Genomic DNA, 69,478 nt, shown 5'->3' on the forward strand with positions numbered 1-69,478 from the left:
GGCGCCTTAGGAAAGCTGAGTCTCGGTTTCCACGTTCCCCTCGTGCCGTTTCTGCTGTGTCATGGTTGGGAGGGGGGACGGGCGGAGACCGGAAAGGCAGATTTTGCTGAGTCACCCCAGCTGCTTCCTCAGCCTCCAGCTGGGTGCTTAGGTAAGGGCAGTCTTCCCTGATGGTAGGAGGAAGTGAAACTTCTAGAAAAGGGTAGATGCTTCCCATTTCACTCAAATTTTTGCACAGCGTTTGAAAAGCCCTGTCCCACACATCTCAAAAGGGATGTGTCCAAGGTTGAGCTGCTGAAGGTCTCCCATCACAGCCAACTGATCATTCCATCTTCCCAGCTGGTTGAACCCAGACTTTGGAGTTAATCCTTGACAGCTCCTCTTACTCACATCCCATTTGCTATTCTTCTCCTAACACGTAAAGCTCTGTCTTTACAATATGCATGCGTGTCCTAGGCCACTTACCTCTCTGTTCTTTGCAAGCCAGCCTCATCTCTCCTTGGATTTGTGTGGTCAGTTGCCTTCTGCCAGTGTCCTGTGTCACCCAGAGCAGCCAGTGATCGATCCCAGGAAAACCCAGTGAGACCCCAGTACTCCTCCCCTCCCAGCCCTTGGGTCTCCTCTACTTACAAAGGTCCTAGCGATGGCCTGCAGGCCTCACAGGCTACATGTCTCTCCTGCTCTCGTCTTCCACCTGTCCCCTCCTGCTCTCTGCTGCAGCCACGCTGACCTCCAGGCTGCTGCCTGTCCCTGCCAGGTCTGGGCCACCTGGGATCTCAACTCTGACTTTTTCCTGTGGCCCCAAACAATGATCCTCCCACACCTCCCAGCCTATGGAGACCACCTTGACCTGACTGACTTAGAGTCACAATCACTGATTGCTTCCCATACTTCACATCTCTCTGACATCTCTAGCCAGGGAAAGTTCTGTGCTTGCAAGGGTTTATGTGGCTAGACTGGGCCCATCTAGACTGGGCCCTTCCAGAGACTCTGCAGTGATTTCCCTACTTTGAGATCTGCGACCTCAATTACATGTGCAAAGGGTGATTGAGGAGGAGACAGGCTCCAGGTTAGACATTTACAACTGGCCTCCTGCAAAGGGTAATGACCCTATTCGATGATAACAGATCATATTCACAGGTTGTAAGGATTAGGCAAGGACATCTTTGTGGGGCCACGATTCTGCTTACCACAGATAAATGCTTACCTCCTGGGTATGGGGAGGATGAAATGGGACCCTGTTTGGGAGAAGGCTTGGCTCAGAGCAAACTCCAGTGTTTCTTTCCCAATTCCATCTACATATGTCTTTGGTGCTCCCTACCCCCTTTCTGGATCATTTCCCTGGGCCCAGACTTCATGAGGACACTGAGTACCCGTGTTCTGTCAAAGTGGGGTTCTAGCCTCTTCAGCTTTGTACCTCCAGCTCCACACGTAATATAACTGGCCCATTTCAGCTGCTCAAGTATTTGGCTCTGCAAGGGAATCCAGAGAAAGGGTGGTGAGTTCTTTGATGGAATTAAGCTTTATTTGGGGGGCAGGGAACTCCCAAGCGGTTCAGTGGTAAAAAAAATCTGCTTGCAGTGCAGGAGACGCAGGTTCGATCCCTGGGTCAGGAAGATACCCGAGATGAGGAAATGGCAACCCACTTCAGTATTCTTGCCTGGGAAATCCCATGGACAGAGGAGCCTGGCGGGCTCCAGTCCATGGGGTCACAAAGAGTTGGACACAGCTTAGTGACTAAAGAACAACAACAGCACTTTAATGGTGGAATACTAGGCATCAGCAGGGAGATGGCAGGACGGACCTCTCTGTCCACCCCGTCCTGCTTCCCGCAGCTGTCATGGCAAATATCACAAACACAGTGGTTTGAAACAACACAGATTTATTCTCTCGAGTTCCTGAGGTCAGAAGTCCTGAAAAGGGTGGGCAGGGTTGCATCCCCTTTGGAGTTCTAGGGGAGAATCTACTTCCTCAGCTTTTCTAGCTTTTGGAGGATACCAGCTTTTCTTGGCTTATGGCCCCTAACTCCATCTTCAAAGTTAACGGCACAGCATCTTCCAATATCTCTGTCCTGCTTCCTTCATCACATCACCTTCTGCATCTGTAACCTCCCAGCCTCCCTCTTATAAGGACTTTTCTGATCATATTAGGATAATCTTCCCATTTCTAGATGCTTAACTTAATCCCATCTGCAAAATCCTTTTTGCCATGTAAAATAAGTAACATATTCAGATGTTCTGGGGATTAGGATGTAGACATGGTGGGGGGCATTATTTAGCCTACCACAGGAGGAGAAATATCATTTAAATCATTCAAGTTGTTTGAGAACAGAGAAGAGGAAGTCAGGAAGCTGAATCAGCATGGGGAAAGGCCACAGGCTCAACACTGGGACAGGAGATACCAGATCAGCCCTATCCAGCCCCCTCTGCCCTGGGGTTGTCTGTGTGTTTGTGTGTGTGTGTTGAGGGTGGGAGGGGTCTGTTCTGGCTAAGTCAGGGGCTCCCAGGGAAGAAGCTGTAGGGAGGAGTGAGCTTGGACTCGGAACCAGGACCCCTGGGCCACTGAAGGCTCTGTGTCCTAGTGGGGCACAGCCTGGCAAAGTCACTCTCCTCTTGGGTCCTCTGCTCCCCTATGTTAAGTTTGAGAATGGCAGATCATATGAGCTTTACCTTCTGGGCTTTCTGAATGGACAGGCTGATGGCAAGCATTCAGACTTTCCCACTTTTATCCTGTAAACTCTTGGAGGACAGCCTGGCCTCCCATAAAAGGGCATGTGATATGGGGGTCAGAAGTATGGATTCTGGCTTCCAAGTGCTGTGCTCTGAATCCTGGCTTGGCTATCACTAGCCATGTGACTTGGGAAAACGACTTTACCTTTTTGTACCTTAGTATTTACGTGGACAAAACAGAGATGAAAATGACAGGGCTTTTGCCAGGATTAAATGTTCTTACACATAAGGGTTCTGTACACAGTAAGTGATCAGTAAAGTTGGACTAAGATCAAAACTTGTAGCTTGATTCCAACTCTTTCTGGTAACCTAGCTGTATGCTCATGTCTACCAGAAAGAGATCCTGTGGCATATATTCATTCATTCAGTATTGATTGTCTGCTACTTATTAGGCACAGTTCCAGGCTCTGGAGATTCACAAAACAAAACCCCTGCCGTCCTGGAGCTTACATTCTAATGGAGATACCTGTTTCTAATAACCCTTCTTTCTAGAAAGTTCCTGGCAACTCTTTTCTGAAATCTGCTAGCAGCTCCAGTTCTAGTCCTTACCTCTGTGAATCTTGTGAACTGGTAAATGCCATCCTCTGTAGAATGAGCCTTTAGAGGACAACCGTGGAGGTGACTTCTGGGCTCTAGCGGGACAAACCATGGTTTGTTTTTTGGCTTGTCTCGCCTTCTACTGGATTCTGAGACATGACGCCCTACCTTGAACTTTTGAAATCTTTGTACTAGACTGCCTGGGTTCAAACCCTTATCTTCACCTCTCTGCCGCAGTTTCCTCATTTGTAAGATGGGGACAATAACAGTAACAGTCTTAGGGAGTTATTATGAGGATTTAATCTGTTAATACATGTGTTTAGTATAGTATCTGGTGCACAGGAAGGGCTCAATGAATATTAGCTATTAGTATTGTTATCATTGTTCATCGAAGAAAAAGATCGATATATAGATTCTTTGGCATAGCCCCCCTCTCTAGAAGACTGAACAGCCCCCATGTCTCTAGATTGATTTGGTGGCTGAAGTTCAGGTGTCAGTGATCCTGGAAGAGGATGGATCATGGGCCAGAGCTCTGACCTTGGATTGGATGGACACACTGACCTCCAGTACTTTCTTGGTTCTTCCAGACTGTCCCCAAGCATCAGAGACTTCTGCTTACACCCAGGAAGGACCCCGCTTGATGGCTGGGTTGGCTGTCCTCAAGCTTGTACTCACATTCCTTCAGAAGTGGAGCACTTGCTACCTCTTTTCCAAACAACATCCTTATCCTGAGTCAAAGTTAAACTTCTTTGTTTGTTTTGTTTTGTTTAATCTAGAATCCAGAATTGCAACTTTGGGAAGAGACGTTGGTATTGTCATTTGCATTGTCATCTGGGCTCGCCCAGTGACCTGCTTCCCCCCATCCTAAGTGATCAATCTCATGCAGTATCAATTCCATAGTTGATCACAGGACCAGCTCTGTTCCAGGTCCGGGTGGGTACCGCACGTGTGCTTAGTCACTCAGTCATGTCCGATTCTTTGCAACCCCAGGGACTGTAGGCCACCAGGCTCCTCTGTCCATGGGGATTCTCCAGGCAAGAATACTAGAGTGGGTTGCCATGGTGATCTTCCCAACCCAGGGATTGAACCCAGATCTCCCACATTGCAGGTGGATTCTTTATCATTTGAGTCATGAGGATGAGATAACTCAGACTCAATGAGCCCCTACACAGGTGAGCAGGGAGGTGGCCTGGATGACCAACATCATTGTCCAGCTGGGAACCAAGTGCTAAGAGGGCCTGAAGGAGACAGGCAGAGACCTGGAGTTTGGGTCCTGTTTTCCTGCTTTATGTGTGTCCTTGGTCATGTCACTTAATCCCTGCCCCCACCCACCCCCAGCCTCATTTTCTCTGTAAAATGGCAGAGATCTACCTCACAGGGTAACTGTAGGGATGAACCATGAAAACAGTACCGTCCTTAGCACTTAGTAGGTGCTCAAGAAAGAAAAAATGGCCAAAGGGAACATGAAGAAGCAGGCTGCCAGCTGAGGGTCCCAGAAGGAGGTGACAATTAGGGAGCAGGCTGGTGCGGGGGACTGCAGACAGGGTCTGGGGACGGTGAGTCCTTGACATTGCCCTGCAGCCTCCTGCTCTGAGAAGCCCTGCCTCCCAGCTCTCTGGAACCATTCAGATTCCTGGGGTATTCAAGTACCATTTCTGGGCTGGAGGCTCTGAAAGGGGCAAAATCACACTGCTGCACAGATTTCCAGAAGTTTTTTTTTTTTTTTTTTAATGTCTTGTTTTAAATAGATTGTTTTCCAAGGGTCATATGACCGCTCCTCCTCCACCCCCGCAGGCCAGGGGCGGGCCGGCCCCCGTGGGTGTTGCAACTTCGGGCCTCAAAGTGGGGAAAGGCCGGCGGGCGGCGGCCACGTGACTCGCCCCGGGGATAAATAGACGGCGAAGCTGGGACTCAGCACAGTATCCCTCCCGCCTCCTCGACCGAGTTCTGCGCCGTCGGAGCCAGAGTTCTCGGAGCCAGCATCGACCCCACACCTACGCAGCCGCAGGATGGAGCGCCCGCAGCCCGACAGGCAAGTGCGGGGCGGGGGACCGGCTTCTCCCGGGCAGGGCAGATCCCTCCTCCCGCAGAGGTCCCGAGACCGAGCCGGGAAGTAGGAAGCGACCTCGCTGAACGGGCGGGCGGTCACTTGGGGCTTTGGTGTTAGGAGGAGCTGGGTGCCAATCCCCCCCGGTGGGGCAGTTGGAGAGATGAAAGATGATTGACATGCCTGGCTCCCTGTGGATGACCCGATGGGAGTGTTGTCGTGGGACCGACTTTGGTTTTGGTTTTGTACTTGTGCGAGTGCTTGGAGGTAGCGATCTGCTCAATCCGGGATCCCCGCCGATTGTTGGAGCCTGGGCGACAAAGCCTGGCTTTCTTACTGGGGACGCCTCTTGGCCGCATCCACCTCTGGCTAGCTAGCTGTCGAATTAAGGAGCACATCACCTCGGCTACTGAGCCCGCGCTTGTTTTGGTTTTGTACTCGTGCGAGTGCTTGGAGGTAGCGGTCTGCTTAATCCGGGATCCCCGCGACTGCTGGAGCCTGGGCGACAAAGCCTGGCTTTCTTACTGGGGACGCCTCTTGGCCGCATCCACCTCTGGCTAGCTAGCTGTCGAATTAAGGAGCACATCACCTCGGCTACTGAGCCCACGCTTGCAGTATTAGGGTGGCATAGAGCAGGCACAGCAAGAGAGCCAAGGTCTCCTGACTAGCTGGAATTTGGCCCTGGGTTTGTCCACCTCTGAGTCTGGCTCCTCCCATCTTCCAAGAATTTGACCGGCATGTACAGAACAGGGGGTGATGTTTCTGAAGGAGTGCTGGCCAGAAAGGAGAAATGACACCCGTGTGGGAGGTGGATGCAGACATAAGGCAGAAATACTCCCCAAAAGGGACTGTTTCTTTGAGTAAAACTTGAGTTTTACTTGAGCTTTTTCAATACTTTTGTGCGAGCAGAATATTACGAGGGATCATGAGATCTGTATCTGAAACCTCAACAAAGTTAATGAGTTAAATCTTGGGTTTAAAAGCCAGTGGAAGCAATTGCAGGTGAATTGAGTGTGCACCCTGCCTACCGATGCTGCTCCCTTCTCTTCTCTATTGAGAATAATTGGCCAGACCTTTCCTGTTGGTTTGGGGGACCCGTATTACACAGTGTTTTAATAACTGAAAAGTGTGGCTGGGGTTGCATCTTAAAGGTAGTTGGGAAAGTGACTGTGTATTAGATGGGAACCTGGGTTTCTGCAGAGAAGCCTGATACAAGCGGAAATCTCTTTTTTAAGTCCTGCACACAGGCAGGGGTACCCCTCAGAAGCTCGGCGTTGGAAGGGACTGTGCCCAGAGCCCTGTCCTCGACTCCCTTGTTCACCTCTGTACCTTCTCTCTGCAGCATGCCCCAGGATTTGTCAGAGGCCCTGAAGGAGGCCACCAAGGAGGTGCACACCCAGGCGGAGAATGCCGAGTTCATGAAGAACTTTCAGAAGGGTGAGCTGACCCGAGAAGGTTTTAAGGTATGTGGACTGGAGGTACCAGCCTTGGCAGGGGTACGTTGGGTGGGAGTGTACCCAAAGCGCAGAGCAGTGGTATTAGTGGGGATGGCTACTAGGGATGCTGAGGGAGCCGCTGAGCATGTTCAAGGGAGTCATTTTACAGGTCATGACCTTGAGGCTCAGAGAGTGGAAATGACTTACCCAGGGTCACACAGCAGGTTTCACATCCTGCAGTGTACTATTGTGGAGGGCCTGGGGCAGTGGTACTCTTTTAAGTGACCACCTAGTGCCTGCTTGGCATTTTACTCACTTAATTTTAATTAGTGCTTCAGCTTTGATAAGGAAGATGAGGAAGGGAAGGCTCAGAGAGGTTAAGTAACTAACAGAAGGTCACACAGCCTGTAAGCAAATGGGAGAGGCCAAAATTGAGCCAAGCCTGGTTATCTTATCTGGCTGTGAAGGTAAGAGGGGAGTATGGGTTGGAGCTTGAGTACTTCTGTTCCTTAATAGTGCGAATACGGGCACCATCTAACCTCCCCAAGGTACCTTTTCCTCACCTGTGAAATGAGCCTTTTCAACAGCAGGGTTTTCCTTTTTTTTGACCACACTGCACAGCATGTGGGCTCTTAGCTTTCCAACCAAGGATTGAACCCATGCTCCCAGCAGTGGAAGCACGGAGTCCTAACCACTGGACCAAGGGGAATACCCAGCATGATTTCCTTAAGTGCCCGTTGTATTTGAGGCATGAATTTTTGCTATTACTCAGCACAGTTGTGAACTTCATACAGGTAGAAGGAAAGCATGTGAGAAAAGAACCTGGTAGGTGCTGGGTGTGAGGAGAGGCTTGTTTGGGTTGAACAGTGTGCGTGGGGAGCTGTGGCTCACCACTCCTGACACCCTGCCTTTGGGTACTGGGAGACACCCCCTACTTCCAACAGGAGAGGTGCTTCAGTGAAGGGCGATTTAACATGCAGCTCTAAGGGGCTCACAGCCCTGGGCTGTGTCCTGTGGGTGTGAGTCTAGCCCTTACTCCTTCGTTCTGCCTTCTGCCCACCTGAAAAAGCTGACGTACAGTTGCTGTAATGTGACTGGGGCAGAGGGAGTGGGGAGGTGGCCACTGGAGTACCCCATGCCCAGCCACTGTATGCTTTGGAGCTTCCTTCTTGGCCCCTGAGTTCAGAGTCAGCACAAAGATCCAGGAGAGGACCCAGTGCTCACTCAGATTATGCTGATGGAGGTAGCGTTTTTTATCTTCACGGTCCAACTTCAGTGCTGACTACCAGGTCGCGCCTAGTGCTTCACCTCTGCCATCCTCCCTGATCCGCATACCTGCCCCATCACTCCGTGGTCAGATTACCCTTCTACGTAAAAAAGGGAACCTTGTGCAGAGTCACCCAGGCCCCAGATTGCCTAGAGAGGGTGAGTGGTTTTATCCACCGTCACCCAACCAAGGACTGGCCAAGCGGAGTTAGGACCAGGTCGGTCACAGTTGAAAACCCAGGCTGCTCTGTACCAGGCTACCTGGGTTTCTGCCCTGGTGAGAGACAGTGCTCCCATGAATGATTAAAGGTTCAGAAATCACCTGAAAACCTCAGCCGGAACATCTAAACTTTGTCCTCTTTCAAACTGAAAACTAGGAAATTAATGTGTAATGGGAGTTACCTGAGCCAAGGGGCACTGGGCTGTCCCCCAGCCCAGCTTTCAGAGGTGATGGAGTTCAGAGGGGTCTTCTGGGGAGAGCTGTGCCCTGCAGATGGATCCCCAGAAGTCAAAAGCCAGGGAGAGGTGCCTGGCATTTCCTGTAAGCACTTTTCATTCAGTTACTTTCTCCAGAAAGCCATGCCTGTGCTTGGCTCCATTTCTGTTTCTTACTAGCTTTGTGACTTCTGTGTCTCATACCCTCTCTGAGGCTTAGTGTCTTTCGTGTAAAATGGGCATAGCCATTCCTTTGTTAGATTTTTCCAAGGATGAAATGAGGATTTGTATTTTTTCCAGTGTAATAAAAGGTTTTTAGGCCCAGACAGTGCACGATGAAAATTTTCTCCTGTGACACTTTCTCTGGCTGCCACCTGGGGAGGGTTGGAGGGGCTGGCAGGAGGTGGGAGCCCAGCCTGGGGAGGTGACAAGGATGACTCTGAAGGTGATAGTGCGAAGGGGCTGGATGCTCTGATAACCACCTACTTGCTCTGGTTTCAGCTGGTGATGGCATCTTTGTACCACATCTACGTGGTCCTGGAGGAGGAGATTGAACGCAACAAGGAGAACCCCGTCTACACTCCCCTCTACTTCCCAGAGGAGCTGCACCGCCGGGCCGCCCTGGAGCAGGACATGGCCTTCTGGTACGGGCCCCGCTGGCAGGAGGCCATCCCCTACACACAGGCCACCAAGCGCTATGTTCAGCGACTCCAGGAGGTGGGGCGCGCCGAGCCCGAACTGCTGGTGGCCCATGCCTACACCCGCTACCTGGGCGACCTGTCTGGGGGCCAAGTTCTCAAGAAGATTGCTCAGAAGGCCCTGAACCTGCCCAGCTCCGGGGAGGGCCTGGCCTTCTTCACTTTCCCCAATATCGCCAGTGCCACCAAGTTCAAGCAGCTGTACCGCTCCCGCATGAACACGCTGGAGATGACCCCCGAGGTCCGGCAGAGGGTCCTGGACGAGGCCAAGACCGCCTTCCTGCTCAACATCCAGGTGAGGGTCTGGGCTGTGCTGCGTGGCCACCCTGCCTCCAGCTGCTCTTCCAGGGACATTTCTCCCAGGGTTGGGGGCGGGGGGCGTCAACGGTCATGGTTAAGGGCAGGGGCTTGGCGTCCAGGGTTCCAGTTCTGTCACTTACCTGGTGGGGTGATCTTAGGCAAATCTCTTTCTTAATCACTTTGTACTTCAGTTTCCCTATCTGTAAAATGGGGATATAATAGCACTTACCTCACAGAGTTGTTGTGACTGCTTAAATCAATCAAGTCCCCAAAGCAGGGCATGTTACAGGGTCAGCCCTCGAACATTCAGTTCAGTTCAGTTGCTCAGTCGTGTCTGACTCTTTGCGACCCCATGAATCACAGCACGCCAGGCCTCCCTGTCCATCACCAACTCCGGGAGTTCACTCAAACTCATGTCCATCGAGTCGGTGATGCCATCCAGCCATCTCATCTTCTGTCGTCCCCTTCTCCTGCCCCCAGTCCCTCCCAGCATCAGGGTCTTTTCCAACAGGTCAACTCTTCGCATGAGGTGGCCAAAGTATTGGATTTTCAGCTTTAGCATCAGTCCTTCCAAGGAACACCCAGGACTGATCTCCTTTAGGATGGACTGGTTGGATCTCCTTGCAGTCCATGGGACTCCCAAGAGTCTTCTCCAACACCACAGTTCAAAAGCATCAATTCTTCGGCGCTTAGCTTTCTTCACAGTCCAACTCTCACATCCATACATGACCACTGGAAAAACCATAGCCTTGACTAGACGGACCTTTGTTGACAAAGTAATGTCTCTGCTTTTCAATATGCTATCTAGGTTGGTCATAACTTTCCTTCTAAGGAGTAAGCATCTTTTAATTTCATGGCTGCAATCACCATCTGCAGTGATTTTGGAGCGCAAAAACATAAAGTCTGACACTGTTTCCACTGTTTCCCCATCTATTTCCCATGAAGTGATGGGACCAGATGCCATGATCTTAGTTTTCTGAATGTTGAGCTTCAAGCCAACTTTTTCACTCTCCACTTTCACTTTCATCAAGAGGCTCTTTAGTTCCTCTTCACTTTCTGCCATAAGGGTGGTGTCATCTGCATATCTGAGGTTATTGATATTTCTCCTGGCAATCTTGATTCCAGCTTGTGCTTCTTCCAACCCAGCGTTTCTCATGATGTACTCTGCATATAAGTTAAATAAGCAGGGTGACAATATATAGCCTTGACGTACTCCTCTTCCTGTTTGGAACCAGTCTGTTGTTCCATGTCCAGTTCTAACTGTTGCTTCTTGACCTGCATACAGGTTTCTCAAGAGACAGGTCAGGTGGTCTGGTATTCCCATCTCTTTCAGAATTTTCACAGTTTCTTGTGATCCACACAGTCAAAGGCTTTGGCATAGTCAATAAAGCCGAAATAGATGTTTTTCTGGCACTCTCTTGCTTTTTCAATGATCAGCGGATGTGGGCAGTTAGCTACGGTTATTGTGAGCGTATATGTGAGCGTCACCATTGTGGCACTCTGTGACAACTCCCTGTGACGACATACAAGTAGGCTGTGTGCTCATATGTAGCCAGGTTGGCACTGCAGGGTTCACGGATGCTGCAGACCGGGCCTCCACCATCTGGGCCTCTCAGCCCAGCCAGGAGGCGTGATCTGTTCTTTCTACAAGTGTCTCAAATCCAGGGGAAGATGGGTTTTGCCTTGAAAGGTGATCTCTCAGGCAGAGCCAGGGTGGATGTTCCCAGTGGGGGTGAGAGTCCTTCTAACCCTGATGTTGTAGAATTCTGTCACTCTCCTCCTATCTGGAGGCCCTATGGGAACTGGACTCTTAGTTTATGCTTTCCTGGCACCTTATTCCCAGCCTGGGACCCCAGAAGAGATTGGTCATAGCACTTGCTATTGAGCAATGTGCGTCCTTTGCATACCACTAAAAAATACCCAGCACACCTGGTCACTCTTCTAAGAAAAGCTGTATCTTTCAGAAAGGTGGTGTAGAAAGAACAGGCGCCTTGGAGCCAGAGCCCCATGGGAGGGCTGGCCCTTTCTGTGTGACCTCTGGGTTAGTCACCACCCAGGCACTGAATTTCTGGAGCAACAATGTCCTGGTCTGTAACCCTGGCTAATGAGTACCACAGAGCCTTGAGTGCCTGCTTGGGTACCACTCAAGACATGGTAATTTGCAAAGGGACCCAGCATACGGGCATGAGTGGCCATTCAGAATGGCTGTTATTGGGGAGCATTTGGAGAAGACCAGACAGGCGAGTTAATGAACTTGTGACATCTTATGCCTTAAGCTGGGTGTTCGGTATTTTTACTGTGATTCTGTTCTGTCGTGCTATTTCACAACCAAACCTCAGACCTCCCATCAGCAGGCTTGGCCTCACCTTTCATGGAGACGTGTGCTTTGTTCTCTTGCAGCTGTTTGAGGAGTTGCAGGGGCTGCTGACCCAGAAGCCCAAGGACCGTGATCCCTCGCAGGGACCAGACCTTCACAGGCGAGCCGGCAGCAAGACACAAGGTGAGGGCCTCCCGGGGGGCGTATGTGGAGGGCACGTGGCCCAGCCGTCTGGCTCTGGTGTCTCAGACTCTTCTGTCTTCTCCAGACTTTAAATGGGAAGTCGAGGGTGGAGCCAGCCTTCACCCGGATGACCCCTCTGCACCTCAGTCTCCCCATTCTAGAATCAGGGGGGTTGGGCTGGTTCTAGGTCACTTTTGAGTACTCAAAGGATACTCTGAAGTCATGGCAAGTCCTCCCCCTGCCCCACACACACACTGTAGGTCCCTTGGGGGTCTGTTAATGGTTCCCAAGCAGAGACCCCCTGACTTGGGGCTAGGGGCCCAGGGCAGCTTCTAGCTATCCCCCCGCTGTGGATGCAGGGTCCTGTCTCGGGTTAGTCCCTCCCTCAGGCCGCTCAGAGAGCTCGCTAGGGGGTGGCAGTGCTGAGAGAACATACGGGAAACTTCCAGAGCACCAGAGTGCTCCCCAGATGTCCCCTCCCTCCCTGTGGGCGAGAGTGTGGCTTTGGGAGTGAAAGGAGGGGAGGGGTGAAGCTCAGCCACCTGGTTGGCAGGTCATCTCAGGCCTCTGCTCCTGGTGCCACCATAGCTTATGTGTGCCAGGACTACATGGACCCCTCTGTTGGTGGGGTTTTGCAGGGAACACTGGAATGTGGCCATTCCTGATGAGATTACCCAGTGGGGGTGAGGGGACTTAGCCCTAACACATCAGTTCTCAAACTGTGGTACCCTGGGTACCCCTGGAGAGTACTTCTCACAATCTGCCTGAAAATGGAAGAGTGGACAGCTTGGAGAAGTAAGTCAGCTCCCTGTCTTAGGAGGTATCCAAGTAGTGGCTAGAGGGCTACTGGTTTGCAACTAGTGGGGACTTTACTAGACCCTGCTGAGGCGCCTCTGATGTGTTTTTCTGTGACATCAAATGGCCCTGCTTCCATCCTCCAGGAGTTGACATCATCTCCCTTTTCTTTCAGACTCGGATCCCGCCAAGGCGCCCAGGGGCAAGCCCCAGCCCAGCGTCCTCTCCCAGGCACCTCTCCTGCGATGGGTCCTCACACTCAGCTTTCTGGTGGCCACGGTTGCTGTGGGGCTCTACGCCATGTGAATGCGAGTGTTCTGCCTCCTGGGGGCCGTGAAAACTGTTCATGGACCGGGGCAGCCTCCTGGCTGGCTTCCTTCCCTTGAGCTTGGGGCAGGGGGCAGCTGTCAGGGCTCCTGCGGTCTCCCTGCATCCCTCTCTTCTGGATAAAAGGAGCCTGAGACATCTCCACCAACCCAGAGTACATCCAGTCAGTGACCTGAACTTCAGAGTGGGACACAGGGTCTTCCCTGGCCCCTCAGCACTCTCCCCTTCCTGTTCCTGCAGCAGAGCCCAGAAGATGTAGCCAGAGCAACAGCTGTTGTGAACCTCCGAAAGCCTTGGGTCTGAAGTCTCCCTTTTGACCTGCTGTGACCGCTTGCCCTGTGGGCCATGGCAATTTTTGTATATGTTCAAAGATGTTGTGTCTTATGTTTCCGTCTTGTTTTTGTTGGAGCCACTTTGTGTTCCTGGCTCAGCCTGAACTGTGGTATTCTGTTGTGTTCTATTCTGTTCTTATAGCAGGGTAGGGGTGGGTTGTGGCGGGTGGGGAGGGAAGTGTTTAACAGGACTGTGGCCTTGATTGCTAACTTTCATGTGAAACAATAAACTAAATGGCCTGATAGTAACTTGATGTGTTTTTCTTGGGCTCTGTTACCCTTGGGGAGCTGACCTTTTCTTCCTCACGTGTTTCTTGAAAGTCTGGTGGGCAGAAGGGGTGAAAGTGTGGGTGTCATAGGAGCTGGTTTGGGATGTTGTGCTCTGTTCTAAGGGTGGTGGGGGTGACCTTGAAGCAGTCAGTGGGCACATCTTTGGGGTGAACCCTGCTTGATGGAAGACAGCTTTACCAAGGACGGGATTCACTGTAAAGCTGAAATGAGCAAATTCTGGAATAAGACCTGTGTCTTGTACAGTGAATTGTAGGGGCTGGAGTAAGAACCCTGGTTCAAACCCCTGGTTTTCTTTCTGTAACTGCCTTTGGGGTTAGGTATTAACCTTTCTGGGGCTTGTCACCTTCAACACCAATACAGAGACCCAGCTCACCTGTCTTGAGAAGCAAATGAGATGCATGTAAAATGCCAACAGCACAGAATATGAACTCTTAATAATGAAATGAGGGAGATCAGTGTTCTGTGATTCTTGCTAAGTGATTCTCTACTGTGCGAGTCACCTCACATGATGTCATCTCATTTGATCCTCAGAAAAACTGAGGAGTTACCACTTCTAGAGGGTCAGGAAGGATTTAAACCAGGTCTGGCCAGCTCTAGAGCCAAGCCTTTTCCATTGTCTGAAGTCCTCAAAGTGAGTTAGTTGCTCAGTAGTGTCTTTCTGACCCCCATGGACTATAGCCCACCGGGCTTCTCTGTCCATGGACTTCTCCAATACTGGAGTGGGTAGCCGTTCTCTTCTCCATGGGATCGTCCCAACCCAGGGATTGAACCCCAGTCTCCTACATTGCAGGCAAATTCTTTACTGACCCAGCCACCAGGGAAGCCCCGAAGTCTTAAAAGCCACTGAAAGTAAAAATGTAGTCCCCCAATCTGGGAGAGTGAAAGCCCCAGGTTGAAAGTGTATTTAGCAAAGCAAAGGACAAAGCTTTTCCTTAATGAGACTCAAACGTGAACACTGGGATCCAGGAGACCTCTGTCTCTAGTTCTGGCTCTGTAAAGTAAGTCTGGAACCTGGTCAAGTTACTTCATGTCTCCATTTGCTCGCTGGCAAACTAACAACCACATGCATTCCACAGCTGGTAGGAGGGTCTAGTGGTCAAACACCAGTCTGTGGATGGTGACATCAGAATACCTGGGTATCATGGACCCCCAACCTGAGAGGCTCTGATTCTGGAGACTTGGAGCAGAGCTCTGCCATGGCTAGTTATGGAAAGCTTCTTGGGAGATTCCAAATAGCATAGCAACTAGGTCTAGAAGCCACTGTTTGTGTGATAATGTATGCCTACCAAGAGTAGGCATTCAAAATATTTACTTGGCTCTTTTCAGCCAGGCCGTTTCCAATTTTCTGTGACAAGGATACCAGTACTCATTGTTTGCAGTGACAAAGAAAGGAAGGAAGAGAGGGAGGGGAGATAGAACCACTTTAAATTCTACCAACAGGAAAATGGCTTAATATTCTGTATTTTATTCACACGGTGGAAGATTAAAGAGCTGTTAACTAGAATGAATTAAAGCTATGTCTCCATGCAGAGGGACCTCCCTGAAGGTTCAGAATTCATTTGGTATAATTTTGACACCTTTAAAGAGACTCATATTTTAAACACTGCCCATAAATGTGTCAATATAGACTACGGAATAAAAAGATGGTTCCCGTAGTTAGTGCTTCCAGTGAGAATGGAAAAGAAAGGAGGGGAGATTATGCAGTCCTTGTTGCCACTTGAGAATCCGTCAAGTTTTGGTGGATCTTCCCATTTTTCTAACCGAGGCTGGGAATCTGGTTGTGAATTTTCGCAAATTTTAAGCATTGCCAAATAATGAAAACTCTTCTACAACTTAAAAAACAAAAACACCATTTGTGCTAAGAAAATATCCCTGGAGTACCAAGTCTGACTTTAGTCCTAGAGGCGTTAAGGAGACCAGAGGTGGATTATTTCTGATTAATCCCCAACTTGTTTAGGTGTGAGAGCGGGGAGGGCAGGAGGGCAGCGCCCCCTCCAGACGCTAGGGGACAACAGGCTCACACCCGGCAAGTGACCACACCCTGAGAAGCAAGTACTTCTCAGGGACCTATAGCTTCTTCCGCCCGTAGTCGGAAAGGGGTCATTTCCTCCTGAAAAAGGATTAAGACGACTACACAGCAAGGTCCTCCCCTCCGCCATCTTTGCGCCCCGCCCCACCGCTTCCTCCCGGTCAGTTTCGCGCCAAATTGTCCCACAAGCAAAATGGAGCCCGGAAGGAGGGTATCCCGACGTCCTGCGCCCTGCAGCCAATCCCCTTCAGCAGTTTCTTTGGAGGCGGGACCTGCAGGCACAGAGCAGTCCAATCGCTGGACTCGGGGTCTCGGCGAACCAATGAGGGCGCAGCGGCCGCGGCGTCCGAACGCTGCATCTGATTTTTCCCGCGAAACGCGGCAGCGGACAGTGGGGATTCTTGTGTCTGCTGTTCTGGGGAGCGCGGGAAGGCAGAGGTGAGGCTGGCGGAGCTGGGGAGTGGGCCCCTCGGAGCCAGCCCCCCCGGGGGACGGCCGGCATCTGCATTTGGGGCGCAGTAGGGCTGGGCAGGGGTGTCTCATGGGAGAGCTGGGGTCGAGGTCTGGGAGGCGGAACCGGGCTCACGTCTGCCTCGCACTCGGAGCCGAGCGCCTGCGTGTCGGAGGGGACGCCGCACGCCCCCATCTGCCCTCCAGTCTGCTCCATCTCCTTGTTCCGTGTCAGGTGCAGTCATGTCGGGCTTCGACGACCCCGGCATTTTCTACAGTGACAGCTTCGGGGGCGACAACGCGGCCGATGAGGGGCAGGCCCGCAAATCGCAGCTGCAGAGGCGCTTCAAGGAGTTCCTGCGGCAGTACCGGGTGGGCACCGACCGCACCGGCTTCACTTTCAAGTACAGGTGCGTGCCGGAGCGGGACAAGAGGGGAGATGCGGTCCCAGCGGTGCTAAGTTCCACTCGAAGGGGCCCCGCACCCTCATGGCGTTTGGTTTTGTACATTTCGTATCTGAAGTTAACTTTTGAGAGTCACCTGGGCCCTTTGGTTCTTTTCCCAGGATTTGCTTCTATTCATCTGTTTCTTATAGTCCTTCTATGTTACGCCTGCAATACTTTGTAAAGCGAGTTATCTTCAGTTCTCTGGAGATGGTAGTTACGCTTTACCTTACTTGCTCACTCATTCGTTCGTTCCAGTCAGTCACCTTCTGTTGATTGAGCAGCTGCTGCATGCCAGCCACTGTTACAGGTGGTGAGCTGCAGCACTGAATGAGCTGGGCAAAGCCCTTGCTCCTAGTCATTATACAGTGGTGACATCCCACCAAATCCTTGTAGGCCCTTAAATGCAGACAGCATGAATTTACAGGTCCACACTTGGGCCTGATGCATAATTAGCTCAGTGACTTTCAAGTGACAGCCTCTTTGGGCCTCAGTTTCTTCATCAGTAAAACGGGCATAGCCACTCCTGCTTCGATTTATTCATGCACCAGCTGACACTGACCATCTGTGTGCCAAACCCTAGGGTACAAAGATGAAAAGATTCATACTGCTTGCCCTCAAAGAGCTTTTGAATCAGTGGGACTGAAGCGTAGGCATGCCCAAGTAAATTACAAGGTGATGATTGCCTCAAAGAGGGAGTGTACAAGAGGAGTTAGGGGAGGCTTCAGGTGATCTAGAGCTGAGAGAAGAGTATCTGGTGTGGAAGGCATTTCCGATAGCAGGAGGTGCATGCATGGGCAGTATGGGGTGGCCTGTTACAACAAGGGGCTCTCAGAGCCAGACTGGCTGTTGTATATGGCTCTGAACATAAGGTAGAAAAGGATGAGCCTGAGGAGGTCAGTGGCCCCCAAAAGTGTTTTTGGGATAATAGTCTCATGGGATCCTCTGTAAAAAGAGTCTGGTGGTTGATAAGACAGGCATGGTCTCTGCTGCCTTCGATTGCCAGGTTTCAGCTGTGTGCCTTGTTAGTATGTGAGAGAGGGTTAAAGGCTCCAGGGAGTCCAGTGAAAGGACTGGTTTGCAGTGAGAGTCTCCCAGACTCGTCTGTGAACTTTGAACTGTTCTTTGATGACTTGGATTGCTTCCATGGAGCTTGCTTTGGAAGATGCTTCTGTAGGGGCATGGGGGATGGTTTACTGGGATATAGCAGATCCACCTGGAGCTTGATGTGTTTGGGAAGCTGGTGGCGGGCAGTGGTATGGGCAGACTCAGGGTGTGGGTGCGCCTCTGCCAGTATTGCCTCCTCTTCCCTGTGCCCATCCTTGCACCTACTCCAGGGATGAACTCAAGCGGCATTATAACCTGGGGGAGTACTGGATCGAGGTGGAGATGGAGGACCTGGCCAGCTTCGACGAGGAGCTGGCTGACTACTTGTACAAGCAGCCAGCCGAACACTTGCAGCTGGTAAGTGGGACCCCTGCCCTGGGACCCTTGCCCTGGAACCCCCAGGGCTGGCCCTGCTCTGGTCACTCACAGCCTGTCCCCTCCCCATCCCCAGCTGGAGGAAGCTGCCAAGGAGGTGGCTGACGAGGTGACCCGGCCACGGCCTGCTGGTGACGAGGTACTCCAGGACATCCAGGTCATGCTCAAGTCGGACGCCAGCCCGTCTAGCATCCGTAGCCTGAAGGTAGGGCCCCCGGAGGGTGGTGGTGGTGGCTGTGTGCGTGGAGGGGTTTTGGAGAGAGACCTGAGTGCCAGCTGTGCTACCCTGAGCAACTCACTCAACCTTTCTGAGTCTGTTTCTGCCTCTCAAAAGTTAGCTCCTTGGACACATGCTTGCTGAGCTCCTTCTGTGGGCAGGACATAAGTTGGGTCCTGGAGGAGCAGTACTGAACTCAAGGACAAGCTTCTTTCCTTGGGAGACTGGATAAATGGTTAATGTCACCCACAATAACTGTAGGTGACTGTGAGAGCAATGGGAGAAATTGGGAAGTGATGAGAACGCATAGGGCCCCTCTGGAAAAGATAGAGAAGGCTGCTTTCCAGAGGGGACATCTGAGTGGAGACCTGTGGGTGAGAATGAGCAGCTTGCAAACAGCTGAGAGGGAACACGGGGTGGGGAGAGGAGGGCAGGGCATAGCTAGTGTAAAGCTTGCAAGGTGAGGGGCCAGGGCGTGTACCAGGCTGAGGGAAGGACGGTTAGTGTGACTGGCGAGTGATGGGGCCACAGGAAAGCTGGGCAGGGCCCGTCTGCCATCCAGCAAACACTTCTTGAGTGGCTACCTCATACCGGATGCTGGGTTCGACTCTCACTGTAGACAGACGGTACCTGGTTCGGTGGAGCTTATAGTGAGAGAAACAGACAGGGAGCACTGAGCTGATTTCAGGTCCCAGGACATGAGCCATGAGGATCAACGTGAGGGGCCGGGTGGCGGTTGGAGGAGGCCTCTCTGAAGAGGTGGTGCTGGGACGAGTCTGAGGGATGATGACCCTGTGACAGCTCAAGGGAGGAGTGTTCCGGGCTCAAGGAGAGGCAGGTGCAAAGGCACTGGGGTGGGGACAGCAGCCGTCTCAAGGGACAGACATGGGGCAGATGGCAGCCACTGTGGCTGGACCCCAGGGAGTGAGGGCAGGGGAGGGGAGGGGAGGGAGTGAGTGGAGAGCCAGGTGGCCAGGGCCTTCGCCGCTGTGGACAGGAGTTCAGATTGAGAGCTAAGTAGGAGGATGGGCTGATTCTGTCTTTAAAAGCTTCCTCTGGCTGCCAAGTGAAAGGAGAATTTATAAAGTAGGCGGGAGTGGGACCCAGGGGAGTTTCCTGAGGAGGACGTGAGGGTCAAACGTTGGTTCTTCTGTTAGAAGGTTGTGAGAAGCAAATGAACAGATGCCCGTGCCTGTGCCTGGTGAACTCTGGGCCCAGGTTGTGCCACTGAAAGGCCACGCACTGGCCTTTGCTGGAGCCCTCGTGCCCTGCTGCGCAGTTCAGGTCCCCTCAGACCTTCCTTGGTTGGCCAGTGGCACGCCTTGTTACAGGAGCAGGGCCAGGCTGTGGGCTCTCGAAGCTGCGCTGTGTGCCAGCTTTGTCTCTGCACTGCACCAGGCCAGGGGGCGAGGGGGGAGGTGCAGGCAGGCCTGCACTTGAAATGAAGCCGAGCATCATGTGTCTGCCTGTCCATGGAGGCGGATTTGGGCCTGTTTGTGGGGCAGCTATTCCCTCAGAAAAGCAAACCTCAGCCCCACTTGAACAGATTTCTTCTTCTCAGCCCCATTGGAAAACCCAGTGACTGGCCTGCTCGGGTGGGCGTTCTGTTAGAGGAGGAGCCCTCTCTAGAAGGATCGCTTGTCAGGGTGGCCTCGGGCCTGAGGCAGCCCTAGTCCTTTCCAATCCTGGGGGCTCAGATCCCTGCACTCTGTAGGGTGTTTTCCAGAAAGCAAGCTCTGACGTGGGTGTCAGCAGTTCTGGGGTCCGCTGGGCACATGTGCCCCTGGTCTCAGTCACCAGAGAGGGCCAGCCTCCTTCCTGCTCCTCCCTCCACCCCACTGGCTTCAGAGGGGGCATCAGCTCGAACCCGTAGCCTACCTGCCTGTCCCAGAACACCTGCTGGAAATAGGAAGAAAAGATGATGATAAAAGGAACTTTTCTTGTTTTGCTTTTTATTATAAAAATATCACACACACAAAAGTAGTGAGGGGGCATCCCTGATGGCCCAGTGACGAAGACTCTGCTTCTAATGCAGGGGACCGGGCTTCAATCCCTGATCAGGAAACTAGATCCCACATGCTGCAACTAATATATATATATACACACATACATACATATATATATGTATATATACACTAAGTGCCACAATTAAGACCAGGCACTACCAAATAAGTAAATATATATATTTTAAAAACTAGTGAGAGTAGTGTAATGACCCCGTCTGCCTCCATCTTGGTTTAACGGCTGTTAATATTTTGCCTTACTTCCTTTCTCCTTTTTTCTGCTGAAGGATTTTCGAGTAAATCACAGACATGCACTTTATGCCTAAATACTTCAGCAGACATTAGAATAGAAGAGATTCTTGATACGTGATCTTGGGCGTCCCTGGCTCCCCTCACCCAGCCCCCTCCCTGCGGCTCTGTTGCAGTCGGACACAATGTCCCACCTGGTGAAGATCCCAGGCATCGTGATCGCGGCCTCCGGAGTCCGCGCCAAGGCCACCCGCATCTCCATCCAGTGTCGCAGCTGCCACAGCACGCTTACCAACATTGCCATGCGCCCCGGCCTGGAGGGCTACGCCCTGCCCCGGAAGTGCAACACGTAAGTGGGCTTCACGGGCCCTGTGGCACCCTGGGGGGTGACGGGGACACGTGTGAGCGGAGGTGTGAAGGATGAGGAGGAAGCGCTGCAGCCAGGAGGGGCTGGGGCCGCGGCATGCCCGTCCTGGGTCCTAGGTTTGAGAACAGGGTGGTGTCCCCCTGCCCCTCTGCGGTGGTGAGTTCTGTCCCTCCAGGGAACCCAGGCAGCCTGTACAGGGGGCCGGGGTGGGGAGTCCACCTGGAGTCTTCAAACCCTGGCTCACTGGGGCAGGTCTGGAGCGGAGGTCCAGGAACATGCCAGGCTCCTTGGTTTACATGTGGCCTGTGGCTGTGTTGCCTGTGGCCTCGTGGCCCACAGACGGAAAATATGTGTCTCTGGCTTCTTTCAGAACATGATTGCTGACCCTGATCTTCAGGGCCCTCACCCTTTTCTGGCTTCTGGTTCCCCTCTGCTTCCTAATCTCAGGCTTAGCCACACTTTTCTTTTCTACACTTAATTCCTCTTTGATCTGGGTTTTTGAGTACCCTGAGTGCAGAGGACATGCAGATGTGTGTTTCCACTTAACCCCAGCCTCCAGTCTGGCTACCTGCCAGACACCCCCATGTGGCTGTCTAACACTGGTTAATGGGAGCCAGGTTCCAAGCAGGCCTCCCCAACCCTAACCCTGTGTGTGTTCCCCCCGCCGAGCCGCCCTCTAGTGCCTTCCCCGAGCTTGTCCTGGAGACCCCGAACTTGGCACTGGCCAGGCTTGTCGCTGACTTGTTTGATGGGTTCCCTGGGCTTGGGGCTCTGGGGGTAGCTCTGGTGACTCTTCTCTCCTCTCTCCTTACAGGGATCAGGCTGGGCGCCCCAAGTGTCCACTGGACCCGTACTTCATCATGCCAGACAAATGCAAGTGCGTGGACTTCCAGACCCTGAAGCTGCAGGAGCTGCCGGACGCCGTGCCGCACGGGGAGATGCCCCGGCATATGCAGCTCTACTGTGACCGGTGAGTGGGCCCCTGGCTGTGCCCCCCACACCAGGTCAGGGCTGTGAGCAGGCTGGCTGGCCATGCCTCCCGCCCCTCGGTCAGCGGCCATATGTGGACCCAGAGTGCAGTGGGGAGCAGGGAATAGGGCTGGTTATGGAAACTTGCTCTGTGCCTGGTGCTTCCTTCAGGCTTTTCTTCCCCTCGTCTCCCAGTACTCTGCAGGAGCAGGTCAGTCTCACGTGGGGCCAGCTTCCTGGGTGGAGGGGTCTGGCTGCTGCCGCCTGCATTCTTCCTGCAGAGTCTCCCTGGCGCTCTTAGAACCGGGAGGCCTGAGGTGGCACAGCTGGATGGGGAGGACCCTCTTCCCAGGCTGACGCCCGCCCCGGGCTTTCTGTTAAGACTCTTCTTGGATGTTGCTGGGTAATCGGAAAGTGGGGAGAGGGTGCTGGGCTGGCCCGGTCCCCTTCCAGGGACCTGGGAGGATGGCGTGGAGATATGGACAGGGCTTTACCTGGGCTCACGCACCCTGATGCCTCAAGCAGGTAGTCTGTGCAGTCGCTTTTCGGACGAGGGGATCCACAGGTTGTTAGCTCCCTCAGCGACAGTGGAAGGTGTAGAGGTCAGACTGCTGAGCAGGTGACATGAGCTCACTGAGCCTCAGTCTCCTCCCCAGGAAAATGGGGACAGTGACGGGCCTTAATCTCTCATCACTGATGGGAGATTTAAAGTAGAAAATGCAAATGAAGTGTTTACCGCAGTTCCTTCATACAAATTAAGTATTTGGTGTTAGATTATTTGTGCAATCTGGGGTTAGATTTAAAGCTGAAGAAGTGGGATCTGGGAAGAGAGGAGTCCCAGAATGTTAACAATGACAGTGAGGGTCCTTTAGGGATGGGAGTCTGTTTTGCCTAACGCCCTTCTGGGTGTGGTACCTCACTTGATCCCACAGTAACCCAGCAGGGCAGATCACTTTATCAAAGCCCTCCAGGGTCAGAGAGGTGCAGTGACTTCTTTGAGGTCACACGGCTCGTAAGTGGCAGAGTACAAATACATGCCCCAGCGTCCTGTCCATGCTGCACTGGAGCATGGTTCTGGCCGGAGGGGCTTGGAGACGTCCTTGTTGCAGCATTTTTTTTTAAAGAGGAGATTAAAATCCAGGTGCAAAGTGACTTGCCTGAGCTTTGTGGAGCTGTGAAGAGGCAAAAATGGGGAGTGGCCCTTGCAGGGAGGCTGGGAGGGCCTCAGGAGGAAGGCTTCCCCTGAGATGGCTGAGAGGAGCCTTGCAGTGCTTCTGACAGCAGGCCAGGTGGGGATGGGGACCCTGAGGAGCTGGGGGTGGGCCTTCTGACCTACTCAGTCAGGCCGCTGCTACGACCAAGGGTTGTCGACCTCACAGCAGCTGTGCCGTCCAAATGTGGGCTGGGTTGTGGTGAGAGGGCGAGAGCCCTGGGGCAGGGCGGCGCTAGAGCCAGATGAGCTTCCTGTAGAGATGCTGAGGTGAACGGTGAGCGTGAGGGATGGTGGGAGCCAGGGGCTCTTGCCCCCACCAGACTCTCACCTTCTTCCTCCTTCCTCCCCACCCTCCCCTTAGGTACCTGTGTGACAAGGTCGTCCCTGGGAACAGGGTCACCATCATGGGCATCTACTCCATCAAGAAGTTTGGCCTGACCTCCAACAGGGGCCGTGACAGAGTGGGCGTGGGCATCCGGAGCGCCTACATCCGGGTCCTGGGCATCCAGGTGGACACAGATGGCTCCGGTGAGTGGGCTTTGGTCCGACTCCTCTTGTCCCTCCCCGGGCCTCCTCCTGGTCCCCCTATCTATCCCCCTGCCCCTACACTCTGTTCTGCATGGCAGCCAGGGAGAGCAGTGCTTTTGTAACCAAAGATACCTGTCACTGCCCTCAGCAAGGTAGAAGACATCCCGGTGGTCCCTGAGGGCCCCTCTGATCTGGCCCCTAACTCCTCACCCCCCGCTTCCAGGTCCTCCCCTTGCTCACTGGAGCCTGCAGCACACAGGCCCAGTCCTCAGGCGAGAGGTGGGGTCTGTCTGTGTTTCTGTGCTCAGACTGATGCTCATGCTGCCTGGCCCTGGGGCCCTTGCCCGTTGGGAGGCCCTGGGCTGGGAGGGTGGGCCCTCATGCACCCACGCCCCCTCTGCCCACCCAGGCCGCACCTTTGCTGGCGCCATGACCCCGCAGGAGGAGGAGGAGTTCCGGCGGCTGGCCGCCCTCCCCAACGTCTACGAGCTCATCTCCAAGAGCATTGCTCCCTCCATCTTCGGGGGCACCGACATGAAGAAGGCCATCGCGTGCCTGCTCTTCGGGGGCTCCCGAAAGAGGTGGGGGTCCAAGCCTTCCCAGGTCCAGGAAGTGGATGGGTGACTTGCCCACAGCAGGGCAGCTGCCGGATGGGCAGGACGGGAATACTCTTTCCATCTGCCTGGGACCCTCAGTCCCGCCTCCTACTCTCAGGCACCCTTCTCACCTCCCAGGGTTGCTGTCAGCTGGCAAGGGGCCAATCCATGCCCTCCCTGCAGAGCAGTCCCTCCGATCCTGGGTAGGTGGGGCAACTTGGGGAACCTGGCAGATGCAGTGGAGAGAGCTCTGGGCGTGGAGTCTGGAGACTGGGGATTAAATCTCTGACAACTACTTACTTACTGTGCAGTTTTAGGCAAGAGACACCACCCCTTTGTACCCAGATGTCCATATGAATATGACAGATGGAAGCCTAACACTCGGGGACCTCATGTGTCCTTTTGAGAGTCTGAAACAGTAGAGATATAAAGAGTGATAATGTTACTGGCATCTACCAGTTACTGAGTTTTACCATGTACCAGACAGTCTTCTGAATGTTTTTATCTGTTTGCAGCCCAGTCCCCAAGTTAGCCCTGTGAGAAAGCTATGGTTGAGCCCATTTCATAGATGAGGAAACTGAGGCATAGAGCATTAAAGAGACTGCTAACAGGCACATGTCCTGGCCTGGAGCCTGCCCTCGTGGTGTCTGCTCCACGGTACCGCCAGCGGCGTGCTGGCGGCTCCCATCTCTCCAGCTGGGGCACGTGTTTATCAGATGCTGTCTGTGTGTGCCTGAGCCCAGCTCTTAGTGTCATTTCCTTTGACCCTCCCCTTTCTGGATGGCAGGTCACCATAGAGGAGGCTAGGAGATATAGCTGGCTAGGAATGTGGCTCTCAGGCCAGAGCCCCCGCCTCCCACCTACTCCAGGGCTCATGACGTGGTGGGGCGGGAGTGATAGCCAGACTGCTGTGACCAACCAGCCCTCGCTGGATTCTCCTGTTGCTCACCTGGCCTTCCTACCCGTCTCCCCAGGCTCCCAGATGGCCTCACTCGCCGAGGAGACATCAACCTGTTGATGCTGGGGGACCCGGGGACGGCCAAGTCCCAGCTGTTGAAGTTCGTGGAGAAGTGCTCACCCATTGGGGTGAGTGTCCCGGATGACCTCTGCCTGCCCTGGCTTCCCTACAGGGATGAAGCTACAGGAGGGGCCACGGGGGAGAGAGTCAGCCAGGTCCCCTGTGTGGTGATCAGCACATCTGGGGGATCGGAGTGGGGTGAGGATGGCTGCGTGGTCTTATACAGGGAAGCGTGGCCTCTGGGTAGACGCGGGGTGGGCCAGGTGTCCTCTGCCAGTGCCGCCCGGCGGAGACACGTGGACTCCAGCTGTGAGCCTCGGGGAGTGTACATTTCCTAGTAGCCTCTTAGAAAAGCAAAAGAAAGTGGTGATGGGGTTCCCAGATGGCTCAGTGGTAAGAATCGCCCTGCTGATGCAGGAGACACAGGTTCTATTCCTGGGTCAGAGAGATCCCCTGGAGAAGGAAATGGCAAACCACTCCAGTATTGACTGGGAAATTCCATGCACAGAGGACCCTGGTGGGCTACAGTCTGTGGGCTTGCAAAAGAGTCAGACATGACTGAGCACACAAGCACACAATCTTAATTCTGTTTAATCTAAGCGGTGTAAAATGTTATTATTTCAGTGTGTGGTTTAACATAAGAGAACCTGAAGAAGATACCTTGTATTCTTTTTAGCACTAACTTTGAAATTCCTGTGTATTTCATACACTTAAGCACACCTTGCTTAGGACTTGCCACAGTTCAGAGGCTCCTTGGCAGCATGTGGTTCTCAGGTCTCTACAAAGATGATGGTACTCAGGGTGGGGTAGCCTTTTCGGAGAGTCCGGAGCCCACCTTACTGGGAGGGTGTCACTTCTCTCGGCCTCAGTTTACTGCTCGGTGAGCCCAGCTCCTGGGGGCTGGTTCATGAGACAGTCGGGCTCAGGTGAGTGATGGATGTGACCAGCCCTGGGGAGAACCTCCAGGCCGGCTGGGGCTGGTGGCCCCCCATCAGAGGAGGAACGCTGAGACTTTCTGTGCTCTGCACCCCGCCGTGATGTGTGACCCTGTGCGAGCTCCAGCTCTGGGGGCCCCTTGACTTACCGGGGTCAGAGCCTGGGGGCTGTGTTGGGCCCTGACCCTCCCATTGCCCTCCCCCAGGTGTACACGTCTGGGAAAGGCAGCAGCGCGGCCGGCCTGACAGCCTCAGTGATAAGGGACCCCTCGTCCCGGAACTTCATCATGGAGGGCGGGGCCATGGTCCTGGCCGATGGAGGGGTTGTCTGTATTGATGAGTTTGACAAGGTGAGCCTGGCAGGGCGAGGGGGTGGCTCAGTTCTGGTGGCGCCTGATGGCCGTGGGCTGGGGGTGTGAATGGCAGAAACCCCCTTTGTTGACATAGAGACCTCCCATCACTATAGGGACGTAACTAAACCTCTCCGAGCCTAGAGAGTGGGGAGATGAGAGCCAAGCCCGCACGTTATGCCCATGACTAGAAGTGACCTGGTTCCTGCCATTGGCTGGCACTTAGGAACAGTAGCTCCTGTAGGGTGTCCTGGTCCCGCTGCACCCCAGCCCCCTCGCCTGGGGCTGGCGGACATTCCTTTCTTCCACGTAGATGCGAGAGGACGACCGTGTGGCAATCCACGAGGCCATGGAGCAGCAGACCATATCTATCGCCAAGGTGAGCGCCCTCCCCGGGGCCCCAGCCACAGGGCGGCCTGGCCCCGCCACGCCCGGGGCGCTTCGAGGGCTGGGCCCTGGCCCCACCCTCAGGCTGTCCCGAGCGCCCGGCCTCTGTTGACTGCAGCAGTGGTCCTGGAATCGTGTGTGTGAGTGTGTGACCTGAGAAGGCTGTGAGCCTGAGTTCTCATTTCTCTCCTCTGCTGCCCCCACACTCCCTTCTCAGGCTGGCATCACCACCACCCTCAACTCCCGCTGCTCCGTCCTGGCTGCTGCGAACTCGGTGTTCGGCCGCTGGGATGAGACCAAGGGGGAGGACAACATCGACTTCATGCCCACCATCCTGTCCCGCTTCGACATGATCTTCATCGTCAAGGATGAGCACAATGAGGAGAGGGATGTGGTACGTAGGGCACCGGGCTCCTCCCAGGCCTACAGGTCTCGGGCGGGGGAAGGGTGGGCAGACTAGGGGTTTCAAGGGTCCAGAGTTCTGGCTACCAGATCAGCCTGTCAGTGGGCCCCCAAGGAGGTGGGTTGCAGATTCCAGAAACACTACACTGGGGGTCGCTGGTCCTGCCTCTCCTGTGAACCACGTGCGGTTTGATTTGGGGTCTCTCATTCCCTGGGCCGTCGGTCCTTTGTATGTGGAATGAGGGGGTTGACCTTTGATTGCAAGTATTAGAACCCCAGTTCCTTTTAGTCTTTCTGGAGGAACTCAAGGGCTTGTGTTACAGGCAATCCTGGAGATGCAAGGCCCAGCTGGGTCTGGTCTCAGGGTTGTCTGCCTCTTTCTCACTTGGCTCGGCCTCCCTGGGTAGAGGTTTGTTCTCAGGCAGCCTCGCCCCACCCCGGGGCGGCGGGGAGGTCCCTGGCAGCTCTGGATGTTGTCTTACCAGCTAACAGCCCCCAAGGAGAGAAGGGCCACCTCCTCTCCACTGGTTCTAGCCCTGGGAGCTCTCCCTCTCCGCCTGCTCAGCTCTGTGTTGGGACCTGGCTCAGGAAGGCCTGGCGCTGACCCTGGGTCCCCTCTGCCTCCCAGATGCTGGCTAAACACGTCATCACGCTGCACGTTAGCGCACTGACACAGGCCCAGGCCGTGGAGGGCGAGATTGACCTGGCCAAGCTGAAGAAGTTCATCGCCTACTGCCGCACGTGAGTCGTGGACGCTGGCCCCCGGGGTGGGGTTGCCAGTCTTCCCTGGTCGGGGAGAGCCCTTTCAGGATACCTGAGGTGAGCCCTTAGGGTTTAGCTCTTCTTCTTCCTCCTCCTACAGTCACCCAGTCCGTGGCTCTTGGCCTTAGCTTCCCTGTTTCTAAAATGAGGGTGGAGGGTTTAGGTGGTCTTGAAGGTGCCCTTGACTCTGATGTGTGGGGAGGCACTGTGGACATGGTCTTTGGTAACGCCTGCCCCCACTATGTGGCCTTAGGCAAATCAGTTGACCTCTGAGCCTCGCTTTCCCGGGGTGCTTGTGCCCTCAGGTTTTTCTAAGAATCACACAAGATGATGTGTGAGCGCTTGGCAAGGCCCTGCGCCAAATAAACACTCAGTGAACAGCAGCTGCAGCCTTAAATATTGTTCTCACAGACTACCAGTGGTGATAGTCATACATATAGTGATTATTCTGTGCCAGGTGTTATTCTGAGCATTTTTTTAATTTTTAAAATTTGGGTAGCTCTGCACAGCTTGCAGGATCTCAGTTCCTTGACCAGGGATTGAATCTGGGCCCTAGCAGTGAAAGCGCCGAATCCTAACCACTAGACCACCAGGAAACTGATTATTGTATATACATAAGTGAACTTTATCCCTCTCCCCAAACCTGTGAGGTTGGCATATTGTTATCCCATTTTACAGATGGGGAAGCTGAGGCAAAGAAAGGTTAAGTAACTTGTCCAAGTTTGTAGGCAGGAGCTAGTGGAGCCAGGATTTGAACCCAGGTGCCTGGCTCCACAGGCTGTGCTTTCGCTGCTGTACCAAGGTTCTGGACACGCACCTCCTCTGTCTCTTATTGGAGCTAAAACCTGGGTGGAGGGATCTTCGAGTGCCTTTCTGATGGGAGGTGAAGTACTGCATTTGGGTGGATGCCTCCTCACCACTTTTGTCCCAGTGACCCAGTGCCCAGTGTACCGGGGTCTTTGTCATGGTTCTGAGCTCTTCACGGCCCCACCCTTGGAGGCTTGGGCAGTTGTGTGTGAGTCTGAGAGCCCTGAATTTTTGTTCTCCCTTGATGCCAGGTCCCAGGGGGCCTTGGGGAGTTTCCTCCCTCCCTCTGGGCTCGGTCACTCAGTCATGTCTAACTCTGAGACCCCACGGACAGTAGCTCTCCAGGCTCCTCTGTCCATGGGAATCTCCTGGCAAGAATACTGGATTGGGCCGCCGTGCCCTCCTCCAGGGGCTCTTCCCCACCCAGGGATCGAGCCCAGGTCTCCTGCACTGCAGGCGGATGCTTTACCGCTGAGCCACCAGGGAAGCCCTGAAGTAGGTGACCTGAGGTCCCCTAAACCAGCGACTGTCAGTTGGCTTGGGGCGGGGCTTTGGGGTGGAGGGGATAGAGTGTGGGTGGATCTGACCAAACGTCTCCCGCTGCCACCCTTCCCGCCCGTCACCCCCTAGTCTGGCATGTTCCCAGCCCCTGGGCAGCAGTCACCAGGAGCCTCTCGTGGGTGTCATTGCGCATCTCACACCTGAATGTGGTGGGGGGAAGCACTGCTGTGAGCCTGCCATCTGGTGGGCCCAGAAACTGTGTCTTCAAGCCAGCAGAGGCCAGCCAAGGTGGGTACCCCAAGATTCCTTCCCGCTCTCATGGCAGCTGCTCTTCCCAACCCCTGTCCTGCAGGAAGTGTGGCCCCCGGCTGTCAGCAGAGGCTGCAGAGAAGCTGAAGAATCGGTATATCATCATGCGGAGCGGGGCCCGTCAGCACGAGAGGGACAGCGACCGGCGCTCCAGTATCCCCATCACTGTCCGGTGAGCGGGCTGGGTGGGCTGATGCACGGCCTCAGCTTACAGGGCTTGGTGTGCCCTGTGGGGCTGGGACCCACTGCTGATCACTGGTGCTGGCCATGGTCAGACTGTTGGGCAGGGACCACTCCGTTAGGAGTGAAAACAGTGGCCTCCCTACTTATCTGTATCTTTTGCTTTGTTTATTGTTGGGAAAACCTGGAACCCTCTCTTCTGAATTCTGTCTAGCTTCCCCCATTTTAGGGAAGCCTGAGGATGAGGGAAGGTCCAGGGATGGGAGTCAGGAGACCGGGTCCTTGCCTCCTGCCCACCGTGTGATGCCTGAGAGATTGCTTTCCTTTTCTGGGCCTCAGCTGTCTTAATTGTTAACTCTCTCCACTGTGGTGAGTTTATACAATTGAGTGACTAAGAGCTTAAACCTACCTCATCTGAATCCTGTTTCCAGCACTGATTAGATAGAAGTGGGTTTTGCTCTATATAATGGAAGGTCCAGAGAAAGTCACTTAAGTAAATTGGGAGTTTAGTTCCACCTTAGGTGCAAATGTTTGAGGGCAGGTAGTCTAGGATCGTGTGATGGTTCTTCAGTCATCAGCGGCAATTTGGGCTCCTTCAGGCTCACCCTTATTCTCATTGTCCAATGTGGCTGCTAGAACTCCAGCCATTATCCCTGCATTCCAGGTGACAGGAGAGGGAGGAAAAGAAGTGCCTGTTTTTTTAAGGACACTTAAGAAAGTTCCCATAAAATGTTTGGACTTACAACATACTGGCCACATCTTAGTCACACAGACATATCTAGATGCAGTGGAGACTGGGAAATGTCTTGTACCTGGGTACCACGTACTGGAATAGAAGTTGGGGTTCTGTTGCTAAGACAGATGGATCACAGGGACAACCAGCAGTCTTCCCTGTGAAGGGGCTGGACAGAAGAGGGACAATGGACTGAGTGCACCCTGGCGTCCCGTTGCTCTCACACAGGCAGCTGGAGGCCATCGTGCGCATCGCCGAGGCCCTCAGCAAGATGAAGCTGCAGCCCTTCGCCACAGAGGCAGACGTGGAGGAGGCGCTGAGGCTCTTCCAGGTGTCCACCCTGGACGCCGCCTTGTCTGGCACCCTGTCAGGTGAGCAGATGTGGGGAGACAGGCCGGGTGGTCCCTGGACTCTGGGTGGGGCTCGTGCTGGATGCCTGCTGTGCTGGTTGCTTCTCTGCTCTTGCTGAGGTCTCTGCTTCCTCCTGCGAAGAAGCCACCCCCTGCCCCCGTCCCCACCCCCACCAGCCATTTTCTTCCAAGATGAGAAGAACAGCCTCTTGAGACCCTGGAGCACAATCCTCCTAGGCCCAGTCCGTTATTAAGGCTCACAGTTTTATCATTGGTTAAGAACAGCACTCACCAGCCCTGTTCGTTGAGTTGTAACCGTTTGAGCACTTCTGACACTCTTCCCCCGTTTTACTTACAGCCGCCCCCAGAAGTCAGGTTGGGTGCTTAGTCCTTCCCCTGTTAGAGATGAGGAAACTGAAACCCAGAGAGGCCTTTTCACGGTGCCCAAGGTTGGTTGCCGTTCTCCCAGCTAGAGTGTAGGTCTCTTGACCCCGAGTCCAGCGTGGCTCAGGCTGCCGTCAGTCCTGCCGCCTGCTTCAGGCTAGGCCTCTGAGCGGACTTCCCAGAGCGTTGACTTTGTGCCAGGCTCCCCTGGGACGAATGTGTTCCCTTGCCAGCAGACAGGGCTGAGTGTCTGCCGGGCTGTTTCAGGTGCCAGGAGGGCAGGAGCAAGCAGATCTCTTGAGTCCCAGCCTACAAGGCCCCTTTTCTCCTGGGGAGACACACCAGAGGCAGACATGCCAAACTCAGGGAGCCGAGAGTGCAGAGGGGAGAATTCTAGCAGGTCGGGCATGTTGGAGAGGGGTGGGGCTGTGTCCCCGTCGGGAGGTCCAGGATGGGCTCTCAGGAGGTGGCAAGAAGCAGGGATGGGCATGAGTGGACACCTGGCTCCCTGGGGTGTGGGAATGGGCCCCTGGGTAGAGGAAGAGCTGAGTGGCAAGACCCCAGGGACAACAGGCTCAAGGGCCAGTGTGGCTGGACCCGGGGAGGTGAGTGGGGGCTGATTGCCTCTGCCCTCCCCTTGGTGATGCCGACTCAATCTCTGCCCTGGAGGGGCTTCCTGTCCCCTGAGATATTTGGTTATGGTGGGGAGGGCTCCCTCGGATGTTTGAGGGCACAGGGTGGGTGTGATTTGGGGCAGGGTAATTAGAGTTGGGCTTTGCAGGCTATGTAAGAGTTTCCCTTGTGAACTCATTTCAACTTTAAGCCTTGAAGTCCCTCTCAGCAGCTTCTCCCCTCCCACCTTGCTCCTCTCTGTAGCTGAAACACCAAGGTGTCTGCAGGCCTGGGTCAGCAGAGGAGACCCCATTCCAGCAGTTGTCGGAAATCAGGAGCTGCTTGCCAGGGCTGCTTGGGGTGCCTCACTGATGTGGTCTCCAGGACAGCCTGCATGCTCCTGGGTCACTGCGGGTCCCCTCTAGCTTTGTATCCTGACGTAGCTGCCTCCAGGAAGTCTTCCTGACTTGTCTACCCACCTGGGGCCCAGGTGCTGTCCTCAGCTCAAGGCCCTCCTCACAGCCCTCCAGTGGCTGCTCCACTCACCAGAATCAGGAAAACCTGGGCTGTGCCCTCCAGCCCGTGGGACCTGGCCGCCTCTGGCCCCCCCTCTGGCCATGTCCCTGGCCCTACGACTAGGTTTTGAATGAAGTGGGCACGTTTCCCACCCCTGAATCTTTGCACCTGCTGTTCCCTCTGCCTGCAGCATCCTTCTGCTCATGCCTGCCCTGTCCTTGGCTCCAGGCCTCTGTCCGCCGTCATGCTCAGGCCCTGGCTGTCCCCGGGCTCCCTCTCTGTCTTCCTCTCATGTTCTCTCCGGGGCCTGGCTGGCCCTTCCCTGCTGTGGGCAGACTGAGGTCCCTACCCACCGACCCACCTCCCTCCTCGCGCCCACAGGGGTGGAAGGCTTCACCAGCCAGGAGGACCAGGAGCTGCTGAGCCGCATCGAGAAGCAGCTCAAGCGCCGCTTCGCCATTGGCTCCCAGGTGTCTGAGCACAGCATCATCCAGGACTTCACCAAGCAGGTGGGCCTGCAGGGCCGGGTTCCCACCCACCCTGTGCCATGTCCTGCACTCAGCAGGCAGGCTTGGGATGGGGTAGGGGCGGCTGTTCCTGGGCCCAGGCCTGTCCCCAGTGCTCTCCACTCGCAACTTTCTCTGTCGCATGAAGGGGAAAGGACTGGGGTCTGAGGTTCTGCTGGGACCTCCCAGGCTCCCCCAGCCCTTTGTCTCTCCTTTCCCCTACTTGCCTGCCTTTTGTGGAGTTGGGGGTGCAGATCCAGAGGGTGAGCCTTCCAGCCCGCTGGAGACAGAGCTCTTGATCCCATAGATGGTGGAAGGGCCTTCTAGAAGCTATGGGGAACTTGTCACCATCTTTGAAGTCACATGGACAGTCTAGTTTCTGGGCTCAGCTCCCTTTCGTGTATGTCATCTCCTCTTCATCCAGTTTATGTGGTAGGTGGTACCCTACTCACTCGAGGGGTGAGCGGACCAAGACCTAGAGGAGTTCGGGGATGTCAGGAGTGGCACAGAATCCGCCTACCAGTGCAGGGATACTCAGGAGGCCCAGGTTCAATCCCTGGGAAGGGAGGAGCCCCTGGAGGAGGAAATGGCAACCCGCTCCAGTATTCTTGCTGGGAAGTCCCATGGACAGAGGAGCCTGCTGGGCTCCAGTCCATGGAGTAAGTGACTTAGCCTTTCTGTGCCTTAGCTTCCTCCCCTGTAAAATGTAAAATGAGCACGTACCAGCTGCTCAGGGATGTTGAGGGGTGGAATGAGTGTAAGTATGTGAAGATTTAGAACAAAGCTTGGGATGTGGTAGGTGCTTAGGACGGGTGAGCCCATTTAGGATGCAGAGTGGTAGGTTGTGAAGGCTGGAGAGTTCCCATGAGCAGGGGTGCCTGGGCTCCCGAACGGTGGGGAGTCTGGGGGTACGCCGCTCACCCCGCCCCGTGTCCCGCAGAAATACCCGGAGCACGCCATCCGTAAGGTCCTGCAGCTCATGCTGCGGCGGGGCGAGATCCAGCACCGCATGCAGCGCAAGGTCCTCTACCGCCTCAAGTGAGCCTGCGGCCGCCGCCGCCACCAGCCCCCCTCGCGCTCTGGACGGAGGGACCCCGCCGCCCCCTGCCTCGCTGCCTCTGGAGTCTGCCCTGGCTGCAGACCCAGGAAATGTGCTTCTGGAAATGTATAGAAATAATAAAGCCATGGTGTGTTTGTGGATATCTGTGGGCCTCTGCACCGGGTTGCGAGGACAGGCTTTGGAGCCTGGCAGACCTGGGTTTCTGACCTGCCTGTGACCCTTGGGCTCTGGGTGGGGCACGTGCTATGCGAACTGGTGAGAATCAGCAAGACCCAGAGTATAAGGGTGCTTAGGAGAGCCCGAAGCTGCTCCCCAGCAGCTAACATGTGGTCAGGAGCTATGGTTCTGCATCAGACTGGCCGGATGCACTGAACTGTTCCACACCTCGGTTTCTTCATCTGTATGTGGCGGTGAGTTCCCAGGGATGTGTTTAGGAGGAGAGACCTGCTGGCAGTGAACGTCCAGAAGGAACCAGGCAGTGTGCTGAGATTGATCCAGGCATTTGGATCAATGGCTTCCCACCTGGCCTTAGAACAAAGTAGGTAAGAGAGGGGTACTGGGATTCAGTAGGCTGGCTCTCTCCCGGTGGGCCACCTCAGACTGTGTGACCCTGAGTGGGATGCCTGACTTCTGTGGGCCTGAGACTTTTCTTTTAAGCAATTGAAATTGTATTTTTGTCTTGTGAATTTTGGCTGTGCTGGGTCTTTGTTGCAGTATGCGTGCTTAGTTGCCCTGTGGCATGTGGGGGATTGAACCTGTGTTCCCTGTATTGCAAGGTGGACTCTTAACCACCAGACCATCAGGGATGTGTGTGGTTTCTTTTTTTTGACATTTCATTTTCTTGGTCTAGTTGGCATCCACCACACGTAACTAGACGCTTTGTTTTCTTGTCATGAGAAATTTAAAGATCTTTCTTCTTGGCAACTTTCACATACCCAGTATATCTCATAACTATAGTCACTATGCCATACATTACATTTCCATGAATGTATTGTGTGCTTGGAGGTTTGTGCCTTTTAACCCCCTTCACCCGTGTGTTGTCCCTGCCGGCACTTACCCGCCTCAGCCCGCGGACCTTCTCACCTCTGTTCTGTGTCTCTGAGCTTGGTATTTTTTGGTTCCACGTGTAGATACAGTCACGCAGTATTACTTTCTGCATCTGTACTTTGGATATGTACTTTGCCTAATATAAGGCCCTCAAGGTCCATCCATGGTATGCGTGGCAGGATCTCATTATTATTTTTTAAAGGCTGGGTAGTAGTCCGCTGTATGTATGTGTGACATTTTTACTGTTCTGTCGATGGACACAGGTTGTTTTCATACCTGGTGTACTGTAGATAATGCTGAAGGGAAAATGGGGGTGCAGATACCTTTTTAAATTAATGTGTCGTATTTTCTTCAGATAAATACCCAGAAGTATCTGTCTGTTGGATTATGTAGTAATTCTATTTTTCGCTTTCTGAGGAACCCCCATACTCTTTTTTTCCCTTAGTACCTGTCTCAGTTTACCTTCATAGCAACAGTATTCAAGTGTTCCCTTTTTTCCATGTCTCCACCAGCACTGTTTTTTGTTGTGTTTTTGCTAATAGCCCTTCTGACAGGTGTGAGGTGATATCACTGTAGTATTGACTTGAATTTCCCTGATGATCAGTGATACTGAACAGCTTTTCTGGACCTGTTGGCCATCTGTATGTCTTTTGGGAAGGTGGTTATTCAGATCTACCCATCTTTTAATTGGATTGTTTGGGGTTTTTATTTTTTGCTGTTGTATGAGTTCTGTATGTACTTTGGATATTACCTTGTATGTTTCTCCTGCTCCATAGGCTGCCTTTGCATTTTGTTGATCCTCTTCTGTGCTGTACAGAAGCTTTTTAGTGATATTGTCCCACTTGTTCTTTTTTTTTTTTTCCTTTGGGTGTCAACTTCAAAAAATTATCACTGAGACCAGTGTCAAGGAGCTTACTGCCTATGTTTTCGTCTAGGAATTTTATGGTTTCAGTCTTAATGTTTAAGCCATTAATCCGTTGTGTTAATTTTTGTGTAAGGTGTAAGACAATTTCTTTTGCATGAGGCTGCCCAGTCTTTCCCACACCATCTATTGAAAGAGACCGTCCCTTCTCTGTTGTATATTCTTGGCTCCTTTGTTGTAAATCAGTTGACCGTAGATAAGTGGGTTTATTTCTGGGCTAGCTGTTCTGTTTCATTGATCTGTGTGCACCTGAGTTTTATCACTAAATGGAGGTTGTAGGGGTCATCACCGTGAGTTGTGAGGTTTGAGTAGTAGAAAGCACTAGTAATTGTAATATTTGAGATAATCAGCAATGCCATTTTTTTGCTCATTATTTTGCTTAATTTTGAAATAACAATTTGAGTATATTTTGTTTTTAAAAAGGTAGAATTCACAAAATTAAAAACAAATCAGTTCATTCACTTGGTTGTGATCCCATGGACTGTAGCACACCAGGCTTCCCTGTCCTTCACTATCTCCTGGAGTTTACTCAAACTCATGTCTGTTGAGTCGGTAATGCCATCCAACCATCTCATCCTCTCTCTCCCCCTTCTCTTGCCCTCAATCTTTTCCAGCATCAGTGTCTTTTCCAACGAGTTGGCTCTTCGCATCAGGTGGCCAAAGTACTGGAGTTTCAGCTTCAGCATCAGTTCTAATGAATATTCAGGGTTGATTTCCTTTAGGATTGACTGGTTTGATCTTCTTGCTGGCCATGGGACTCTTGGGAGTCTTCCCCAGCACCAGAGTTCAAAAGTATCAATTCTTTGACACTGAGCCTTCTTTCTGGTCCAGCTCACATGCGTACATGACTACTGGAAAAACCATAGCTTTTGACTATGTAAGGTATTTGATATTGAAAATACATTTGGAAATAGAAAAAAAAAAAAGCATGAATGTACCAACATACATTAAACATCTTATTCTAATAAATTATTGAAGTGTTTAAAAATAACCACCATGTAAAAAGGAAGACAGTCATGAGAAATTCAAAGATGATTTGCTTTTCCTAAAAACGTAAACAGGAAGATTTGATGCCTCATTGTGCTCATTGTTGAATCACAAGTGTATTTTTGTGCAACAATCTCCTGCTGCTTAAAGCTGTTTGCGATGGACGACGCTGTTCCAGGAAATGGAGAGGTGAGAAGGGGTAAGTCAGCTTTGCTCTGACTCACCCGTGTTCAAAGCCCATTCCTGCTTGGATAATTGGAGGAGCACCTTTCTCACGGCTCTCTGTTGTCTCGTCTGGATGCTGACCTTCTTGAGAGCATCTGAGCACTTCTGTTTCATCTCAGCCTTTCATCTTGTTCAGGCGGAGACTCTGAGTGTTTGCTTCATCCATCTCGGGACCCAGCCTTCCATTCCTTTGTTGGAGTAGCATCGAGCATTAGTCCCGCAGCAGGGCTGGTCTGCATGTCTAGGAGGTGGAGAGGGAGCTTTCTCCTGGGAATGTGCTCCCTGAGGTCTCAGCCGGTGAGGGTTAGTGCCCAAACCATGGGATTTGTAGAAAAGGGATTTTTCCAAGTCCTTCACCCACGTTTGAAGCTGGGGTGCACTCGCTCCCCTAGCAGTCATGGCTGCTGTTACAGATGGGGAAATAGGCTTAGAGAGGCAGGGTCACAGTGAGCGAGGCCGGGGTCAGGATCTAAACCCAGCTGGGCTCTGAGCCCACCTGCCGCACTGACTTCACTTCGGCCTGGCAGAGGTGTCTGTCCAGGGAAAAGTCCGCTGCCAGCCATGGATGGTCATGATACCCTGGGGCAGACGCACTGCTGTGGCAGGCCTGGCACAGAGGGACCAAATGGTGCCACTAGCTTGGCTCTGGCTGATGGGGCAGGAGTGGGGCTCATGCTGAGGATGCGAGCAGGAGTGGCTGGGAGACACGCAGAGCTGGGCCCAGGGTCTTGGTGAAAATCCGAGAAGGGTCCTGACACACTTTGTATTCCATCCCCAGCTGCTCCCTCTCCTGAGACCTCACTGCTCTCAGATCTCCCTCCCCTCATCCAGAGAGAGCCCTCCTGCAGACCTCTTCCTCCACTGGGCGAGTCCCTTAGTTTCACCTTGCTGTGGGGACTCGCTGAGATGCCAGATGTCCCGTCAGGCCCGTGCCTGGCACAGAGGGGGAGATCCCAGGGAAGGCTGGGTGTCTGGTTTTCTCTGCCTTCTGCACTGTTGCCACCTCTTCCTACCCAGAATGGCCCAGCTCCTCTGCTGGTGCCCTTGTCCCCCATCCATCCCTGGCTTCTGTGGGTCTTTGAACTTAGGTTTCCACTAAGAGAATTACTTTGTACCCCCATCTCCAGTCCAAAACCCTGGAGAAAGCATGGGTGAGGAGAGAGCAGAGGAGGTGATTCAGCACCTCTGTCTAGGGGTTTGGAAATTTACATCACTGCAGTTGTCCTAAGTCAGATATGGTTTAATCAGCCCCATAGTGGGGCGGCCCCAGTGGCTCAGGCGGTAAAGAATCTGCCTGCAAGGTAGGAGACGTGGGTTCGATCCCTGGGTCGGGAAGATCCTCTGGAGATGGGAGTAGCTACCCACACCAGTATTCTTCACTGGAGAATTCCATGGACAGGAGCCTGGTGGGCTACAGTCCATGGGTCGCAAACAGGTGGCCATGACTGAGCACACACATACTTGCAGTGGCAACCTCTCCATATGATCTTCCCTTGTTAGTTCACACACACTGGATCAAAAGTTTCACAGTGCAGATGTGCTAAGACCTGTCTTATAAAGGAAAATGCAGTGAAAATTATATCAGTCTGGCTTTTTATTCATTGGAAATGAACATGGTCCACTCTTGAGATGTGTTATTTTAGAGAAGTGCTTGCAAATAGCAGCCTAAATGCCTTTCTCTACTCTAAGAAATAAAACAAACAAAAAAAAATGCTGGATTTTAAAAGACGCAGGAGACAAGCATTCTACCTCTAGCTCATGGAAGGAGTCTTTATATTTTTGCATGCCATTGTTGTTCAGTTGCTAAGTTGTGTCCAATTCTTCGCCACCCCATGGCTTCCCGGTCCTTCACTATCTCCTGGAGCTTGCTCAAAGTCATGTCCGCTGCATTGGTTATGCCATCCAACCATCTCATCCTCCATCGCCCACTTCTCCTGGCTTCAATCTTTACCATCATCAGGGTCTTTTCCAGGGAGTCAGCTCTTTGTGTCAGGTGGCCAAAGTATGGGAGTTGCAGCTTCAGTGTCAGTCCTTCCAGTGAATATTCAGGGTTGATTTCCTTAAGGATTGACTAGTTTGATCTCCTTGCTGACCAAGGGCCTCTCAAGAGCCTTGTCCACAGTTTGAAAACATCAGTTCTTCAGCGCTCAGGTTTCCTGGTCCAACTCTCCCATACATGACTACTGGAAAAACCATAGGTTTGACTATACAGACCTTTTTGGCCAAGCAATGTCTCTGCTTTGGATGCCATACAACTTCTGTGGTAGTTGTTTTATTGCTAAGTCGTGTCCGACTCTATATAACAACTTTTATATATGAACTTAAACACAGGCATATGTCAGTTTTGTATTTGATGATGAAAGATACACATACATATGTCAGTTTTGTATTTGATAGTGAAAGATATAAGTGGAAACTTCATGTCTGGATGAGCCAGAATAGACATTTGTTTAATCATTACGGTCTAGCCAAAGAGTACATTAAGAGGCTTTCAATTACAACTTCTGATAGAATATAGACTAAAAGAAGGGCTTCTCTTATAGCTCAGTCGGTAAAGAATCTGCCTGCAGTGCAGGAGACCCAGGTTCAGGTCCTGGGTCAGGGAGATCCCCTGGAGAAGGAAATGGCAACTCACTCCAGTATTCTTGCCTGGAAAATCCCACGAACAGAGGGGCCTGGCAAGCTACAATCCACAAGGTCGCAAGAGTTGGGTACAACTTAGTGACTAAACCACCACCAGATCAAAAAGAACCATTTTTCACTTAAAATATGAGGCAAGAAGGGCGTAGTTTTGAAGAGCATGGACTCAGAGCCAGGTGGCCTGGTCTCCAATCCCAGCTCTGCCACTTTCTAGCTTATGAGCTTGGGCCACTTAACTACCCTCTCTGAGCCTTGATTTTCCCACCTGGCAAATGGGGATGATACTGTCTCCTCAGGAGAGATGTGGGGATTCTGTGGGTTAGAGGTTATAAAACACACCAGATTGTGCCTGGTACACCAGAAGTGTTCAGGATGTGGGCTAATACTATATAAAACATTTCAAAGTGGGTTCCAAGTGCATGGCACATATTACTGTTCGTGAATCAGAAAATAAGGGCTAAGGGATACACTTCCGCCCACCACACAGGGCGGGGTTGTTAGGTGGGGTGGGGAGGGTTGGAGGGATGGGTAAAACCAAGGGAAAGTGACCGTTTTGCCCACAGAGTGGGTTTTTGCAGATGCTAAGGCAGGATGGTGCCAGGTAAGGACCTCTTAGGGACCTGAGATGAGGGAAGAAGGAAAGGCATTCAGCAGAGAGAGAGGACTCAGCAGTCAGAAATGTGTGGCATTGGGATTGAGGGGAGCCAAAGCCCCTGTCCCAGCAGCTTAGGGTTCACAGAGGACATCTAGAGACGAGGCCCTAGGGGTTTACTGGGAGCACGCTTCTTTTGAGGACCAGGATCTTCTGGGGTTTTCCTTTGCCCTGTGCTGTTCCCTGGCAGTTTGTGTGAAGATTGAGTCTAGTTCCGCAACACAGTGCTCGTTGAATGGATGAATGGTAATGCCCCTTACTGAGTGCTGCTGTGTGCTAGGCACTCACATTCTATGAGCTGATCCTTCCTGAGGCCCTGTGAGCTTGTGCTCTATTACCTTCATGTTATAGGTGAGGAAAACAAGCACAGAGGGGTTAAGTAACTCCCCCAAGGTCACACAGCTAGAGAGTGGTAGCAATGGAATCAAACTGAGGATTCTCATGTACAGTGGAGCTACCTGATACGTCTATCAGACAAAGAAAAGACAAGATTGATGTTTTACTGTCCATAGTGTCTCAAGACCCCTGAGACCTTTGCTAGGATCTCTTCTCTAACAGGCCTCTGTGGCCCCAGAAAGGACTTAGTCCTGGGGCATGGACGGGGTGGGAGGCCTGGGCCCAGGACGGACCTCGGAAGCTGGAAGGGCAGGCGAAGCTGCTCACGGGAAGGCCTGAATGTTCAGTTTGCTCTCTGGGGAGACACATCCTGGGTGTGTTCGGGAATTTGGGGTGGGTAGGTGGGGGGTGGTGATGCCAGCTTCCTCACTGCTGTGGGAAGGGTGCTCACAGCCAGACCCCTGCTCCCAGAGAGCCCTGAGGGCAGGGGGTCTGGCTGGAGCTGGTGGCTAGTGAAATCTTTGCCTGAAGATGCAGATTGGTAATGGGGGGGGTGGAGTTCCGATGCTATCAGGAGGGTGAACCCCAACTCAGGCAGAAGCCAGGCAGAGGCAGAGAGACAGACGAAAAGCCCACATCCTAAACTGGTCAGAAAACCTGTGCTAGGACTGACTGCTCCAGCCCAAACCCTGCCCAGATGCTGAGGGCTGCCATGAGGATTAGGCAGGTTAATACACACAAAACACTTAGCTCCTGACACAGAGTAAAACTTGTTAAATGTTCATAGACATACAGGAACTAAGGTGCATTGGTTCCTGCTAACAGATGGGCTGTGTTGTGGGGTAGCAAGCTCCCTGTCTCTGTAGGCAGTCAAGCACCCATTGAACAATGGGCTTGTTCTTCCAAATTTGGGGTCTAGGATTCTCCCAGGCTACTTGCTGATCGGAGCTTACTATGTGCCAGGGACTCACACCCACCAATTACATATGTTCCTATGTTTCCCCTCTCTCATGCCAGGTGCGAAGTAGGAACTGGGTAAACACTGATTAAATGAATGAGCAGCAATACAAGGTTATTATCCTCACTTTACAGATGGGAAATCATGGGTCGGACTTTAAGAAAAAGAATGTCCCAGCCCATAAGTGGAGGGTCCAGTTTACCAACCTAGGGTGTTCTTATTAGGAGACATTGTTAGTGCTTTCAGGGGATTCTTGTCTGTCCCACCATTTCTTCTCATCCCCTTCTACCCTCTCGCTTTGTTCTTTATGGAACCAGCTCAGCCTGTGCTTCTGAGTCACTTGCCCTGCCTCATTCCAGAGCCCGATAGCAGGGCTGTCTGTCGCTGTCTGAGGACTCGTCTCTTTCCTCTAGGTTGCCCGTCTTACTGGCGTGGAGTCACTTGTGGTATGTCACCCTCTCTGGGTCTGTTTCCTTGACAGTAACACGTGTACGTCATTCTTGGTGTTAGCACCAAAAGTGCCGCATCCCAGAACTACCCCCTGCCCGCCATCCTGGGCAAACCAGAATAGCTGGTCACCCTACCAATGGGGGAGACAAAAGCCCACCTCAAAGAGTCATGGTCAGAGCTGAACAGCACATGTGAAAGCACTCAGCTTGGTCCCCATCGCAGGACCAGCTCTCCATGCATCAGTGGGAGATGCAAAGTACTGATCCTTCCTGAGTGCCAGGTGGGGTCTGGATCCCAACATCGCCACATCCTGGCTGTGTGCCCTGAATTCAGCTTATCTCCTTGGGCCTCTGTTTGCTCAGATTTTTAAAGAGGCTAATAGTCATGCAGACTGAGCAAGCGTGGGGAGGATGAAGTGAGCGGAGCTCTTCATTCCCGCCTAGCAGGTGTGTGCATGCCTGCTCAGTCGTGTCTGACTCTCTGCAACCCTGTGGACCGTAGCCGTAGCCTGCCAGGCTCCTCTGCCCACGGGATTCTCCAGGCAAGGATGCTGGACTAGGCTGCCATGCCCTCCTCCAGGAGCTCTTCCCGACCCAGGGATCGAACCTGCATCTGTCTCTTGCGTTGGCAGGCAGATTCTTTATACTAGTGCCACCTAGGAAGCCCCTAGCACGTGGTATCTGTGGTTAATAGTGTTACTAAGTCATGGCCAAGAAATGCATAACTTTTGCCAAGTGCTATATACCGAGCCCCAGAGGAACCAGTGGGCCTCCCGTCTTTAGCTTTTGTCCTTTCTTTAAATTTTTTAAAAATTAATCTATGTATTTGGCTGTGCTGGGTCTCCGTTGCTGTCCTTGGGCTCTGTAGTTGCAGCGAGTGTGGACTACTCTCCGGTTGCGGTCTGAGGGTTCTTGTTGCGGTGGCTTCTCTTGTGGAGCCCCGGCTGTAGGATGCACGGGCTTCAGTAGCTGTGGCCCATGAGCTTAGTTGCCCTTGAGGCATGTGGGATTTTCCTAGACCATGGTTTGAACCTGTGTCCCCTGCACTGGCAGGCAAACTCTTAACTACTGGACCACCAGGGAGGTCTCTGGTCCTTTTTTAAAAAATGTATCTATTTCTTTCTTTCTTTTTTATTTTTTAACCTGGTCATTTTTGAAAATAAACCCAAGAAATGGGAGATTTTTGAAAAAGTGAAGCCTCCTGTTCTCCCAGGGCTGTGAGGAGGGCAGTATCCAGGAGAGGGCGCCAGAGCCCCATTCACAGCGGCTGCGTGACTCCCTCCCTCCTCTCTTCCCCCACTGCCTGCCTGCTGTTACCAGTGGTTTCCCAGGGACCTCGGGTCCCTCCCTGGGAATCCAGAAACTCCCTGGCTGGAACTCAGCCTGGAGAATCCTCTAGACTCTGGGTGTTCACCGCTTGCTTTATTTAGAGAAAGGTTTTGCCGTGTCCCAGACCCTGGGGGGACACCTGACATACTTCATCTCATTTAATCTTCAAGTGTTCTAGGGAAAGAAGTTATCCTCGTCTCTGATTCCAGATGAGAAGACCGAGGTGCCATGAGATTAAGTCACAGTAGTGGGTGCCGCCAGGATTCAAACCCAGGGGCATCTCACCCCACATCTTTGCCAGCTGCCTCTGAGAAGCCTGGTCTTAGAAGGACTTTACAGTCTTAGAGGCTTGGAAGGCCTAGACCCATAGCAATTTTTTATTCAAATCAACCATATATTTGCTTGATTTTTTTCCACTTAGGTAATATCTGATTGAAAAAAAAAACAAAAAAAATTATTTTATTGAAGTATAGTTGATTTACATTGTGTTAATTTCTGCTGCCCAGCAAAGTGAATCACTTATGCACACACACACATTCTTTTTCATATTCTTATTGTGGCTTATTACAGGATATTGAATATAATTCCCTGTGACATGCAGTAGAACTTTATTTTTGCCCTATATACCTCCCTGGGGAAATGTGATAATCAAAAGAGATGGATGTAACAGGGAAGAGATTCTAACCTTATCACACAGCCTCTCATGTTTTGTGCCTGGTTGTGGATCTGATCTCTTGTGGGTTAATGCCTTCCCATTGAAAGAATATGGCATTCACTCATTCTTGCACTTCTGTTGTAGAGATATTAATAGTACCTCCAATATAGGATTGTGATGGGGATTAAATGCTTTAATGTGTGTACAGTTCTTAGGAGAGTGCTTGGCACATGGTGACTACTATATAAAAGTTTCTATTATTATCATCGTCATCAATCTTTTTTAGTTCATTTAAAAAAATTTACTGAGCATCCACTGTGTTTCTTGGGACTAGAGAGAACAAAGCTTGTTTATTCCCGACTTGGGGGATAAAGGCCCAGAAAAGGGCATGAGTGCCAGGCCTGTGAGCGAGCACCAAGTGCTAAGTTATCTTCCAAGAGGAAGGGGCTCCTTGTAGGTCCAGCGTGTGGGTCCTGGGGTGGCCTTGTGCTTTGAGACGGAGCCAAGGGGGCTGGCTGGAGCTGGGGCAGCTGGCTGCAGTTCCGTAAGCCCCCCAGGCCTGGAGCCAGAGTGCTGCCCTGCTGGCTCTGCTCACAGCCCCCATGTATACCCTGCTTCTCCAGCAGGAGGGCTGGGGTGAGGAGGGGGAGGAGGAACATCACGGAGCAGCTGCCTCAAGTCTGGAAGCATCATCCCCCACCTTCCCGGGGGAGGAAGACGAGACCGGCCTCCACCGCCAACCCCAGGCATCAGCTGAACAGCTTCCAACCGCTGTCTAGTCCCCTGGCCCAAGCCACCAGCTCAGCCTTTTCCTTAAGCCCAGTCTGGTTTCACCTTGCTCTGTGGGGGGCTGGGGGCTGGAAAAGAGTGAATGGGGTTGGGAGCAGGCTGGGCTGCGTGAACATAGAAAAGGTGGGTGAGGAAGGAAGGCCAGGGAACTGCACTAAGGAGAGGGGCAGCGGGAGAGAGGATGGAGGGGAAGGGGAGGCTCCTGGGGCAGGGTCCTTGGGGGAGGGTGGCGGAGGCCCAGGCCAAGCCCCTAGGTGGCCTCCATCCATTTGTGATCCCCTTCACATGGAGGAGAAACTGACCACTGGAGCTTGAGAGAACCTGGACAATATCAGATCACCACCCCTGTGTTACAGTTGCAGAGACTGGGGCCCAGAGAGGGCATGTAACTTCCTCACAGACACACAGCCAGCTAGAAGCTTCCCCAGAGTCAGAACCCTGAATTCTTGACTCTCAGTCCAGTGCTCCTCATATGACAACACGTTGCTTTTTGAGGCCTCAGGGCCTCCTGTTTTATTGGATAAAACCTCATCTTGCTGGGGGGCATGTTGCTGCCGCTGCCCGTGTGTGTAATCTGCACTCCGTCCTGTTCTCCCACCTCCATCTTCCTCCCTCCGGGGAAGGGGCACAGCCAGGTGCAGACTCAGTTCAGCTTTTCCACTCACAGGACCCAGGGCTGGTGCCAAGGAGCTGGGAGCAGCCTCCCGTACCCACTGACCCACCTTCTTCTCAGAGAAGAGGGCCTGGGGGTTGGGGCCTGTGGTGGACACCCTTCTGGATGGCCGGGATGATCCACCTCCTGGTACATGTGCTCTCATGTCATCCTCCCCCTTGAGTGGGGACTGATTTAGTGACTTGAGTCTAAAAGTAGAATATGGATTACCACTTCTGAGATTTGGTTACGAAAGAGGGTTGCTTATATCAGGGTGGCCTGTCCCTCTCTCCCTTTCTCTCTTGCTTGCTGGGGGCTGGCTGCCACATTGTGAGCTGCCTGGCTGTGCCAACAGCCTGCCAGCACCGCAGACTTACCAACAGCCATGGGAGTGAGCATGGAAGCTTCCCCAGACAAGCCTTCAGATGAGACCATGGTCCTGGCTGACACCCTGACTGTAACCTCATAAGAGACCCTGAGCCAGAGAACCCAGCTGAACTGTGCCCAGATTCCTGATCCTAGAAACTCTAATAAATGTATGTTGTTTTATGCTACTAAGTTTTGGGGAAATTTGCTATATAGCCACAAGACAATTTAATACAACCCACCACCACCACTTCCTGGAGCCGTTTCACCCCTCTCTTCTGCTCCTCCCTCCACTCCCTCCCACTCCCCTGAGACCTAGGGGAGAATTCACAGTCTCCAGTTCTAGTCCTCCACATGGTATTCCCTGACCTTGACCTGACCTTGGGGAAGTCATCCCACCCTCTCTTCCTTAAAGCGTTTATAACTTGCCCAGGTACACAGGTTTGTGCACAGGGTCTTTCCCACCTACTCTCTCACCTTGACCTTCATAACCACTTGGAGATGCATTTGGGACAGGTCTCCACATCCCTAAATGACAGAAGAACGGACTGAGCCTCAAGTGAGAGATGTTTCGTGGAGGACACACAGTGAGGATACAGCCGAGCCCAGGCAAGTTCCCCGACTCCAGCTCAGGGCCGTGTCTGCCATGGTGTCAGCGTTTCCCCAGATGACAGCGACGAGGGTGAGGGCCAGCCTCTGCCTGTGACGTAGGCCACGCTGCGCACACCCTCCACGTCGCATGCCTCCTGTGCTGCAGAAGCTGCAAAACCACAGCTATGTTTTCCAGGCTCCCCTGTAGGTAGCAGGGCAGCTGTAACGCAAATCCTGCCATAAGGAACAATTGCGTGGACCAGAATTTGGAGCTGAGTTCTGTGGGGAAAGAGCAGAGAGCACCGGTTTCCTTGCGTGGACTGTAGTGGAGTAGGCATGGTTCTGGCTGGCAGCCAAGGGGTGACTTCCTTCTTGCACAGCTTTCTGATGGTGGCCCAGTTCTACAGTGCGTTTTGGCCCATTGTTCATGGATACTCAGCCACTTAATATGCTTTTAAAAAATTTATTTTTGATTAGACTAGCTGGAATAGAATCTGTTGCCGCTGAAGCCTGGGAGGTAGTCACATCTTCTCCAGTGTATGAGTGACAAGGTCACTGCAGATCCCAACTCTGCAACCTCCCCCATCTTCTGGGAAAGCAAGAGCTTCCCCTTTCTTGGTATCCACATACCAGTCCCAGGGGAGCTGTCTGATTGGCTCTGTTGGGCATGCCCTTCTCTGTTGGACCAATCACAGTTGCCAGAGAGATGAGGTCAATGACTGACTGGTCAGATCTGGCTCATTTCCTGCTCTTGTGGCCAGGGGACAGGGCTGGTCCCCAGAAGAAGGGGATGAGAAAGCTTGGGCACAGATAGAGCATTAACTAACAAGTCTGTGTGACACTCCATGCCAAAGGGAAGCACTATTAATGAATCCCAGGAGGCCATCACTGTAATTAAGCCCATAGGGCAGGAGATTATTACAGGCATCCCAGAGTCCCAGATCATGGACAATCACATGTGCTCCCCACCCCTGCCATGCTGGAGGGATGCAGAACTCGCTTCATCTCTACCCCTTAACAGTGCTTCAGGTGGGAAGGGGGAGACTGAGGCTCAGAAGAAATGAGGTGCCTGGGAGGCCAGGAGACAGAGAAAGAGGTTGGGAGTTTGGATCCAGGCCTCCCAATTCCCGTCCATTGCTGGGCCAGGAAGCAGACAGACCTGGGCTCCGAGTCACTCTGGCTGGGGTCTCTGTCTCAGCCGCAGTGCTCTCATCCGCTGAATGAAGACGACAGTGGCTTCAGTGGGACAGCCTGTGTGTGCCTACCCCAGGGCCTGGCCATAGCAGGCTCTTCCCCATAGCACTGGCAGTGGTACTTGTTTCCTTCTGCTGCACAACTTTCTGGTTGCCATGGTGACCACACTAATGGGGAGTCGGGCTTATTTTAGAACTTGGTCCACCCAGTGGTGGCTTTGTCCCCAGGCCCTCCTGCAGCCGCCTTTGTCCTGCAGGCCCGTCTCCCGATGCTTGAGCCGAGAGAGGGGCAGACGGAAGAAAGGGGAGCTCCTCTAGGCCTCCACCTCAACCCCCTCCATCCCCTCCCGCCAGCCCCTAAGCACTGCCTCCCTTGCCTCTGCTGGAGGCTGAGGCTCGGGTTCTAGTCCTGTTTCTGCTGTGGGCTTGCTGGAGACCTCGGGGGCCTGTATCTCCTTGAGAGCAAAAAGGAAATGATATTTTTGCTGGGCTTCCCCAAGGGAAGGAGAATGTCTAGCACCATGAGATCCAGATGTCAATCATCCCCCCCTTGCAAATTCTGAGAGCAGCTTCTCCAGACCCCCTCCCCCAGGGCCCTGCAGCTCCACTTCCTCTGAACATAGCTTCTGGAGCTTCTTGGGGGCCCCCTCTGCTCTGTGAGACTCCCCCAGGATGTGGAAGTCAGCCTTCTCTTCAGTTTCCCTGAAAACCCCTCTCTCCTGTGTGATGAAACAGACTTCACAGAGGATGTGGGGAGGGCTGTGGGGATGGGAGGGTTTGCTCTGAACCCAAACCCACAGCTTCATGTTTTCCCTGAGAAGCCCCGTGTTCTTACTGTTCCTTTGGCACTGCCCATCCACCTAGGCACACCTGCAGGCAGTCCTGGTCTTTAGTCTCCCGGGCAAGGTCCAGAGAGGGAGCAACTTGCCCAGGGACACACAGCAAGTTAGTGGTAATTCCCCACCCATCCTTTCCCCACTCTCCTGGCTTCCTGTTCACCACCTCAGGAGTGAGGGTCAAGAGGGGAAAGGTTTGAGATGCTCCAGGCAGGGGACCCAGATGGAGACCATCATCTCCTAGGCAACCAAATCACTGCTTCTCAGACAGAGATGAACAGTATATAGAAATGACCCTGCTCTGGAAGCTGAGATGGGACCTTCCTTGCCTCAGTGTCCCCAGAGGCCAGCACAAAGCCCAGTGAGCCTGCGGTGAAGGAAGCTTGTGTCCCAGGTGAGCCCTGCCCGGGCGTTGCAAAAAGTTTATGCAGAAACGTCTGAAAACTTCACTGTGGGAGTCACAAGAGAAGGGACTGGGCTGCTTTACCTGGAGACAGGAAAGCTCAGGGGACACTGATCGCTGCCTTCAAATATTTACAGGACACCATGTGGAAGGTGGATTAGATGCATGCTGGTGGCCCTGGGGGCAGGACTGGGGTCAGTGGGAGGAAGGAGCATAAGCCTGTGCTCAACTCAGCTCTAGAAGGAACCCCCACACCCCTGAACTCTGTCTGAGGGTCATCACAGCAGACGTGCACGCTTGCCGTCTACCTATCTCGCACCCCACAGGCTTTGTGCCGACGGATCTGTGTGTTTGCATCTGTTTAGTCCTCACAACAGCCCTACCAAGCAGGTGCTACCATTGTCTTCACTTTACAGCTGAGACATTGAGCTACAGAGGCTAAGGCACCTCCTAGGGGTGGGATTCGAATCCAGGCGATGAACATCCTGGCTGTGGGGCCATGTGAGCGGAGGTGAGAAGGGATGCAAGAGAGAGGGGGGCGCGGGGGGGCAGGGTGACAATAAACTAGGAATTTGGGAGTATCATAGACACACTACTATGTACGAAGGGAACAAGTTGGATGGTAAAAAGTCTGAAAAAGAATATGTATGTTTATGTATTATATGAATATGTAAATAAGTATTTTATATATAAATATGAAATATGTATTTATATATATATATATGGAAGTGTTAGTCACTTAGTCATGGCTGACTCTTGCAACACTATGGACTGTAGCCCGCCAGCCTCCTCTGTCCATGGGCTTCTCCAGGCAAGAATACTGGAGTGGGTTGCCATTTGCTTCTCCAGGGGATCTTCCCAACCCAGACATCAAATCCAGGTCTCCTGTACCGCAGGCAGATTCTTTACTGTCTGATCTGAAACTAACACACCATTATCAATCAACTATACTTCAGTTTGGGCTTCCCTGGTGGCTCAGATGGTTAAGAATATGCCTGCAATGTGGGAGACCTGGGTTCAATCCCTGGGTTGGGAAGATCCCTTGGAGGAGGGCATGGCAACCCACTCCAGTATTCTTGCCTGGAGAATGTCCATGGACAGAGCAGCCTGGTGGGCTGCAGTCCATGGGGTCGCAGAGTCGGACGTGCCTGAGCTACTAAGCAGAGCAGATACTTCAATTTAACAAAGATTAACCAAAAAAAAAAAGGTGGGGGGGAGGAAGAGAGAGAGCAGGGGAAGGGCTGGGTGAGATGGTTCCTGAGGCCCCTGTGATTCTAGAGGCTCCTCAGGGATGGCTCCCTGGAAGAGGTGTCCTCAGGCAGATTGGGAAAGCTCAATGGGGAGGAGCAGCAGGGGTGTCTCCAGGCCAGGGAAGGGGTAGGTGTGGAGACCTGGAGGTAGGAACTTGGAGTGAGTGTGAGGGCTGGTCAGGGGCCGATTGGTCGGGGTCGAAGCTGCTCACAGGAGACGCAGAGCCACAGGCAGCGTCCCTTGTTTGTCTTCTGAGGGCCCTTCCTGTCAGTCAGCCAGCTTACCACAACTGCTTGTTGACTAGCTTCCTCCCTCTGCCCTTCCAACCTCCCTGCTCCTGTCCAATCCCTCTTCAATCTGATGGAATCCAAATCTCATCAAGCTGCTCCTGCTCAGGAACACTCCATGGCTCCCCACTGCCCGAGTACAAAGTTCTGGCTCCTGATTTTGGTGTTGTTTCAAGGCCTTCCTGTCCCACCCTCTCCAGCCCCATCTGCCACGTGTCTTATGCTCCAGCTCCAGCAGACAGCTCACCATCCCCTAACATGTCTCATGATTTTGATGCCCACTGTGCCTCTGCTTTATTGACTATGGCAAAGCCTTTGACTGTGTGGATCACAATAAACTGTGGAAAATTCTGAAAGAGATGGGAATACCAGACCACCTGATCTGCCTCTTGAGAAATCTGTATGCAGGCCAGGAAGCAACCGTTAGAACTGGACATGGAACAACAGACTGGTTCCAAATAGGAAAAGGAGTACGTCAAGGCTGTATATTGTCACCCTGCTTATTTAACTTCTATGCCGAGTACATCATGAGAAATGCTGGGCTGGAAGAAGCACAAGCTGGAATCAAGATTGCTGGGAGAAATATCAATAACCTCAGATATGAAGATGACACCACCCTTATGGCAGATAGTGCAGAGGAACTAAAAAGCCTCTTGATGAAAGTGAAAGAGGAGAGTGAAAAAGTTGGCTTAAAGCTCAACATTCAGAAAATGAAGATCATGGCATCCAGTCCCATCACTTCATGGGAAACAGTGGAAACAGTGTCAGACTTTATTTTTTTGGGCTCCAAAATCACTGCAGATGCCGATTGCAGCCATGAAATTAAAAGATGCTTACTCCTTGGAAGAAAAGTTATGACCAACATAGACAGCATATTAAAAACCAGAGACATTACTTTGCCAACTAAGGTCCGTCTAGTCAAGGCTATGGTTTTTCCTGTGGTCATGTATGGATGTGAGAGTTGGACTGTGAAGAAGGCTGAGTGGCGAAGAATTGATGCTTTTGAGCTGTGGTGTTGGAGAAGACTCTTGAGAGTCGCTTGGACTGCAAGGAGATCCAGCCAGTCCATTCTGAAGGAGATCAGCCCTGGGATTTCTTTGGAAGGAATGATGCTAAAGCTGAAGCTCCAGTACTTTGGCCACCTCATGCAAAGAGTTGACTCACTGGAAAAGACTTTGATGCTGGGAGGGATTGGGGGCAGGAGAAGAAGGGGACGACCGAGGATGAGATGGCTGGATGGCATCATTGACTCGATGGACGCGAGTCTGAATGAACTCTGGGAGTTGGTGATGGACAGGGAGGCCTGGCGTGCTGCGATTCATGGGGTCGCAAAGAGTCGGACACGACTGAGCGACTGAACTGAACTGAACTGAGCCTTTGCCCTTGTGCTGGCCACATGTCTGCCCCTCCAGAGCCACCTTGCCCTTCTCTCCCTGCTTCCTGTCCTAGGAGGCTGACCTACAGAGCCAGTGTAGAGGTTTCCAGTGGCTGCTGTGACCAGTGACCACACACAGCATAGTAAAGCAGGCAAATTGACTCTCTTACAGTGTTGGAGATCAGAAGACCTCAACTAGGCTCACAGAGCTAAAGCCAAGGTGTCACCAGGGCTGCTTTCTTCTGTAGACTCTAGGAGAACTCGTGTCCTTGCCTCTTCTGGCTTCTGGAGGCTACCTGCTTTCCTGGGTTCGTGGCCCCCTTTCTCCATCTTCACAGCCAGCAGTGGTCTCTTCAGCCTCTCTGTCTCTCTCTGCCTCGCAGGCTCCATCATCATATCTCCTTTCTCTGATTCTGACCTTCCTGCCTCCTTCTTTAAGCTCCCAGGTGGCACTAGTGGTAAAGAACCTGCCCGGCCAATGCAGGAGAGACTTAAGAGATGGGGGCTCAATCCCTGGGTCGGGAAGATCCCCTGGAGAGAGTCATGGCAACCCACTCCAGTACTCTTCCCTGGAGAATCCCATGGACAGAGAAGCCTGGTGGGCTACAGTCCATGGGGTCGCAAAGAGTCGGACACGACTGAAGCGGCTTAGCGTGCAAGCACAGCCTGGATGATCCAGGATAATCTCACCTCAAGGCCCTTGACTGAATCCAATCTGCCAAGCTCCTTTGCCCTGTAAGATTCCAGGGGTGCCTCTGTGGATGCCCTGGGGGAGCATGACTCCGCCCACCACGGATGCATCAGCAGGCTCCCTGTCCTTTGTCTCTCTGTTGGGTTTGACCAGCATGTATCGGGGACACTGGAGGTGGATGAGGGGAGCAGTGAGCTTGGGGACCCTGTTCTGGGCACCCTCCCATGGGGCTGCTATGTCGGCTGCACCCCTGCAGAGGCTGCACCTCCCAGCCTGGCCCAGAGGAGCTCTCCCCTCCTCTTGCCAGTCATGGATGTGGGTTTTTGCTCTCAGGGCCCTGGCCCTCCTCAGCCTTGCCCCCACCTTCACAGGTCACCCTGGTTAAAGTTTCCCTGGTGGCCTGTGTGGGCCTGGCACGGGGTGTGGCAAGTGCAGCTCCTGGGATGCAGATGGGGCTTTCCCGATAGCTCAGCTGGTAAAGAATCTGCCTGCAATGCAGGAGACCCCAGCTGGATTCCTGGGTTGGGAAGATCGGCTGGAGAAGGGATAGGTGCAGGTGTAAGGAAGATCCTGCTCTCAGGGCAGCATCACCCTCCTCACCCTTTCACCCCAGCCCGGCCTTGTGCTTGTGTCTCTTTTCCTGTCCAGACCCTGCTCTTCCTTCGGCCTGACGTCCCTCTCCTGCCTGCCTGTTCCGGGGAGGACACCACCTTCTCCTGGGTAATGGCTCCGCCCCTTCCAGTCCTGTGGCTGCCAGCACAGCGATGGTCCAGAGGGGATGTCCCCTGTCCATCCAGAAGGCCGAGTCCTCGCCGCCCCTCCCTGGGCGGTGAACTCAAGGGCAGCTGCTGCTCCTTCTTCAGGCCCATGTCCTCGAGCCCAGTGCAGGCACCTGGGGGAGAAGAGCAGACTGTAGATACAGAGGTGAAGGAGCCAGGGCACCCAGGTTGGGATCCCTGCTCTGTGTGACTAAGTCTGTGATCTTGGGCTAGTTACTGGGGCTCTCCATGCCTCAGTTTCCACATCTGTAAAGTGGGAACAGAGATGCCTCAGGATTGCTTTGATGATGAAATGAGACGATGCCTGGTACATAGTGAAGGCTCAATCCTTGTCAGCATCAGTGTTGTGGTCACTGCTAGGGATTCAGGGACTGTGGGCTGGCTTTAATAAAACTGGGAGGCAGGAGAGAAAGGAGAGATTTAGATAGACGGAGGGAGGGGATTGGAAAGAGCTTTATGAGTGGGAGAGGAGGCAGAGACGGGGCATGAAGCTGGGGAGTGAAGGCTATAGGTGGCAGGAAAGGGGAGGCCGAGAGAGCCAGGGCATCAGTGAAGGTGTGCCTGGCTCCGGTGAGAACTGCTCCATCACGAGGTGACCCCTGCTCTCAAAATAGCGGTTCCTGCTGGGGCTGGGGCTCGGGGAGGGGCAGGGCTGAGAACCTTCTCTGGGCACGTCCTGGGGCCCTGGGCTCTTCTGTCTTCCTGAGCCTGGCAGGGTGCCACAGTGACCTGTGTCTTGAGTGGCTGGGACGGGGGCTTGGGAGTCCCTTCTGCAGGGTCTGTGTGTGTGTGTTTGTGTGTGTATGTGGGCTGGGATGCGGAAAGTACCTTCCTGGCTTAGGCATGGGAGGTGTGCCGAGGACAGGCAGGGAATGGCCATAATAATAATGATAATCCGCATAGTGATCCCTTTCTTGGCCATCATCCAGAATGAGGCAGGCCCAGCAAAGTTGCCCAGCCACATTCATTTCTCTTCCTCCTTTTGAGAGAAGGCCAGATGTGCTTGGGGCTGAGAACACACCCACTTCCCAGACTCCTTTGCAGCTAGGTTGATCATGTGACCATGTGACCTGCCTCTGGCCAGCGAGATGCAAATGGGAGTCAGCTAGGAGAGCCCTGGGAAAGCTACTGTTCTTCTGTTTGGTCCTTACCTCTTGGGTCTGTGCGCCTCTGTGCTGATGTCCTTCCTTCCAGCCACAGATGGGTCTTTTCCAACTGGTAGAGGAAGACAAGGCAGGAGAGAGCCCTGGCCATTTGGAAAACAGCATCTGGGCTGTCAGAGGAAGAAGAGAGACGCTGGGCCACACTGCCCTGGGTTTGCCCCCAGCTCTGCCATGCCCTCTCTGACCTTCCTGACCCTCAGACGTGTCACCTGGGAAATGGGGATAAGAGTGTCTTGCAGTCCTAGTGGCCCTTCTGGGCCGCAAAGGAAAATGTAATATGATGTTAGATTTATTTGACTGCATTTTGGAAATGTTTTTGGCATTTAGCCCTTGAATTCAGTTCCGCAGACGTTCTTCGAGATACCTAATGCTTGGAAACTCGGAGCAAACACACAGACGTGGTTCCGCATCACGCTGTATTGCAGTGTTTTGACCTGTGCCTGTCATCAACTCCAAACCCTGGGTTCTTCCAGGCCAGTGATGGTGTGTCTGGTTTACCTTTGTGTGTCCATTGCCTGGCTGGGAGTCTTGCAAATACCAGGCATTACCTAGATATTTACTGGATGGACAAATTCATCTGTATCCAGTCAGCAAACATCTCACCATGGCTTTTTGTGCCCAACTCTGTACTAAGCGCTGGAACAAATAAAACCAAGAACACACCAGGGGTCACTGAAGGATAAGGGCCAGTGTGCTCTCCTTTGGTGGGCAGATCTGATTTAACAGGACACAGTAGTGTCTGGAGAAAGGACAGAGCCTTGCTTTGGCAATGCTAGGCTGTTCTGGGGAGGAAGTAGGAACTGTGACCAGTTCTTGGCTGGAACGTTCCAGCACTTGGATCCCCACTAAGAAAGTCAGGTATCCAGGTGTGGGGCCCAAAGAAGCCCTCTCTCCTACCCCTGGTGCTGGCTCCGATAGCGCCTACGGTAAGACCTTGTCCAGCCATGGCTGCATCTCCAGCACCCAGAATCGCCAGGTGTCCTGCTGAGTGAGTGATGAGTGAGTGAGTGATGAGTGAGTCTGGTGTGTGTGCTCAGTCACTTCAGTCGTGGACTGTAGGCTCCTCTGTCGGTGGAATTGTCCAGGCAAGAATACCGAAGTGGGTTCCTATGCCCTTCTCCAGGAAATCTTCCCATCCCAGAGATCAAACCCACATCTCTTTATGTCTCCTGCATTGGCAGGTGGGTTCTTTACCACTAGCGCCGCCTGGGAAGCCCCAAGTGAGTCAGGGGGTAACTCAAAGTCTGCAGGCAAGGCTGACACAGACACCACCAGCAAAATCTCACCATGGAGTACTGAAGTGAGTGCAGAGTAACATCCTGGGTGCCTCGCGGACCGAGAGGCTGCCAATCTTATGGAGGAGTAATCGAGGAACTGGAAGTTTCCCTGGACTCCATCCATAGAACCATGCAGACTGTCTTCTCCTCGAGTCCGAGCCTGAGCAGCTCTTCCTCGTGATGTAACTGCACGCTCTCACCTCCTTCATCCTTCTCTTGCCTCTGTTCTCTGAGCATCTCATCACCCAAATCCCTTCTGAGGGTCTTTTCTGAGGGTGAGATTTATTCTGAAGATTCCTATCCCCTCCCCCAACTTGCTGCCCAGACGTCCCTGGTGGGTCACACAGCATCCCCCTCGCCTCCACCTCCGGGCAACAATCTCCACTTGACTCATGTACAGAACAAGCTTACAAGTGGCAGTTAGACTTAGACCGGGGTCCCGGGCCAGCTCTAGTCCCTCGTGTGTGCTGGGAAAAGTCAGTGAATTTGAGTTTCCTCATCTTTCGTGGGGAAGACGGCAGAGTCCTGTGAAGTTTAAACGTGGGGATGTGTAGGAAAGTGCTTTGAAAGCTGCAAAGAAGGGAACAGATGGGAGTGTTACTATCTACGCTTCCTCCTCGCCAGCTTGGGGGTTCCCCACCCAGATGAGGTTTTGGGGACCTGCACAGGGGTCCCCTTCTCCCCATGGTGCCTGAGATTCCATCACTGTGGGGTTTTCTTTGCTTCATCTCTAATCCTGGGATTAAGGGTGTGGGTGGTCTATATGTGGGTCCGTAGTGCTTTCTATGGGGGTGGCGAGGAAAGAGAAAGAGGGAGGGAAAAGCTGCTTCGTGGACTGTGGAGCCCCTAGCCTCTCCGTGCTGCCCCCTCCAGGCCCCCAGAGATCAGAGGGCCACTAGAGTGCGGCATTTGTCCCCAGTAAGCAATCCAGGGCCATGACCCCGCAGATGGAATTAAACCACTAAAAGCAACCCATGCTCTCCCTGGTTTCCCTCCGGTGGTGAACCATCCCCTCCTCCCCATGTGCTGAGGGTGAATTTCTCAATCCCCATCAAAGTCAGCAGTGTCTCAGGTCAGCTGAGATGAGCTCAGGGTGTGGTAGGGAAAGTTAGACTTAGCTTTGTGCTTACGCTTCTCTGCTCTTTCCCAAGGCTGACCCCTTTTGCCACTTTTGGGCCGTGATGAGAGCTTCCTCCCCAGCCCCTCTGCAGGGTACCGCCCCACCACGTCTGTCTCCCCTAGCAGCAGTCACTCAGCCTTCTGCCCCGTGTGTACACTCACGCCTTTCCTGTTTCAGACCTTTCCAGACACCACATTCATGAACTCTCAACATGTATTATAAGTTCTCCCATGCGTCAGACCCTGTGCTAGGCACTGAAGACACAGCAGTGGTCTGGTACAAGATAAGGCAGTGGCGACTTTGTTGCTGTTCAGTCGCCAAGTTGTGTCTGAGTCTTTGCGATCCCGTGGACTGCAGCAAGCCAGGCTCCTCTGTCGTTCACTATCTCTCAAAGTTTGCTCAAATTCTTGTCAGTGATGCCATCCAACCATCTCATCCTCACTGCCCTTTTCTCCTCCTGCCTTCAGTCTTTCCCAGCATCAGAGTCTTTTCCAACGAGTTGGCTGTTCGCATCAGGTGGCCAAAATATTGGAGCTTCAGCTTCAACATCGGTCCTTCCAGTGAATGCTGTGTGCTGTGCTTAGTTGCTCAGTCATGTCAGACTCCTTGTAACCGCATGGACCGCAGCCCACCAGGCTCCTCTGTCCATGGGGATTCTCCAGGCAAAAACACTGGAGTGGGTTGCCGTGCCCTCCTCCAGGGAATCTTCCCAACCCAGGGTTAGAACCCAGGTCTCCCACATTACAAGCAGATTCTTTACCGTCTAAGCCACCAGGGAAGCCTAAGAATACTGGAGTGGGTAGCTTATCCCTTCCTCAGTGGATCTTCCTGACCCAGGAATCAAACCGAGGTCTCCTGCATTGCAAGCGAATTCTTTTCCAGCTGAGCTACCAGGGAATATTCAGGGTTGATTTCCTTTAGGATTGACTGGTTTGGTCTCTTTGCAGTCCAAGGGACTCTCAAGATCTTCTCCAGCATCGCAATTCAAAAGCATTAATTCTTCTGGAGCTCAGATGGGAAGAATAGAAGGCTAAGGGCTGTGTATCAGTCACTTGTTCTCACAGATCTGTGGATCCACCGGGGCTCAGTGGATCTCTCTGGGCTCCATGGGACTTGGCTTCAGGCCTCAGTAGCCTTGCATCCCTGGACTGTCTAGGACACACTTGTCCCTTGGGATTGGCAGAAGGGTGAGGGGGCAGGGAGCAACCTGAAGACCTCTTAAGGCTCAGAACTGGGACACTTCTGCCCACATTCCACTGGCCAAAGCAGGTCTCATGGTCAAGTCCATCATCAGTGTGCTGGGAGAAGAAACCCTGTCTCTTGGGAGTTGCGGGGGAGACTCTGCAAAGCCACAGCAGAGTGGTGTGGACGCAGAGAGAAGAACCTGCCACAGGCTCTGCAGGAGGCAGAAAGGGAGCGGAAATGGATAATCCCTGAGGCTGCCTCTTCTGATGCTGGCAGCTCAGAGCAGCCCAGGCTCGTGTCTAGACCTGGAGGAGGAGGAGAACCTGTGCAGAGACGGGGAAACACATTCCCGGTGGAGGGAACCCCAAGCACCAAAACTTGATCCTCAGATCTTGAAGAAGAGATGGTAATAATGCATGGGAATGAAGAACCCAGAGTTTGAAGCAGATAGCCCTGCTTTCAAACTTTACTAGCTGTGTGAGCCCAGGCAAGTTTTGTAAACTCTCTGAACTTGGGTTTTCTTGTCTCTTAACACTCACTTCATAAGACTGTGGGGAAATCTCATGAAATAATGCATGTAAAGCTCTCAGCACAGAGCATCAGGCAGGTGGGACAGGCGCGGCCTCTCTGTCATCCTCCACCCTCCTCTGCCTGCTGTCCAGACCTGCACACTCTGGTCCAAGCTGAGCACCCCACCCTGGGCCTCCGGGTGCCTCCCTGGCCCTCTCTGCCCTGGTCACACTGAAGTAGGCAGTTGTCCCAGCTGTCCTATCTAGGCCTGTGACTGGGCTGTGTCTTCTGCTTGGAACATCCATCCTCCTCCCCTGGAGAAATGCTACTATCCTAAGATTAAACTTAGAGGTCACTCCTATAAGGAGGCCTTCCCCGATGCCCTCTCGAGAAGGACTGAGTGAGGTTTGCCTTCCAAGGGTTTCCACAGCACGTGGCCCATCTCCAGCATACTCCCTGAAGACTCAGCTTGGAGAATCCAGTGCCAGCGCAGGACTTGGCGAGAAGGGGTGTCCTTAAACATTTGTGGAGTGAGTAAATGAGGAATATGTTCATCCCTCTCTCAGTCCTACACCTGTGGTTAAAATGGGCTCAGACCCAAAACTTGAACTGGCGTACTTCTGTTCTTTAGAACACACATCCATTGTTGCATCTGGTTCTTTTTTCAGCTCGACAAATATTTACTGAGCACCAACTGTGTGTCTACGTGTCTGGCACAGACCCTTGGGATTTAGAGGTGAACAAGACAAAGCTCGGCTCTCATGGAACCGCCTACAAACGGTCAGCTAGACACATGAAGCGATGTTGGGTAGAGTTAAGACATTATGAAGAAAAATGAAACAGGGTGATGGGAGAGGGGGGAAAGGAATGTAAATTTCTAGTATTTGTTTTTTTAAAAACTTTAATTTTTTTTCAGCTGCACAGCACTGCTTGCAGGATCTTAGTTCCCTGTCCATGGATTGAACCTTGACCACAGCCGTAAAAGCACAAAATCCTAGCCCTGGACAGCCAGAGAATTCCCTTAAAAAACTTTTATGATGGGGAGCTTCTCTGGTGACTCAGTGGTAAAGAATCCTGCCAATGCAAGGGACAGGGATTTGATCCCTGGTCTGGGATGATCCCACATGCCTTGGGGCAACTAAGCCCGTGGGCCACTACTATTGAGCCAGCTCTCTGGAACATATTACTGAGGCCCATGTGCCTAGAGCCCGTGCTCCACAACGTGAGAAACCACTGCAATGAGAAGCCTGCCTTCCGCAAGAAGAGAGTTGCCTCTGCCCACATGTGGCGAAGAGGACCTAGTGCAGCCTTAAATAAATGAATAAAGCCTTTTATGACGGGAAACGTCGAGCAGATAGAAAGTTACAGAGAATGGATCAACGACTGGCCTCCCTCGCCCGAGGTACCCATCACCCAGCACGGCTGTCTTGCCTCCCTTGTCTAGCACTCCATCCTCTGCCCCCCAAAACTGATCACTTTTGGCAAAGGAGGTGCCTGTTTCAGATGAGATGATCAGAGAAAGCCTCTCAGAGGAGGGGATGTGTAATCTTGCATGGAATGTGAGCATCACTGGGAGAGGAGTGTTCTGGGCAGGAAGAAGAGCAAGGGGCCAAGTTCCTGCGGGGGAAGGAGGCCTGCAGGGTTTGGGGAAGAAGGAGGAACTGGTGGATGGAGGTATCAATGAAGGTCTGAGTCCTCGGGGCTGCCCCCTCTGTGTGTGGGGGGAACAGAAGCCGGACCGTGACGGAAGTGGACACTCTGTGGGCTGCAGAGGCCCTGAGGGGGAGGCAAAGCTGGGTTTGAATCTCAGATCTGCACATCCTTTGGTCACTGTGACCCTGATGCTGGGGAAGATTGAGGACAGGAGGAGAAGGGGACGACAGAGGATGAGATAGTTGGATGGCATCATTGACTCCATGGACATGAGTTTGAGGAAAATCCAGGAGATAGTGAAGAACAGGGAAGCCTGGCGTGCTGCAGGCCATGGGGTAGCGAAGAGTCGGACACAACCTAGCAGCTGAACAAAAACAGCCACTGCCTTGGATGCGTCACGTCCTGTGTCTGAGCCATGGCCTCCCGCTCTGGAAGGAGGAGTCCCAGCTCTCCACCTCCCCAGCTCGCTTGCTTCCCTCCCCTCTCCTCCCACCCCAGCCTTCACACTTCTAAGGGGCTTCTGGTCAGCTCTTGTGGTGCCCGGACATCTGGTGTTCACAATTTCACTGAAGGAGCAGGAATCGGGGCTGTCCTGTCCCAGCTGTCTGCCTGGCCTCCTGCCTGTGTCCGCCTCCATGGGGACACAGGAACTCGTTGGGCCCCATCCAGGCCTCTCTCCCCATCTCTCGCTCTGACCAGAAGCCAGGCTCAGGTCCCAGCAAAGCCAGGCTGGTGGGGGTTGGGGATGGGGCAGAAATGATGGGTTGATGTCAGTTTCTCTCCTGTCCCCCTTCCCAGGGGTGACTTGTGGGCTGGAACAGGCCCACTCTGGTCCCGAGGTCAGGGTGTTGGGCCGAGGGGGCCTGGGAAGGAGCTGTGTGATCCTAGGTGAGCCTCCTCACTTGGCTTTGATTGACTTTTCACATCCAGAGTCGGGATGATGAAATCTGCCTCCTAGGCCTGTTGTGAGAATTAAAGGAGGGATTGTGGAAGGAGCACGACCCACAGATGAATTCCTAATCAACTTGCTTGCTTTTGGGGTGAACTTATTCCACCTCTCTGGGCCTCAGTTTCCTAAACTGCAAAATAGGGGGAAAGAAGGCTACCTGGCAGGGTTGTTGGGATTAAACGGGGGCCAGGAGGCCCTCCTGGGATGTCACACTCCTCTCTCCTCTGCATCCTTCCCTCGCGTTCTTCTAGGACTGAGCTCAGGGGAGGAAGGAAGGGACCCTGTTCTCTCCCTCCGAGGGGGTGTGACAAAGCCAGCCTTGCTCTCTGACTGGCTGAGTCCCAGTTTCCCAGTTGCCCCCCTCCCCCAGGATCAGCCCTCCCTGCCACCGGAGGACCACGGGAGCCACAGTCGTTGCCCATACACTCCTCAGGTGCAGAAGACCTGTCTCCATGCCTTGCTATGGGCTCTCAAGTGTTTTCTGCTTCCAGCATCTTCAGAAGCAAGTCTGAGTCTTATACTTCACTTATAAGAGGAGAAAGTCAGGAGTCTAAACGAAAATCCAGATCTGTTGGACTCCAAAGCCAGGCTCTTTCTGGTTTTGCTTTTCTGTGTGTGCTGTGTGTGTGTGTGGGCTCTGCCTGCTCCTCTATCTACCCAGCCTGCAGGCAAAAAAGGGCCAGAAAACAACAGATGCTCAATGGCGAGGGGTGAGTGTGCAAGGGAGAGAATGAATGAATGACTTACAAGCGAGGCAGTGAATGAATGAGTGGGTCTACAGAGCCCCATTGTCCTCTCCTCCCAGCACTACCCCTCCCCACCATGTCCTACCCCAAACATGTTTACCACAGCCTACCATGATCCCAGACCCCTCTTTTGCCCACCATGCAGCCATCTAGGGGCTCCCAATAGACAGATCCTCACCTCACCTGCAGCCCACCTGCATCCTCAGGATGTTCTAAGGAGGTTGCCTGGGCAACCATAAGTTTCCAATTGGAGCAAAAACTACCTGCCATGATGTGTGATGGAAAATGACAGGGGAAGAGCCAGCTGAGAAGGTTGCCATGGCAACTGGAATATTTAAGTCGAACGCCTGGGTCTCAGTGTGGGGAGATTACCACCCTTAGCAAGTCAAACAGACTGAGCCCCCTTGCCAGACAGTTCTGCCAACACTTTGTTGTGCGTTTGTGGGGAGGGAAACTGCCAGGCCTGCCTCGAAGGGCCAAGACTCTTGCTCTCCTGTCTCTGGTTTCCTCCGACAGGCAATAAGCCCCAGGCGGCTTCATACAGGACAGCTTCCAAGTGGACGGAGCTCCTGGAGTGGGGCTATTGTATCCTCCATCGCCTCTGTATTGGGTTGCACTTTTGGCCACCATCTTACTGCCCCCCCCCCCCCCCCCCCCCCCCCCCGTTAACTAGCTTGTCCTTTGTCCCACGGCGGAAGTTAAAGAGGGCTGTCAGCACAGAGAATGTGGCCTTGGCTTTGTTAGGAGTGGCTGCCGCCTGTGTTAATAGAATGAGCATCTCTCTGGGGAGAACAGGGGAGACGCCAAGGCCAGCAGGTGGCGAGGAGAGCCCAGCATCCGATCCACAAACAGACAAGGCCACTTAGAGGCCCTTTGGCTGCCTTGGGGGACTGTCTGAGTCCCACTGGGCTATTTTGGGGGCAGCTAGTCTTGCAGGGCAGTTGGAGGGGGGCTGGCTGGGAAGAGAATGGGCCCCATGGCCTGGCGGCCTCAGTCCCAACTTCTGCCCTCTTCCTTCTCTCTGCTCCAATCCTGCCCTCGGACCTTGTGTGAAGCCCACTTGCTCTCAGCTCAGGGATGACCCCAGGGCCCGCGCCTTACTTACCAGGTGGGCTGCACATATGAGCCCACCCTGCCCCCTCCATGGTCCACTTGACTACGGACATCCCAGCGACTCTGCCCTGCTCCCTGTTCCCCCAAAGGCCCTCAGCTCGGTCCTCTGGCCTGTGCGCCTGCAGAGCCCTGCCTGGATCGCGCTCCCTGGGACACCTTGCTCCCCTCTGCCCTCGCACACTGGCCTGGCTCACAGCCCTTGCTCTGAATCAGGCCTCTGTGCCCTCCCTGGGAGCTCGATGTCACTTTGTGTCCCCCTTCCTCCCCAGTGAGTATGATGGAGGAGGGAGCGGTGGCTGCCTCAGGTGCCCCTGGAAAAGGGAGACTTGGGGGGGGCGGTCATGCTTGCCTCCAGGTGGGAAGGCGCCTGGCACCAGGCCAGGCCTCTATAAGGGCAGTCGTCTCTCTGCACTTTCTGTGTTATGTGCAGAGTGAAAAGGGAGCCTCCAGGAGCCAAAGCCTCGCTCCTCATCGACTTTCCAGCTCGTGGTTTGCCGTATGTGTGTGTATTTCTGCTCAAGACCCACCTTCACCTACCCTCCAGGTGGTGACATTGGTGCCCGCGTGGCCTATTCTTGTGCAAACAAAACACTTTTAAAATAATTCTGACACTTGTGGAGTTTGTTCTCCTTCAGGAATATTTCTTAGTGGCATTTTCAGAGACATGGATAGACCTAGAGACTGACATACAAAGTGAAGTAAGTCAGAGATAAAAAAATATGTAATATTGCTTCTATACGAAACCTAGAAAAATGGTACAGAGAAACTCATTTGCGAAGCAGAAATAGAGACACAGATGTTGAGAATAAACGTATAAACAAAGCGGGGGAAGAAGGGGTGGGACAAACTGGGAGATTGGGATTGACATGTATACACTACTATGGCACCCCACTCCAGTGCTCCTGCCTGGAAAATCCCATGGACGGAGGAGCCTGGAGGGCTGCAGTCCATGGGGTCGCTAGGAGTCGGACACAACCGAGCGACTTCACTTTCAGTTTTCACTTTCATGCATTGGAGAAGGAAATGGCAACCCACTCCAGCGTTCGTGCCTGGAGAATCCCAGGGAAGGGGGAGCCTAGTGGGCTGCCGTCTATGGGGTCGCACAGAGTCGGACACGACTGAAGCGACTTAGCAGCAGCGGCAGCAGGTATAAAATGGATAACTAATGAGAACCTGCTGTAGAGCACGGGGAACCGCAAAGAAATCTACAAAAGAGGGGATGTATGTAAACACACAGCTGATTCACTTGGCTGTACAGCAGAAACTAACACAATATTATAAAGTAACTATACTCCAATAAAAAGGAAAATAAAATAACGAAAAGACGTATTTCTGTGTGATTTCTCCTTTTTTTTTCCACCTCCAACTCCTCCTCATCCCCTCCCTCTACCCCGCCCTCTGGCCGAGCCTGGGAGATGTTCTTCAGGACCTCACTTCACCCCAGGACCAGGGCCTCCCACAGCCCTCGATGGGTAAATATTTAAACCTTGAAGGTGTCCTGGGGATTGTCACCTGCCTTTGGTTAAACAAACAGATGCCACTGAAGGAAAATGGTCCCCTGAGTGTCCGCCCCACCCGCCCCCTCTCTCCTGCTTTGAGCTGGCGGGGACAGCAAGAGCTAAGGTAGCTGAGTAGTTCCTCGAGCAAGAGAGTGCTGTGGACAGGGGGACATGCCCTTCCCACCTCAAGGTGTTGGTGCTGTGACTCCGGCTGAGTTCAGAGAAGTTGAGCAACTTGGGCAGGGCAGCACAGCTATAGTCATAATAGAGACTGTGCCCGCCTGTAGGACCTGAGGAACTTCGCACAGTTCATGAGCAGGTGTCGGGTGGACTCATCAGTGGCTCAGGGTTCCTGTATCAGCCTGGGCAGTCTGCCCACCTCTCTCTCATTCCTAGGGCAGGGGGAGTAGTGGCTACCCTCTCTGGATGACAGCTCATTTCTGGGGTTCAACTGGGGAGGGAGAGACAATGCCTGGGCAATCCAGCAGATCTGGGGGCTGGGGCTTGGTGGTGCCTCTCGAGCTAGGATTCTGGTTTATAGGAAAGTTTATCCGGAGGCAGCCCGAGCACTCTGCAGGGAGCAACAGTGGCATGGGCGGCAGAGGGCCAGGAAAATCCCTAGTAGCTCTTACTCTTAGCAAAGTGTGTCAGCCATGCAGTTTCTTTGTGACCTAAATCCTACTGTAGATGCCCCAGAGAAACAGACTCCTCTGACCAATACTTACACGAAAGGGAAGCTCAGGCGATCATTTTGGAGCATGAACAATTAGAGCCAGGCAGCCAAAGGCTGAGCTCTTGTTGTGCCCTTGCCTTCTTCTGTGACATGGGAACAGGCAAGCACTTGCTTTCTCTGAGCCTCAGTTTCCTCATCTGTAGGATGGGGGTGATGATAATCTAACCCAAAAGCAATTATGTTCCATGGGGTCCAGTCTTGGCTTGGTGACACGTGCAACGAGGCAACCAGGAAGTAGTCTGAGGAACCTCAGATCCTTATCTTTTGACTTTCCAGGAAATTTCAAAGTGGGCGACACAGTTGGGGTCAGGGAAAAGTTTATTCCTCGTTTACAACATTTAGAAATTTTTTCTTCTAAACCTACTACCCCACTGCCTGCACCTTGCTCAGTGGATGACAATCCCAGGACCCAGGTGGATGCTGGTTCCTGTCACTCTCTCCAGCACCCTCCCAGGCCCTGGAAAGGGGGCCTGGTCCCCAGGAGCAGGTTTGACTGCCCCAGCTTTTAAAGAGTTTAAAAACCTGCATAGGGAGGGCTGGTGCCCAGGCCCACTTGCATGCCACCTTTCTCTTTCATTGTCTCAGCGGCCCTCGGGTTGTTCCTTTCAAATGTCAGCCCTCTGGGATGTGGAAAATGGGATTCAATTACAGCAGCTTGTGGGGAGCTCTGGGCCTGTTAGAGAAAGGTCCTCTTCCCACCTCTCAGCGGAGGATCCAGAGGGAAGGGAGGCCCAGAGAGATCAGTGAATGGCTCAAGGTCACACAGCTAGGAAGGTGCAGGGCAAGGCCCACCCCAGGTCTTTGTGTCCCCCACATTCTCCATTTTCTGCATCACACTAGTTGGGACCTCAGGCCGGGGTGGGAGACAGGAATCCCTAAAGGTCAAAGATCAGAGAGAAAGGAAGGGACTGGAAGACTCAGAGCCTCCCCAGACAGAAAGGGGCACAACAGCACCGACCCCAGGCAGGGAGCCAGCCTGTGGCTCCTCCCCAGGCAACTCTAGAAGTCTAACCTTCTAGACTCTGGTCTTTAATGTTTTAGTGGTTTGTACACAGTGTTTCTCTAGATGCCCCTTACCCCGACGGGGAGGGATTGTTGCTCCCAGTTCACAGATGGGGAAACTGAAATTCAGAGGAAAGTTCAATGAAGGACTAGATACAGAACTCCGTGCACAGAGCTGCCCACCTCAAATTCCTTTCTCATTTAGTTTGAACAGCATCTGAGTGAGGTAGGAATCCCCCATTTTGTGCATAAGAAAAAAGGCTCAGAGAGGTTTAGGCTCAGAGAAGTTAAGGAAGGGGCTGAAGCTTGCCCAGCTGGTGGACGGCAGAGCTGGGCAGTGTTTGGCCTGCCTCCGGGTCTGAGTTTGGTCCTGTGTTTATCTCTGCATGTTATGGACTTTCACCTGGGCTCCACCAGAGATCTCTGACTGTCGGTCTCCCTCTCTCCTTGCTCAGCGCTGAGGGGAACTTCCAGTGGAATCCCACTATCTGAGCCAGATTCAGCAAGGATTCTCTTCTCTCTCCCTCCCAGGGAAGGCTTATGCTTCTCTGTCTCACTGATTTGGGGATCAATCATATGATTTGCTTTGGCCAGTGGAATAAACCACAGCAGAAGCAGAGGCCTTGAATGCATGTGTATGGTGTGATCTGGCCTCTTGCACTCCTGGCCTCTTGCACACGATTCCTCAGGAAAATGCTGGTCTAAGGAGGAGGAGAGATGTGGAGCAGACCTGGATACCATCACAGCCAGGAGTTGAGCCCACCCACCCAACCTGCAGCCTGAAGCAGACCTGCCCAGAGGCCCATTCAAAAGAAAAATAAACTGTTGTTATTGTCACAAGCTTTGAGGGTGCTTTATTAGGCAGCATTATTGCAACAGTAGTTGCCTAGTACACTTATGACATGTGAAAGGATCCCTAGAGCTGTATCGCCCCACACCTCTTCCACATCCCTCCAAGCTACCCAGATAAAGATATATATATATATATATATATATAATATATATATATATATATATGGTGAGGTCATGGAAACAGCTTTGAAGGGTAAAGTTGGAGAGGAATGCTAGCCAGGAGTGATGTGCAGACCCCAAGGTGTACAGAAGGGAGAGGGGAGTGAAAGACCGTACCTGACCTTCCCACCCTCTCTTTTCTTTAATGACAGACCATCTCTTGCCTGTGGGAATACATTTCCATTCCTTAGAAGGAGAAAAATGTTCCCATCCTCCACCCCTCATTCAGGAGGTGGGTCTGTCACTCAAGCCTGGCCAATGAGAATGTCTCCCGTCCCCTTAGCCATAGCTCAGGAATGGATACATGTCTTTGTCCCAGTAGAATCCTCCCTGGGGATTTTTGCAGCACTCCTTTGCTGGCTTGTGGGCTTTGTACTTGCTATATGAGGACAGTCTGTTTACAAGATGAAATGAGAAATAGAGCTCTGGTGATGTCATTTGAGACCCTTGAATCAGCCAGAGCCGAAGCCTACCCTAATGGCAGGAGTCCTGAGACTATGGGAAGCCAGGAAGGAAGGGTGGGAGGAGGACGGAGGAAGAGGAGGGCTGCAGGCCAGGCAAGCAGGCTGAGAAGCATCCTTGCATAGTGTCTACCCCTGCAGACGCTCCACGAGGGAAGAAAGAAGGCTACTGGCGGGGCCATGTGTTCTGAAGGCAGTATAAGCTTTTTTGCTCTCCAGGGCTGACAAAGAGGGGTTGTCACATAGTGTGGCCTTGAAGACCTCATGGTCTGAAAGTTTAGGGATTGAGCAAGATTGTCCAGTGGGGGTGTGGGCCCAACTCCAAGAGTAGAGGGGCAGAGGGGATATGGGTCCCTTAAGGGCTTGGGCCATAAACCCCCTAAATCAAAGATTAGGGGATCATGGGTAGTTGGGCTTGGGGACATCTATCTCTGAATTGATCTTCCTGTGGCCACACTTGGTGGCAGGAATCGAAGGTTTTGTAGAGGGACCCACTGTCCTGCACAAGCCTGCTTGAGCCACCAGAACAAAATATCCCAGACTGGGGGTTTGAACAGCAGAGATTTATGTTCTTGCAGTTCTGGAGACTGGAGTCCATGATCAAGGTGTCGGTAGCGTGGGTCTCTTCCGAGGTCTCTCCTCTTGGCGTGGAGATGGCGTGTGTCCTCACCTGCCTTTCCTCTGTGCCTGTGCGTGTCTGTGTCCAAAGCTCCTCTTTTTTAATATTTATTTATTTGGCTGTGTCTTAGTTGCCGTACACGGTGGGGGGTGAGGGGGGGTGGGGGGAGGGTTTCTTCGTTGCATCACATGGATCTTTCCCTGCAGCATACGGACTCTCTCGTGGTAGTGTGCTGGCTCAGTAGTTGCAACACTCAGGCTTAGTTGCTCCACGGCATGTGCGATCTTAGTTCTCCAACCAGGGATTGAATCCCCATCCTCTGCGTTGCAAGGCAGATTCTTAAACCACTGGACAAACAGGAAGATCTCTAAGCTCCTCTTCTTGAAAGGACATCAGTCACACTGGATTAGGTTCTGCCCTAAAGATCTCTTTTTCACTTTAATTACCTCTTTAATCCCCAAATCCACTCACGCTCATAGGTCTTGTGGTGAGGACTTCAACTCATGGATTTGGGGGGGCACTGTTCATCCGTGATAGCTGTGCTGTGGCAGCCCCCACAGCTGAGGCCAGGGCCGCCCCTGTTTTCCAGGGACCAGGTAACCTTGGGGTTCCATGGCACCCACAGGAAGGGAACGGAACAGAAGATCTCCCCACTCCCTCATCTGCCCCAAGGATTTCCTGCTAATCTTGGGAGTGGGTTGAGCAGCATTTGATTCCGCTTGCTTATTTTTTAAAATATGTATTCATTCATTTGGCTGCATCAGGTCTTTAGTTACGTGCTCAGGCTCCTCACTGTGGAGCTGGGGCTTCCCTCTGGTTGCATGACTTGGGCTGACTTGCCTCACATCATGTGGGATCTTAGTTCCCAGATTACGGATTGGACACACAATGCGTGCACTGGAAGGTGGGTTCTTAACCAGTGGACCATCAGGGAAGTCCCCCCTCCATTTGTTTGTTATTATAAGCATTTCAG

General features: G+C 52.9%; 2 protein-coding genes across 2 annotated transcripts; both read left to right on the forward strand.

Annotated features, from left to right (window-relative positions):
- The first annotated feature begins 5,141 nt into the window (after positions 1-5,141).
- HMOX1 (heme oxygenase 1) lies at positions 5,142-13,651 on the forward strand. The gene is made up of 5 exons (XM_052639917.1): positions 5,142-5,298; positions 6,656-6,776; positions 8,952-9,443; positions 11,849-11,948; positions 12,919-13,651. Exons 1-5 carry the CDS (start codon positions 5,276-5,278, stop codon positions 13,047-13,049), a joined length of 867 nt encoding a protein of 288 aa, XP_052495877.1. The 5' UTR covers positions 5,142-5,275; the 3' UTR covers positions 13,050-13,651.
- A 2,437-nt stretch (positions 13,652-16,088) lies between these two features.
- Positions 16,089-34,084, forward strand: MCM5 (minichromosome maintenance complex component 5). Its single transcript, XM_052640363.1, has 17 exons — positions 16,089-16,160; positions 16,408-16,582; positions 17,953-18,079; positions 18,174-18,302; positions 20,743-20,915; positions 21,748-21,903; positions 23,477-23,643; positions 24,053-24,224; positions 25,214-25,325; positions 26,399-26,542; positions 26,856-26,921; positions 27,147-27,323; positions 27,960-28,072; positions 29,754-29,882; positions 30,852-30,994; positions 32,867-32,994; positions 33,932-34,084. Exons 2-17 carry the CDS (start codon positions 16,416-16,418, stop codon positions 34,031-34,033), a joined length of 2,205 nt encoding a protein of 734 aa, XP_052496323.1. The 5' UTR covers positions 16,089-16,160; positions 16,408-16,415; the 3' UTR covers positions 34,034-34,084.
- The last annotated feature ends 35,394 nt before the right edge of the window (positions 34,085-69,478 follow it).

This window comes from Budorcas taxicolor, chromosome 5 (genome assembly GCF_023091745.1).
Source record: "Budorcas taxicolor isolate Tak-1 chromosome 5, Takin1.1, whole genome shotgun sequence".
In the NCBI taxonomy this organism is placed as follows: domain Eukaryota; kingdom Metazoa; phylum Chordata; class Mammalia; order Artiodactyla; family Bovidae; genus Budorcas; species Budorcas taxicolor.

What these genes read in the sequence shown, in the direction of transcription:
- HMOX1 (XM_052639917.1), top strand. Translation starts at nt 5,276, where the DNA reads ATGGAGCGCCCGCAGCCCGACAG. An exon ending in TGACCCGAGAAGGTTTTAAG is followed by an intron (nt 6,777 to 8,951) that starts GTATGTGGACTG and finishes CTCTGGTTTCAG; the next exon opens with CTGGTGATGGCATCTTTGTA. An exon ending in CCTTCCTGCTCAACATCCAG is followed by an intron (nt 9,444 to 11,848) that starts GTGAGGGTCTGG and finishes GTTCTCTTGCAG; the next exon opens with CTGTTTGAGGAGTTGCAGGG.
- MCM5 (XM_052640363.1), top strand. Translation starts at nt 16,416, where the DNA reads ATGTCGGGCTTCGACGACCCCGGCATTTTCTACAGTGACAGCTTCGGG. An exon ending in TTCGGGGGCTCCCGAAAGAG is followed by an intron (nt 24,225 to 25,213) that starts GTGGGGGTCCAA and finishes CCGTCTCCCCAG; the next exon opens with GCTCCCAGATGGCCTCACTC. An exon ending in GTATTGATGAGTTTGACAAG is followed by an intron (nt 26,543 to 26,855) that starts GTGAGCCTGGCA and finishes TCTTCCACGTAG; the next exon opens with ATGCGAGAGGACGACCGTGT.